The sequence below is a fragment of the Myxine glutinosa genome, unplaced genomic scaffold (genome assembly GCF_964187855.1).
Source record: "Myxine glutinosa unplaced genomic scaffold, kmMyxGlut1.1 SCAFFOLD_1428, whole genome shotgun sequence".
In the NCBI taxonomy this organism is placed as follows: Eukaryota; Metazoa; Chordata; class Myxini; order Myxiniformes; family Myxinidae; genus Myxine; species Myxine glutinosa.
In genome coordinates this window covers 1-72,089 of record NW_027617523.1, presented here as the reverse complement: position 1 = coordinate 72,089, position 72,089 = coordinate 1, and the positions used below count along the sequence as shown (strand labels likewise).

General features: G+C 46.8%; 1 protein-coding gene across 1 annotated transcript; it reads left to right on the top strand.

Moving 5' to 3' along the window:
- Positions 1-19,135: 19,135 nt before the first annotated feature.
- Positions 19,136-56,612, top strand: LOC144889176 (uncharacterized; the record flags this gene model as incomplete). The annotated part of the gene is made up of 7 exons (XM_078769142.1): positions 19,136-19,153; positions 21,778-21,844; positions 22,143-22,235; positions 22,475-22,567; positions 26,804-26,895; positions 27,121-27,239; positions 56,493-56,612. Coding segments are annotated over exons 1-7 (602 nt in total), but the record flags the coding sequence as incomplete, so codon positions are not given.
- Between the last annotated feature and the right edge of the window lie 15,477 nt (positions 56,613-72,089).

Sequence of the window (72,089 nt, the reverse complement as noted above, 5' to 3'; positions counted from 1 at the left end):
AGCCTGGTGTTGGCTTAGCGTTTAGGGTGCCGGCTTGGGATCCCAGGATCCTGAGTTTGAATCCCGGTCGATCGTTCAATTAATGCCAGGGGGGTTGACTCAGCCTGTCATCCTTCCGAGGTCGGCAAATTGAGTACCAGCTCTGGTAATTGGGGCACTGCATCAGTGGCACTGACGCGCTTCCAGAAAAATGATGCAATCAGCAGCCACAAGCTGCATACGAAATAACAACAACATTGACTCAGACCATAGCCTTTTCAAATAGATCAAACATGTTTGGAAATCAGCAGTTATTTGCATCGCTGATGCATGCCATTCATGCATGTGCAGACTGGGAAACTGCCATTATTTACAGTCTGTTGTGGATTTCAAGGTAACTGCAGTATGTGTAATTTACGAAGGAAAAGGGCCCAGAATAAACAGAAATATAACCCCACCCCACCAAAAAAAATTGGACCGCAGGTCCTGAAGCTCAGCTGGATCAGGAGCAACAGTCACTCAAACCCCCCACAGAGCTCCTTACACCCTGATGTTTTAATGCCATGAACACACTTTGGTACATCATGGGCGATGAAGGTTGTGATCAAGTTTCATTGGAATTGTTTGTATAGTTTCGGAGAAGAGAGCAAATACCTATCTTGGGGTGGGCAAAAACACCCCTGTAGTTCCCCTTGATGAGCGCAGATTTTTATGCGGTCAATACACTTTCATGAGGCATCAGAAATGAAGCTTGTGGCCAAGTGAGGGGTGGAAAGGGGACTTGAGGGGGGGCACATCCCGATCTCCCGATGGACCGAGGACCGGCTGAGGATGTTGGACGAGTTACTGACGAAGAAGAAGAATGGCGTCGTGTGCTCTGAGAAAGCGTTGAGTTTAAATGAACAGTTTCGTGTCTATTTGCACTCCATGTTTGATGAAAGTTTATTGAAAATAAAGGATTCGTCACAGACTGACAGGTTCTGCTGCGACAAGTATTTTCACTGAATGGGATATTAAAAGCAGAGCAGAATCCGCAGGCGGGAATCCGCTCCTGTTTACCTCAATCCAAATCGATGTTCTGCGAACATTAATTATTATTATTATTACTACTAGCCGAAACCCGTGGAACATCCACGGAAGGGAGGATGTGGTGTATGGATAGAGTGTACCAATATGGATGGCATAGGGGATTTGCTTGTCCGAGTAAGAGTTAGGAAGAAAGATGAGAATGAAGAGTGCGTATATGAACAACGTATTTATTGCAATCTACTTAAATGACAACGCTACGATATACTTTTGAAAAATGAATGGATTCGTAATAGGAATCGGCATAGCACCACTCTGGCCATTTTTTATGAGACTATATGGTGTGGGTTGGATTTGTGTGAACAAAATCAAGAAAAAGGCGACACTTTGTAGAATCCTTTGTAGAAAACTTTGTAGAATCCAACTTACACTGTGTATAAAGTGTCACCTCCTGACTTTGTATTTTATATTGTTAGAGACAAAACAAACACTAAATAACATAGCCACATACCAAAAACGTGTATTTTCAATTTTCACTTGTGCAAAAATGCTACTCACAATTACATCGCCTGTGCGTCGGCCTGTGATTGAGCCAGAGAGTTGGCCTGTGAGTCAACTTCCTTTCCAATGTCTGCAAGAATTGAAATACTGATTGTGAATGTGTAAAATTATATGAAAGAAGAACATGCATATCAATAGACGATGCCATTGAAAAGGAGAGCAGCTGTCAATAGAAAAGGCTGTCTGACTTATCAATTTGACATTATTGCACAGGAAATGACAAACAAAGAAACAGTTCATTTCCATCGGGTAATATTACGATGAGAGATCAGCCGATACCTTTATTATGTCCATCAGCATCCATGGCACTTAGGAAAAAAAAAAACGTGGCATCAGCCAGCCGCAGCCAACTATCACGTACCGTCTCGAAGTCAATGCCATCCTTTTATCTCTTCGTATACACCTCACTGATTTCTACCTTATCGTGAACAGGGTAAAGCCTACTTTGATAATCATGAACGGTGGCAGATGCAGGAGCGAAACGTAAGCGTAGGCCTCCGCCCTACCTATCCAGTTGTTGTTTCCGTTGTGTAAGGGGGGAAAAAAACAAACATTTTGGTCTCAGACCTTTGAGAGTACGTCGTTCCGTGAACTTTTTGAACGGGCCTCGTATGCCATGCTTCGTCAACGTTGGGTTGTTTTAAAATGATTTGAAGGATTAACTTAAGCACCGTGAATAGAGCAGCTACTGATGGGCTGCTGATCGGTTTCACTTCGTTGTTATATATGGAAGAAATTATGGTAAACCCACCTGATGAGGTTAGCGTGCACCGCCATCGATGACACCGGCACAAATGGCGGAACAGATGGATTCTTCTTCATCGCATTGCATCGCATTCTCTTCCTGTGAAACTGTTTCATAGAACTGTGTCGTTTATGTACATTTTTATTTTATTACATTCACGTCGTTTCACATTCTCGACTTCGTGGAGCTTCAATGTGGTTCAAAAAAATAAAATAAAGATGGATTCTTCTTCATCGCATCGCATTCTCTTCCTGTGAAACTGTTTCATAGAACTGTGTCGTTTATGTACATTTTTATTTTATTACATTCACGTAGTTTCACATTCTTGACTTCGTGGAGCTTCAATCTTTTGTGGTTCAAAAAAATAAAATAAATATGGATTCTTCTTCATCGCATCGCATTCTCTTCCTGTGAAACTGTTTCTCCATTTAACGTTTCCAAAATCAAAACTTCAAAAACTTCTTCACTTCGATTCGAAAAAACTTCAAACTTCAAAAAACGTTCCCAAAACGTCACTCCATTTAACTTTATTAAAATGACGATAAAGACCATTTGACCATCGCCTTCGCCCAGCAGACGCCAATACGATGGTGTCGTAAGATGGCGTCGTATCGGCCGATAATCGGATGCTTTTGGGTCCCAAAGTCGGCGAATTCAGATTTTTCGAGTATGGCTGTACGTGATAAACAAAGAGCGCGGTTCGTAGATGGAAAATGCATTAGTGCCGTGGGCATGGGGTCACTGGGTGCGGCGTAAAAGGGATAACAAAGTCGAGTCCTTACGGTATTATTATATAGATTACGCACGTTAAAATCACCTTATTTAAATTTCACGATGTGCAAGATAAACATTTCACAATTTACCTGGTAATTCTGATCACCCTGGGTCCTGGGACCAGTTTGTGCCCCAAGTCTTTCACGAACTAGGTGGTCATGACTGATGTTCGACTGAAGCTGGTAGAAACTTGGAAATTGATCTGGATCTCAGGGATAGGTCTCCTCACCTTCACAATGGACTCTTTAACATCCACCAACGAGGACGAGCAAACGGGATACCTAAGGGACGGCGGAACATTGGTGCAGGCCCTCCCCATTTATTTATGTTTTCGTGGAGCCCGCCATGTTATTTAAGCGGTGCCGAGCACTCCGTTCCGTTGCATGGGCGGTTTTAAATTTCAAATAAATGTTGTTTGAGCGGTTTTAAATTTCAAATAAATGTTGTTTGAGCGTTAGTTGCCGCTTGGTAACTGAACACACCTGCTCAGGTGTGCATGCTGTGGTGTTCTTGTGTGGATGTTTCCGAATTCCGACAACGTTCTTCAGGAAACATCATCTCAAGGAATGTCGAGTGAAGGAAATGAAACTGAAGATAATCTCCAGAGGTGAGCGCCTTGTATAAGTCCCGACTTCCCCGTTAAGTTTGACGTAAACGGCAAGAGTGACGTCATGCATTGCATTGGCAACAGGGTCGCAACAAAACTGTTACAGTTATCTGTTATTGTGACGTCACGTCGCTTAGGCAATCTGAGCAAACGGTGAGAAGACGTTTGATTTCGAGGAGAGTTAAGAAACATTCTTAATAGATCGAAATGTTTTTGACGGAGATCCTGAAAAGGCTCGAACGGGAGAGGATGGTGAGTTCCACATCGACATCAAATACTGTGCAGACCAAAGAGCTGCTGAATGTTCCATGTGCGGTTGTTTCTTCATTTAGTATGAATGGTCGATCACAGTATGTCAGCATCACGTGCCGTTATCCCGGTCAGAATCCGACACTTTTGTTGTGGGGACGTGTGACGCATTCGCAGCCCTGTGTGCGTGCCTTGCGCATGCGTGTCCGGGTCTCTTCACACAGAACACGTTCGGCATTCATTGCAAAGCACTCAGTGCATCTCTTCCGAAGTATGTTCCACAAGAACACCCTCAGCTTTATTTATTCGACCGAGCGAGGCTGTTTATTCCAGCTCCGTGAAACACCTGCGACCCATGCCAACAGAAAACAGACTTTGTGGAACACCGGTCGCATTTTACATCCAATCATGTAACTTCCTTCTTTTTTCTTTTCTTTTTTTTGCATACAAGATCGAGGCTCGTGTAAGAGCTAACATCAATCACAAAAAAAAACGGACACACAAAACAAAAAGGGAGCGGGAGACAAGATGGGTAGAGAGAGGGAAGCACACAAGTACAACAGCGGAGAGCAGGGACATTGGGAGATCTGTGGGAGGGAGAGTGCTTGCTCCCTGAAGCCTTCAATAATTCAAAAGAACCATGGGAACGTTCAATAATTCTCCCTGAGTAGGCGCTCCTACGTTGAAGCTTTCGTGTCGATTGCTCAAGCGGTTACGGAGACAACGAACGTACAAGACAAGAACCAGAAAATCATTTCGTCCTTGTCGCACAGCAAATCTCTCCGACAAATTTCGTTTGATTCTGTCCATAACTTTTTGAAATAACGTGATATATATCATTTTTGGCCCGATCTCTCAATGGTGAAGAATCGCTTAAAAATCTTGTCGGATCCGAATCCGGATTCAAATCTTCACCAAAATCTAATAATTTCGTACTTGTCACACACACAACCTGTCCAACAAATTTCATGTGAATCAGTCCATAACTTTTTGAGGTACACTATTCACAGACAGACATGGATGAAAACATAATCTCCCTCCCATAACATCCAGAGGAAAAAAGGTCAAAAAGTGAGGGCCAAAGCCGGCAATCCACAACATAGTCAAGGATGGTCGTGGACGCCTAATACTGGTTTATTACACTGCAATTGCTGCCACTATGGAGTGCTCTGTCGGAATCGGAATGAATCTTGAGCCTTTAACCTTGAATTATCCTGATTCCAGCCCTCAACGTTCTTGTTTCAGGGAACCCTGAGTCATCCATCCCTCCTGGGCAAGAAACCTGCAAATAACGGTAAATGTGTTCCTGCTCTGAATACAATTTTCTCTTTCACCTTGAGTCATGTCAAAGGCAAAGGTCATTCCTCTCTGGGGTACATCGATTACAGTAGATCAATGGTCAGGCCTCAAGAACATTGGGTGTGTGTTCATTTACCAAGTTTATTGTGGAGAGATCGCGAAGAGGTTTAAGCATTTGAGCATGCACTCCATTCAAAACCGTTAAGGAACGGCTGGCTAGGCAAGCGCTAGCGAGCTGCTTGGTAAAGGAGCACACCTCCAACTCTTGTGGGGTCTATAGATTACAGTAGATCTTCGCTCAGTTCTGGAAGTAAAACTTTACTTATGGATGTCTGGATTCCTCCAAATTTCTTTGTTTAATGTTGTAAACAGCATAAGCGACTGTTTAGAAAGCTAATCATGTGTGTTTGTGGTTTGTAATATTTTACAAGCCCGGCTTCGCCGCTGTTCGACTTGCAGACTGCGATGCAATTACAATCGTTGATGTTTAAAGTTTCTGTCACATCTGAGTTTAAAGACTGTTGGTTTTCATTGTTTTATCCTCTCCGATAATACGTGCAGATCCTGTTTATAGCTTCAGTCAGCTAAGACCATGCAGTTTTGGTATACCGTCCACCAATCCATGAACGAGCAATTTTTGCAGAGCAGCTGAGGCCATCTATTTTCCACATCCGTGTGGAGTGGGGCGAGAATTATAAGGTTACAATAAATAGGAGATGTACTGTTCATAAGGGAACATAAGGTAGGGGAGAGTGTGGAGGAGATGGGTATCTTCTCTGATATGCAGCACGTTGCTGCGGGTTACATCATTCCTGTAGGTTGGGACAGGCATTTGTAATTTGTTCAGGGTGCCGATGATAACGCAAACCTACTCTTCATTGTAAGACACCGTGGGATATTTGCTCAGCATGGCTTTTATATTTACAGCGTGGCTCTTAGATGTTCTGATGTACATCAAAGATATTGCAAACAATGTGGTTCAAAAGTTAACTTCCTGATCTTTTCCTCCAACCTATCCCAAAGCGATGAAATGGTACCAGTGGCGGCGTCAGGAAAACGAGGTGAGATGTCCATCCGAACGACTCTGCCATAATTATCCCGTCCTCCAGGTAGCGGGAGATGGGTTTTGCGTGTGTGTGCAGGTTTGCTTGTGCCTCCTGGTTATGACTTTTTTGAAACCATAAGTTGAGCTTTTGTCATCAAATTTTCATAAAGCCTTTATTGTGAGATTATGGACAACACTCATTAAAAATAGGACCACGGGTCCTGAAACTCACATACATCAGCAGCAACTGTCAATGACGTCAAGTTTTGCTGCGGCTGCAATGCACTCTGCAGGTAAGGGCAGGTATTCTTTGCGTTTTAGGCCTGATTTCAACCAGTTAATGAGCACAGAAGTTGATGCCGTCAATGCACCTTCGTTAAGCATCAGATATGAAGCATGTTGCCATGTATCTTCAAAATCATATGTTTGGTTCAACCGAAAATGACTGAAGTGTTTACAGACTCGCTGACTTTGGCTTTCACTCACTCTCTGGCTGACTGACTTACCAATGGACACTGGTCAATCACATAAGCTCACCGGACTGAAGTCCAGGTGAGCTAATTTTGTTGCAGTTTTATTCCGTGGCATGAAGTGAAAGGTGGGGTTAAGCAATTTGGTCAGTTTGTCTGTCTGTCCACAACGTCAGTTTATGATCGAGGAACAAGTTAATCCCAATCGAACGTTATGTTTTGAACACGAGTTGCAACATGAATCAGAGACTGAACATGTAATTTAACAGTACTTTGGCCCCGAATTTGTCTTGATCGCTCATGTGCTGAGTGGAGTGAGATCATATTGTCACTCTGCCTGTCTGGCAGTCAAATAAAATTGAAAACAATTTAATCATCAAACTTACTGTTTTTGAGGATGTCAGAAAGGACACAAACAAGCACAAATAACTAATTAACGAAGAACATAACTAATATAATATAATAACTAATATATAATATAATAACTAATGATCATAATATTACTAATAATAACATATAATATAATAACTAATATAACTAATAACTAATAACAAATAACTAACGTGTGAACTAAGGTAGTGTGAAAGATGCTGCATCAACGGTGGTAAACTTTCAAAAAAATTCTACAACTTTTAAAATCGTTTTTATCTTTTTAAAAACTTTTACTTTGTTTCAATTAAAAATATATACTTGAACACTGGAGAACACAAATCGCCCTTTTGGCCACTTTCAAAAACCTTTCCTTTAGCATGAATTGGACAAAATATTACAGCATTTTACATCATCTTCACCAATCCAATTTACCGTTTGCAGCCCATGTCCATGTCCATTTTTCTCAAGAAAGCATGGCGAAAGTATTGTTGCGGTTTTGAGTTTTGGTAACAGTCAGTATAATAAAGGTTAAATTTCCCTCTCATAGTTAGTCACACAAACAACATGTAGCCTCGCGATAGTATAGTTATCTCTTAGTATTTGTGAGCTTAGTCCTTTTCCTATGTTAGTTCTGCGTTGAGTAGAGTAAGGAGAATAGGTCCTACTCCTACTTCCATTGCCTGATCCCGCCTCCCTGGCCTCACGCCTCTTTGTGCGGCCTTCGATTCTTTTGGCGCGAATTAACATGAGGCAGGCCTAGGGGGGTCGGGGCGGGACCGAATGAGGGCGGCAGAAGAGCTGACGGTAAGCGCGAGCCGCCAATCAGGGCTCAGAGGGTGTGGCGGCAGCACTGCGTCACAGGGCGTGGTTGGAAGGTTCGAGAAGGTTCGGGAAGGTTCGGGACGTGTCAATATAAGCGGTTGCGCAAAGCTCCCAAGAGGACTGATGAGGAGGACTCGCGAGCACCTGCATTGAAGAGAGCAGTAAGAGGACTGGGTTGGCATTGAGTGGAGAAAGACGCACATGAACCAGGATACACGCTCACATGAAAGCAACGCTCTGTTGAGCTTGAAGCTGAGCCACGTACAGTGCATTGAGTTACGCGAGTGATAATGTGCTGTGTAACCGCCAGCCGCGCTGAGAGACGCGTATTTTCCTTCCTACCTCATCGGCTGCCTTTTGTTCGGGAGACGCTCTACGAGGATCCTTCCATCGCCTGCGTGCCTTCTTCGCGGGACGTGCTGGGACCGTGGAGAGCCGGACATGGCTGTTCCTGGACGACTAAGTCGGCGTGTTTGGCTGGTACATCAAACTGCCTGCAATTCCCTGTGTGGGTGTGATGGGCCCGAGTCTGGGGGTTCAGGATAAGACTGATTAAGTGCTTCTCTGTGTCTCTGCATACCGATCATTGTACATACGTGTGGGAATAATAATTAAACCTGTGTTCTTCCTTCCATTCGATCGTTCTTGTGATTTCCTCATTGGCTAAGCGTGGTACGAGTAGAACCGCTTTAATCGGGGTCCAAAATGTAACGGTAAATGCACGGACCACGTGGTACTCAATCCGCTCATTGTACCAAAATCACACGTGGCACGTGCGAGGCTTGCTTCCCCGCTTCCGTGGCAGTGCAGGGATTTAGGTACGAGCGAGACTTGGTCCCAAAACCCTACCTTGCGTTCGCCCGGAAGAGGCATTTCAAGTCTCTCGGTTCCGCCAAGCCCAGAAAGAACAAGGGGCTTAATCCCCCCTCGGTAAGGGTAAGAAGGGCGGCGGAGAACCGTAACAGTATTCTATGAATTCTCCAGTTGTTTTTTAAGCTGTTGCCAAGAAGGGTGTGCAATGTCGTAATTTGTGTGCGTGTCTCTGCAGTTGGTGCACAGCCCACCACCATTGGAAACAAATGCATCCTGTCTGCTGAGTACCCCAGCTCAACCAGGTATCGTATCGGGTTATTTGCATTCAGAAAAAAGGAAAAAAACAGCCATCAGGTTGTACTTTGAGTCATTTATTCCTTTAAAATAATCTCAAACACTTTTGAAGTTTTCTTTTGCAGGCCTAAAATTCTCTTTGTTTTCTCATTTCAACGCTTTCTCAAGATCGTATTGAAAATATGTTGATGAGGAAACATTGGCTCCAAAGACGAATGCATTTTTTAAGAGAACGTGTCTCTGGTCACTATGCAATTTCCCGTCGATGAGATAGTTTTCTCCATTTTTGTTCAACCCCGTCCCAAAGACTGCAGCATCAGTGATAAGAACCACTCCACTCTGGCAAAACCCAACTTTGAACTTAAACCGGCAGCCCTGATTCACGACTGTTCATTTGAAGGTACCGTTCATTTCTTGCACCCACTCATACACTCTCTATTGGTTTTTATTCTTTGTTACGGGAATAACTTCTTTTTTTTTTTTTTTTGTATACAAGATCGAGGCTTGGGTAAGAAACCAACAAAAATCACAAAAAAAACTGATACCGGTGTGTACCCTGGATAAGAATAGGTACACCGTATCCCTGCGTGTCGTAAGAGACGAATAAGAGGGTTGGCGTCAGGAAGGGCATCCGGCCATAAAAACATTGCCTCAAAAAGGGAACCATGACAATTACAACTACATATGGGCAGGGTACAGCCCGAAGTGGAGATCGGTTTCTGAGGTTTGGGACATGGAATGTAGGGACAATGACAGGGAGATCAGGAGAAGTGGTGGAAGTATTGGTCAGAAGAAGAGTGGACATATGTTGTGTGCAAGAGACGAGATGGAAGGGAAGTGGTGTGAGAATGGTGAAGGGTAGGCAGGGACAGAAATACAAGTTTGTGTGGCAAGGCTGCCCGGAGGGCGTGAATGGTGTTGGTGTCCTGTTTTCTGAGGAGTTTGTAGACAGTGTGGTGAGTGTGACTAGAGTGACGTCATCTCGGGATATGCTCCGCAGGTTGGTCGAAGCGATGAAGAAAAGGACAAGTTCTGGTGTGCGATAGAGAAGCTGATGGAAAACGTGAAAGATGAGGAAGTTGTTGTGGTAGGAGGAGACCTAAATGGACATGTGGGAAGGAGTATGGATGGTTTTGACGGAGTTCATGGGGGTTACGGATATGGTGTGAGAAATGGAGAAGGTGAAAGGATTTTGGAGTTTGCTGATGGAGCTGAATTGTTGATTTGTAATACTCAGTTCCAGAAAGAGGATAATAAGCTTGTTACATACACGTCAGGTGGGTCGACGACAACCGTTGACTACCTGATGGTGCGTAGGCGAGATAGGGGGCACCTCCGGGACACAAAGGTGATCCCGGGGGAGGAGGCTGTTTCACAGCACCACTTGGTTGTCTGCGACGTAAGGGTGAAAGGTGCGAGGAGAGCTCGGCGGGTGAAGTACCAACCGAGAATGAAGGTGTGGAGATTGAAAGAGGTGACAGTAAGGGAGGCATTAAAAGAGAGGCTGAGTAGGGTCGAGGATGATGTGGTTGAGCTTGAAAGTGGTTGGATGTCAATGAAAGCTTGTCTGTTGGGAGCCGTTGGTGAGGTATGTGGATGGACAAAAGGACCACCGAGGCACTCGGAAACATGGTGGTGGGATGATGAAGTTGGAAAGAGGATTGACGAGAAGAGGAAGAAGTTCAAGGAGTGGCAGAAGGCGAAGGGTACGGGAGCAGAAACAGCAGAGCATGAAAGTTATAAGGCAGCCAGGAAGGCTGCAAAGAAAGAGGTAGCAAAGGCGCAGGAGGCATGTAGGAAAATGTTCGGAGAACGCTTGGATTCGGAAGAGGGTCAGAAAGCAGTATTCAGGATTGCAAAGCAGATAGCGAAAGAGAGGTGTGATGTGATGGGGGTGAGTTGCTTGAAGGATGAAGTGGGACAAATCGTTGTCGACCCAGATGTAATTAAAGGAAGATGGAAAAGATATATGGAAATGCTGTTGAATACAGAGAATGAATGGGATGGCAACATAGAGAGTAACCCTGTTTTAGGACCGGCAGAGAAGATAACTGAGAAGGAAGTTGAGGAAGCGATAAAAGCAATGAAGGGTAGAAAAGCGGGAGGGCCGACGGGAGTTGTGGGAGATATGTTGAAGGCAGCAGGAAGTTGGGGTGTGAAGAGAATGACAGAGATCTGTAATCTGGTGGTGAAAGAAGGCCGCATTCCAGTGGATTGGGAACTGAGTACCCTCATTCCTCTATACAAGGGGAAAGGTGACCCTCTGGAGTGTGGCTCGTACCGAGCGATAAAGTTATTGGAGCATGGAATGAAGGTATTGGAAAGGGTGTTGGAGAGGAGGATAAGGAAGAAAGTGAAGATCGACGAAATGCAGTTTGGATTCATGCCAGGAAGAGGAACGACAGACGCGCTTTTCATTGGGAGGCAGTTGCAGGAGAAGTACATGGAGAAGAGGAAGAAGTTGTTTCTTGGGTTTGTTGATCTGGAGAAAGCATTCGATAGGGTACCACGCAAAGTATTGACATGGGCATTGAGGAAGTTAGGAGTGGAGGAATGGTTGATCAGAGTAGTGATGGCAATGTACAAAAGAGCGCGCACAGCTGTAAGGACGAAGGACGGGAACAGTGGTGAGTTTGAGGTGAAGGTGGGAGTGCATCAGGGGTCGGTACTAAGTCCACTACTATTTGTAGCTGTGATGGAGGTGCTGGCTCAGAACGTAAAGGAAGGTTTACCTTGGGAGTTGTTGTATGCAGATGATCTGGTGTTGATTGCGGAAAGTATGGATGGACTGAAGGAAAAGATGAACACGTGTAAGGAATGTATGGAGACAAAAGGTCTGAAGGTGAATATCGGAAAGACGAAGGTGATGGCAAGTGGTAAAGCATGTGGTGATGTGGAAAGAACTGGGAAGTGGCCCTGTGCTGTGTGTAGGAAGGGTGTCGGATTGAACTCCATTCAATGTACAATGTGCGCTGAGTTGGTTCATCAAAAATGTAGTGGTCTGAGAGGGTCATTAACCAGTGTGGCAGCTACATTCAAATGTAAGGTGTGCACAGCGGGAGCTGCAGATGGCGGAAATGTTGAGTTGGATCTTGGAGACGGCGTGAAGCTGGAAGGTGTGAAAACATTTTGCTACCTCGGAGACATGCTGAATGGAGAAGGTGGATCAGACTCGGCAACGGTTGCTCGAGTGAGATGTGCATGGAAGAAGTTTCGGGAACTGGGTGGCGTGCTGATGATGAGGGGAGTGTCGTTGAAGCTGAAGGGAAAGGTGTATGCTGCATGTGTGAGAAGTGTTATGATTTATGGGAGCGAGACATGGGTAATGAACGTAGAGCAGCAACGAAGGTTGGAAAGGGTGGAAATGCGAATGGTTCGGTGGATGTGTGGAGTATCGTTGAGAGAGAGGAAGACAAATGATGAATTGCGAAAGATGATGGGAATAGAGCCTGTGATTGATGCTGTGAAGAGGAACAGGTTGAGATGGTTTGGTCATGTGTTGAGGAAGGATGAAAGTGACTGGTTGAGAAGAGTGATGGAAATGAATGTAGAAGGAAGCAGAGGACGGGGAAGACCGAAAAAGACTTGGCTAAAGATGGTGGAAGAAGAAATGCGGGCAAGGGGGTTAACAAGGAGAGATGCAGAAAATAGGGCAAAATGGAGAAGATTGTCATGGGGACCGCAAGGCTAACCCCCGCTCTAGCAGGGAAAATGGCCTTTAAAATGCATGTTGTTGTTGTTGTTGTTACGGGAATTACCTTTTTTTTTTTTTTTTGTATACAAGATCGAGGCTCGGGTAAGAAACCAACAAAAATCACAAAAAAAACTGACACACAAAACATACAATAAAGGGAGCGGGAGACAAAATTGGCAGAAAGAGGGAAGCACAGAAGTACAACAGCAGAGAAAAGCGACAACGGAAGATCAACTCCGTCGGAGGGTGGGGGCTTGGGGGGGAGGAAGCATGGAAAGGTGGGGGTGGGGGGTGGGAAAGGTATAAAACACATGGACACTGCTAGAACTTCCAGGAAAGAAAGAAGTCGGTATTTCAAAAAAAAGTGGATCTGGGGTGACTTGACGGGGGTAGAAGAGATCAAGGTTTTGGATGGGGGAAGATAAGAGAGGGTGGTGAACAGCTGTTTTAAAGACATGGAGGGAGGAGTGGAATTGAAGAGAGTGAGGGAGTTTGTTCCAGATGTGGGAGTAAAGAGGAATAAAGGAGTGAACGTGAGAAGAGAGTCTAGATTTTGGCAGTTTAACCATAAGAGGGTTGCTGGCAGATCTTGTGCGACCTGCAGGAATATTTGGGGGACAGAGCACAGAGAGAGCTGGGGGAGCAAGGCCAGATAGGAGTCGGCAGAAGACAGAAAGACCACCAACCTGCCTGCGGTGAGTGAATGAAAGGTCCTCGGAGTCAGCTTCATCGCGGGAGATTCCAATGATTCTGAAAGGTTTGGTTTCAACAGCGTGAAGCCGCGCTGAATGTGAGGCAGGGGCACCAGCCCAGAGGGGAGAACAGTATTCCATTGAGCTGCGGATGAAAGCGTTGTATGTGGTGAGGAGCTCAGGTGTGCCAAGGAAGGACTTCACACGATAAAAAGCTAATCATGTGTGTTTGTGGTTTTTAATATTTTACCAGCATGGCTCTGCCACTGTTAGACTTTGTCTCGTTTCACAGTAACTGCAGACTGCGATGCAATTACATACGTTGATGTTTAAAGTTTCTGTTACATCTTATGGTCAGATGTGTGAGCCACACATGGACAGATGGCAGATGTCAAATGTCAGATGTGTCAGATGATGTTAGATGTGTGATTAACGAGCTTTTTAAAAATACATCATTGATTCATATTTAGAGTGGAAAACATTTATTTCCCCATTTGCATCATCCTGAGTTTAAAGCCTGTTGGTTTTCATTGTTTTATCCTCTCCGATAATACGTGCATATCTTGTTTATAGCTTCAGTCAGCTAAGACCATGCAGTTTTGGTATACCGTCCACCAATCCATTGACGAGCAATTTTTGCAGAGCAGCTGAGGCCATCTATTTTCCACATCCGTGTGGAGTGGGGCTAGAATTATGAGGTTGCAATAAATAGGAGATGTACTGTTCATAAGGGAACATAAGGTAGGGGAGAGTGTAGAGGAGATGGGTATCTTCTCTGATATGCAGCACGTTGCTGCGGGTTACATCATTCCTGTAGGTTGGGACAGGCATTTGTAATTTGTTCAGGGTGCCGATGATAACGCAAACCTACTCTTCATTGTAAGACACCGTGGGATATTTGCTCAGCATGGCTTTTATATTTACAGCATGGCTCTTAGATGTTCTGATGTACATCAAAGATATTGCAAACAATGGGGTTCAAAAGTTAACTTCCTGATCTTTTCCTCCAACCTATCCCAAAGCGATGAAATGGTACCAGTGGCGGCGTCAGGAAAACGAGGTGAGATGTCCATCCGAACGACTCTGCCATAATTATCCCGTCCTCCAGGTAGCGGGAGATGGGTTTTGCGTGTGTGTGCAGGTTTGCTTGTGCCTCCTGGTTATAACTTTTTTGAAACCTTAAATTGAGCTTTTGTCATCAAATTTTCAAAAAGCCTTTATTGTGAGATTATGGACAACACTCATTAAAAATAGGAGCACGGGTCCTGAAACTCACATCCATCAGCAGCAACTGTCAATGACGTCATCAAGTTTTGCTGCTGATGCAATGCCCTCTGAAGGTAAGGGCAGGTATTCTTTGCGTTTTAGGCCTGATTTCAACCAGTTAATGAGCGCAGAAGTTGATGCTGTCAATGCACCTTCGCTAAGCATCAGATATGAAGCATGTTGCCATGTTTCATCAAAATCATATCTTTGGTTCCCCGAAAATGACTGAAGTGTTTACAGACTCTCTGACTTTGGCTTTTGACTTTGGCTTTCACTCACTCTCTGGCTGACTGACTTACCAATGGACTCTGCTCAATCACATAAGCTCACCGGACTGAAGTCCAGGTGAGCTAATTATGTTGCAGTTTTCCTCCGTGGCATGAAGTGAAAAGTGGGGTTAAGCAATTTGTTCAGTTTGTCTGTCTGTCCACAACGTCAGTTTATGATCGAGGAACAAGTTAATCCCAATCGAACGTTATATTTTGAACACGAGTTGCAACATGAATAAGAAACTGAACATGTAATTTAACAGGACTTTGGCTCCGAATTTGTCTTGATCGCTCATGTGCTGAGTGGAGTGAGATCATATTGTCACTCTGCCTGTCTGGCAGTCAAATAGAATTGAAAACAATTTAATCATCAAACTTACTGTTTTTGAGGATGTCAGAAAGGATACAAACAAGCACAAATAACTTATTAACTCATGACATAACTAATATAATATAATAACTAATATATAATGTAATAACTAATGATCATAATATTACTCATAATAATATATAATATAATAACTAATATAACTAATAACAAATAACTAACGTGTTAACTAAGGTGGTGTGAAAGACGCTGCATCAACGGTGGTAAACTTCCAAAAAAATCTACAACTTTTAAAATCTTTTTTATCTTTTTAAAAACTTTTACTTTGTTTCAATTGAAAATATATATTTGAACACTGGAGAACACAAATCGCCCTTTTGGCCACTTTCAAAAACCTTTCCTTTAGCAGTAATTGGACAAAATATTACAGCATTTTACATCATCTTGACCAATCCAATTTGCCGCTTCCAGCCCATGTCCACGTCCTTTTTTCTCAAGAAAGCATGGCGAAAGTATTCTATGAACTCTCCAGTTGTTTTTTAAGCTGTTGTTTTCATATAGTTTCGTTCGAGTACAAATCAGATGCGGATGGGCTTTTCATTTTAAGATACATTTTTAGTTTTTTTCACTTTTATTGCTTGAGCTGTAACAAAATTAAGTTCGTCCTGTTAGCCAGTTCGTCTTGTTTGTTTCAGAATGTTTCATGTTCATTTCTATTGATCTTCACACCTTTTCACCGAAAGGACTATTGTAATCGATCTGGACGTCAGTGAGTGTGTCCACGCACAGATCTACCTTGATATAGATCGTTTACTCTCAGCCGTTCCTGAAGGGATGAGAGAGTCTATTGTCGTCTATCTGTCAGTCAGTGAGTGTAACTTCGTACAGAGATTTACTTTTGAAATAATAATTAATTATATCGTATAATTATCTAGTGGTTGGTGTTATCTATCGTATATTATGATATCGTATATTATCGATATCGTGTCGATAGAATTATCTATCGCATAATTATCTATAAGCCTGGTGTTGCCTTAGCGGTTCGGGTGCAGGCTTGGGATCATAGGATCCTGGATTCGAATCCCGATCTATCGCTGAATTAACGTCAGGGGGGTTGACTCAGCCTGTCATCCTTCCGAGGTCGGCAAATTGAGTACCAGCTTGCTGGGATGAATGATCACGGTGTGTACCCCGATTTAGAATAGGTACACCATATACCTGCGCATCATAAGAGGCGACTAAGGGTTGGCGTCAGGAAGGGCATCCTGCCATAAAAACATTGCCTCAAACAGGGAACCATGAGGTCATGGGGCCCGCAAGGCTAACCCCCGCTCTCGTGGGGAAAAATGGCGTCAAAACGATCATTCATTCATATTTCATTCAATTATCTATGATTATATGATATAACTAGCACAGCACCTGGTAGCGAGCATACCTCCGCCTGGTGAACAGTTTACGTTTTGTATCCCACTGATAGGCCGGATCTGGATTCGGACCTGAACCAAAATCTCGTCGGCTTGTTCTTGTCACCTAACCAACTCGTTCCTCCATGTTTATTCATAACTCGTCCATAACTTTTTTAAATATCAGGTTATATATCAGTTTTAACCCGATCTATCAATGGTGAAGCATCACTTAGAAAAATTAAATAATTCTCATATCCGAATCCATTTTCAGATATTCACCAAAATCGAATCCATTAGTCCTTGTCACACACACAACCTGTCTACCAAGGTTCATCCAAATCCGTCGATAACTTTTTGAGATATCCTGCTATGTATCATTTTTGGCCCAATCTCCCAATGGTGAAGAATCACATAAAAAATTGTAGTAGCCGGATCCGAATCTGGATCTTCACCAAAATCTAATCATTTCATCCTTGTCACATACGCTACCTCTCTGCCAGGTTTCGTCCGAATCCGGCCACAACGTTTTTTGAGATACTTGTTCACAAACAGACAGACAGACAGAGGTGAAAACATAACCTCCATCAACCTTTGGTCGCGGAGGTAATAATATTTCCCCGTCTCCCTCACCTCTTTTTGTCTGTTAGTTGCCGGTTAGTTTGTTCCTTTCCTGTTTCGTCCCCGCTTTTCCCCTTCCCATTCTAGCTGTGTTACATTCAGTTTGTCTACAAAATTGTACATACTTTTCTGCAAGTGCATGATGGTCTGTGGACCAATATACAATATAATCAATGTAGATTTTTTAAAAATAGGGGCAATACCCCCATGGCACTCACCTGGTAGAATAAGACAGTATTCTACACTGACTAAAGGTATTTTAAACAGTATCACAGTATTTTAAGCCAATTTCAATGGTTGCTTGGAGACAGGGCAGCATGTACAATCATATACTAAAGTAATCATAAGACTTTAAACAAGCAAACAAAAAAAATACCTATTTTAGGGGGTTAACCCTCCCTCCCCTCCTTCCCTCCATGACTACCTTAGGGCCTGATTTTTTTTTTAATTCCGTGAACAAGCTTTGATACATCACGGGTGATGAAGGTTGTGATCAAGTTTCATCGAAATAGTATGTGTAGTTTCAGAGGAAAAAGCAAATTCCTATTTTAGGGGATGGAGGGGTCAAACTTGGATCCACTTTGATCACGGTAGTCCCCCGAAGACCTCGACAAACTTGAGTTGCAGCATCCGAAATATCATTTGTGCCAAGTTTCGTCACAATCACAACAGCAGTTTTGGAGAAGAAGTTGCAAGTGTTTACGGACTGACGGATGGACGACGCGCCATCGCATAGGCTGACCGGAACTACGTTCCAGATGAGCTATAAAAAAAACATGCCAAGAAAGGTGTGCAGTGTCGTGATTTGTGTGCGTGTCTTTGCAGTTGGTGCACAGCCCACCACCTTTGGAAACGGATGCATCCTGTCTGCTGAGTACCGCAGCTCAACCAGGTATCGTATCGAGTTATTTGCATTCAGAAAAAAAGGAAAAAACAGCCATCAGGTTGCACTTTTTATCATTTATTCCTTAAAAATAATCTCAAACCCTTTTGACGTTTTCTTTTGCAGGCATAAAATTTCTTTTTGTTTTATTATTTCAGTGCTTTCTCAAGATCGTGTTGAAAATATGTTGATGAGGAAACATTGGCTCCAAAGACGAATACATTTTTTAAGAGAATGTGTCTCCGGTCATTGTGCATTTTCCCGTCGATGAGATAGTTTTCTCCATTTTTGTTCAACCCCGTCCCAAAGACTGCAACATCGGTGATAAGAACCACTCCACTCTGGCAAAACGCAACTTTGAACTAAAACCGGCAGCCCTGATTCACGACTGTTCATTTGAAGGTACCGTTCATTTCTTACACCCACTCGTACACTCTCTATTGGTTTTTATTCTTTGTTACGTGAATAACCTTCTTTGTTTTTTTTTTGGATACAAGATCGAGGCTCGGGTAAGAATCCAACAAAAATCACAAAAAAAAACTGACACAGAAAACATACAATAAAGGGAGCGGGAGACAAAATTGGCAGAAAGAGGGAAGCACAGAAGTACAACAGCAGAGAATAGGGACAACGGAAGATCAACTCCGTCGGACGGTGGGGGCTTGGGGGGGAGGAAGCATAGAAAGGTGGGGGGGGGGGTGGTAAAGGTATAAAACACATGGACACTGCCAGAACTTCCAGGAAAGAAAGAAGTCGGTATTTCAAAAAAAAAGTGGATCTGGGGTGAATAGACGGGGGTAGAAGAGATCAAGGTTTTGGATGGGGCAAGATAAGAGAGGGTGGTGAACAGCTGTTTTAAAGACCTGGAGGGAGGAGTGGAATTGAAGAGAGTGAGGGAGTTTGTTCCAGGGATGGGAGTAACGATGAATAAAGGAGTGAAGGTGAGAAGAGAGTCTAGATTTTGGCAGTTTAACCATAAGAGGGTTGCTGGCAGATCTTGTGCGACCTGCAGGAATATTTGGGGGACAGAGCACAGAGAGAGCTGGGGGAGCAAGGCCAGATAGGAGTCGGCAGAAGACAGAAAGACCACCAACCTGCCTGCGGTGAGTGAATGAAAGGTCCTCGGAGTCAGCTTCATCGCGGGAGATTCCAATGATTCTGAAAGCTTTGGTTTCAACAGCGTGAAGCCGAGCTAGGTGTGAGGCAGGAGCACCGGCCTAGAGGGGAGAACAGTTTTTCATTGAGCTGCGGATGAAAGCCTTGTATGTGGTGAGGAGCTCAGGTGTGCCAAGGAAGAACTTCACACGATAAAAAGCTAATCATGTGTTTGTGGTTTATAATATTTTACAAGCCTGGCTACGCTGCTGTTAGAGTTTGTCTCGTTTTACAGTAACTGCAGACTGCGATGCAATTACATACGTTGATGTTTAAAGTTTCTGTTACATCTTATGGTCAGATGTGTGAGCCACACATGGACAGATGTCAGATGTGGTCAGATGTGTCAGATGTGTGATTATCGAGTTTTTAAAAAATACATCATTGATTCATATTTGGAGTGGAAAACATTTATTTCCCCATTTGCATCATCCTGAGTTTAAAGACTGTTGGTTTTCATTGTTTTATCCTCTCCGATAATACGTGCATATCTTGTTTATAGCTTCAGTCAGCTAACACCATGCAGTTTTGGTATACCGTCCACCAATCCATTGACGAGCAATTTTTGCAGAGCAACTGAGGCCATCTATTTTACACATACGTATGGATTGGGGCGAGAATGTATGGAGTGGGGCTAGAATTATAAGGTTGCAATAAATAGGAGATGTACTGTTCATAAGGGAACATAAGGTAGGGTAGAGGGTAGAGGAGAAGGGTATCTTCTCTGATATGCAGCACGTTGCTGCGGGTTACATCATTCCTGTAGGTTGGGACAGGGATTTGTATTTTGTTCAGGATGCCGATGATAACGCAAACCTACTCTTCATTGTAAGACACCGTGGGATATTTGCTCAGCATGGCTTTTATATTTACAGCGTGGCTCTTAGATGTTCTGATGTACATCAAAGATATTGCAAACAATGGGGTTCAAAAGTTAACTTCCTGATCTTCTCCTCCAACCTATCCCAAAGCGATGAAATGGTACCAGTGGCGGCGTCAGGAAAACGAGGTGAGATATCCATCCGAACGACTCTGCCATAATTATCCCGTCCTCCAGGTAGCGGGAGATGGGTTTTGCGTGTGTGTGCAGGTTTGCTTGTGCCTCCTGGTTATAACTTTTTTGAAACCATAAATTGAGCATTTGTCATCAAATTTTCAAAAAGCCTTTATTGTGAGATTATGGACAACACTCATTAAAAATAGGAGCACGGGTCCCGAAACTCACATACGTCAGCAGCAATCGCCAATGACGTCATCAAGTTTTGCTGCTGATGCAATGCCCTCTGTCGGTAAGGGCAGGTATTTTTTTGCGTTTTCGGCCTGATTTCAACCAGTTAATGAGCGCAGATGTTGATGCTGTCAATGCACCTTCGTTAAGCATCAGATATGAAGGATGAGGTCAAGTTTCATCAAAATCATATGTTTGGTTCAACCGAAAATGACTGAAGTGTTTACAGACTCTGACTTTGGCTCTTGACTTTAGCTTTCACTCACTCTCTGGCTGACTGACTTACCAATGGACTCTGCTCAATCACATAAGCTCACTGGATTGAAGTCCAGGTGAGCTAATTATGTTACATTTTTATTCCGTGGCATGAAGTGAAAAGTGGGCTTAAGCAATTTGTTCAGTTTGTCTGTCTGTCCACAACGTCAGTTTATGATCGAGGAACAAGTTAATCCCAATCGAACGTTATATTTTGAACACGAGTTGCAACATGAATCAGAAACTGAACATGTAATTTAACAGGACTTTGGCTCCGAATTTGTCTTGATCGCTCATGTGCTGAGTGGAGTGAGATCATATTGTCACTCTGCCTGTCTGGCAGTCAAATAGAATTGAAAAGAATTTAATCATCAAACTTACTGTTTTTGAGTATGTCAGAAAGGACACAAACAAGCACAAATAACTAATTAAGGAAGAACAGAACTAATATAATATAATAATTAATATATAATATAATAACTAATAACAATAATATTACTCATAATAATATATAATATAATAACTCATATAACTAATAACAAATAACTAACGTGTTAACTAATGTGGTGTGAAAGACGCTGCATCAACGGTGGTAAACTTCCCAAAAAATTCTTCAACTTTTAAAATATTTTTCATCATTTTTGAAAACTTTTACTTTGTTTCAATTGAAAATATATATTTGAACACTGGAGAATACAAATCGTCCTTTTTGCCACTTTCAAAAACCTTTCCTTTGGCAGTAATTGGACAAAATATTACAGCATTTTACATCATCTTGACCAATCCAATTTGCCGCTTACAGCCCATGTCCATGTCCTTTTTTCTCAAGAAAGCATGGCGAAAGTATTCTATGAACTCTCTAGTTGTTTTTAAAGCTGTTGCCAAGAAGGGTGTGCAATGTCGTAATTTGTGTGCGTGTCTCTGCAGTTGGTGCACAGCCCACCACCTTTGGAAACGGATGCATCCTGTCTGCTGAGTACTCCAGCTCAACCAGGTATGGTATCGAGTTATTTGCATTCAGAAAAAAAGGAAAAAACAGGCATCAGGTTGCACTTTGTGTCATTTATTCCTTAAAAATAATCTCAAACTCTTTTGAAGTTTTCTTTTGCAGGCCTAAAATTTCTCTGTTTTCTCATTTCAACGCTTTCTCAAGATCGTATTGAAAATATGTTGATGAGGAAACATTGGCTCCAAAGACGTATACATTTTTTAAGAGAATGTGTCTCTGGTCGCTGTGCAATTTCCCGTCGATGACATAGTTTTCTCCATTTTTGTTCAACCCCGTCCCAAAGACTGCAACATCGGTGACATGAACCACTCCAATCTGGCAAAATCCAACTTGAAACTCAAAGCAGCAGCCCTGATTCACGACAGTGCATCTGGAGGTACTGTTCATTTCTGACACCCACTCGTACACTCTCTATTGGTTTTTATTCTTTGTTACGTGCATTACTTTTTTTCTTCTTTTTTTTGTTTACAAGATTGTATTGAAAATATGTTGATGGATGAGGAAACATTGGCTCCAAAGACGAACACATTTTTTAAGAGAATGTGTCTCTGGTCACTGTGCAATTTCCCGTCGATGACATAGTTTTCTCCATTTTTGTTCAACCCCGTCCCAAAGACTGCAACATCGGTGTTATAAACCACTCCACTCCGGCAAAATCCAACTTTACACTCAAACCGGCAGCCCTGATCCACAACTGTTCCTCTGGAGGTACCGTTCATTTCTTACACCCACTTGTACACTCTCTATTGGTTTCTATTCTTTCTTTCGTGAATGACATTATCACAATTTTTATTGTTAATTTATCTAAGGCTTACATGGAGGAGTTCGTATTACACATATTTCACTGGTGTGCACACTCATTTTAAGCTGTCTAGCCTGGGTTTGAATTTTTTTCTTTCTTGGTATACAAGATTGAGGCTCGTGTAAGAGCTAACATTAATGACAAAAAAAACAAACGGACACATACAGTCACTTGAAAAATTAAGTACACCCCATGTACAGTTTTGGCTTTTTCAACATATTTCAACACACTGCTATTTGATCTTCATTTCAACAATATTGATAGATAAAGGTGATATAATATAACAAATATCATGAAACATTTCCATTTTGTCGTCCATTGTATAATTTAAATAAACATAAATGCAAATTTCGCATGTGGAAAAAGTAAGTACACCCTTGGCTCTAATAGGTGGTATTGCCCCCTTTGGCAGAAACAACCTCAAGTAGGCGTTTCTTATAACTGTCTACCAGTCTCTGACATCGACTCGGATAAATTTTTGCCCACTCCTCCATGCACAATTCTTTCAGCTGTGCGATGTTTGAGGGGTTTCTTGCATGCACAGCTCGTTTCAAATCCCCCCACAACATATCGATGGGATTTAGATCCGGGCTTTGACTTGGCCATTCCAGAACCCTCCATTTCTTTCTTTTCAGCCATTCCTTGGTGGATTTACTGGTATGCTTAGGGTCATTGTCATGTTGCAAGGTCCACCTTTGGTTGAGCTTCAACTCTCCAACAGATGGCCTCACATTATCCTCAGGCACCCTCTGGTACAATGAAGAATTCATAGTGGATTCTATTATGGTGAGCTGCCCAGGCCCTGATGCAGCAAAGCTGCTCCAAACCATAATATTTCCACCACCATGCTTTACAGTTGGTATCAGGTTCTTGTGGTCAAATGCTGTCTTTGGTTTTCGCCAAACATGTCTTCTGGTACTGTGGCCAAATAGCTCTACCTTTGACTCATCTGTCCAGAGCACATTGTTCCAGAAGTGCTGGTCTTTGCCTAGGTGTTCATTGGCAAACTTTAGTCTTGCCCTGATGTTCTTTCTGGACAGCAAAGGTTTCCTCCTGGCACACCTCCCATGTAGATCAAATTTGTGCAGCCTCTTTCTAATGGTAGACTCGTGCACTTTGACATCAACAGTGGCTAGAGCTACCTGTAGGTCCCGTGATGACATTCTGGGGGTTCTTAGAGACTTCTTTCAGCATCTTGCGGTCTGCTCTCGGGCTGAATTTGCTGGGGCGGCCTGGCCTGAACAAGTTGGCAGTTGTTTGGAATCTTCTCCACTTGTCGATGATCTTCCGGACAGTCGAACGATTGATTTCAAATTGTTTGGAGATCTTTTTAAATCCCTTCCCAGACTCGTAGGAATATATAACCTTCTTTCTGAAGGCCTCAGAGAGCTCTTTTGATCTAGGCATGGTGATGCCGCACACTTCAACAACAAAGAGCAAACCAAACTAAATGTCTGAGGTTTAAATAAGACAGGTTCCTCCAAGATCCTCTCTAACGATGTTCTAATCATTTGCACCTGAGCTGGTGCACCTGATTCTAATTTTAGGTATTTGAAGTCGTGATAAATGTAGGGGTGTACTTACTTTTTCCACATGCGAAATTTGCATTCATGTTTATTTAAATCATACAATGGACTACAAAATGTAAATGTTTCATGATATTTGTTATATTATATCACCTTTATCTATCAATATTGTAGAAACTAGGGCATGCCCGTACTATATCTATATCTAAAATTATATCCCCCCCCCTCTATTTACATGAAATGGTTTGGTCCAAAGCGAACGGCTTGCGAGTGGTGACAATCCCCCCCCTCTATTTACATGCAATGGTTTGGTCCAAAGCGAACGGCTTCCGGAGTTTGGTAAAGAAATCGCCATCGCGTGCACAAACGCGCAGGAAAGCGAATGAATCGCAAATTCGTTTTTATTAGTTGTAAAACATAGTTTAACGCCAACATAGTTTGCAAACGTGAAATAAATGAATACGCTCTCAAATGTGCCATCCGAGGCAGAGTGTGCCCGCCACGTTCGGCACACGCGATCGTTCGCTGCTCTCTGATTGGTTGAATCGTTTTTTGGACATAGCTCGGTAAGTAATTGTCCGATTAATATGAAACCTTGAAAAGGCACATCCTCGGGTCCCCAGCAATATACCTGGCAAGTTAAAAGTATATCGGACCCGTGGTTGTCGAGAAACAGCGGTCACAGACAAACGTACAGACAGAGATTACTGGAATTATAGATAGACTAGGGCATGCCCGTACTATATCTATATCTAAAATTATATCCCCCCCCCTCTATTTACATGAAATGGTTTGGTCCAAAGCGAACGGCTTGCGAGTGGTGACAATCCCCCCCCTCTATTTACATGCAATGGTTTGGTCCAAAGCGAACGGCTTCCGGAGTTTGGTAAAGAAATCGCCATCGCGTGCACAAACGCGCAGGAAAGCGAATGAATCGCAAATTCGTTTTTATTAGTTGTAAAACATAGTTTAACGCCAACATAGTTTGCAAACGTGAAATAAATGAATACGCTCTCAAATGTGCCATCCGAGGCAGAGTGTGCCCGCCACGTTCGGCACACGCGATCGTTCGCTGCTCTCTGATTGGTTGAATCGTTTTTTGGACATAGCTCGGTAAGTAATTGTCCGATTAATATGAAACCTTGAAAAGGCACATCCTCGGGTCCCCAGCAATATACCTGGCAAGTTAAAAGTATATCGGACCCGTGGTTGTCGAGAAACAGCGGTCACAGACAAACGTACAAACGTACAAACGTACAGACAGAGATTACTGGAATTATAGATAGATGAAGATCAAATAGCTGTATGTTGAAATGTGTTGAAAAAGTCAAAACTTTACATGGGGTCTACTTACTTTTTTATGTGACTGTAAGACGAAATAAAGGGAGTGGGAGACAAGATGGGGAAAGACGGGGAAGCACACAAGTACAACATTTGAGAGCAGGGACATCGGGAGATCTGTGGGAGGGAGAGGGCTTGGAGAGAGGAGGCATGGGAAGGGGGTGGAGTGTGAAACACACATGGACAGAGCTCGGACTTGCAGGAAAGAAGTTTGTATTTCATTAAAGTGGATCTGGGGTGAATTAACTGGGGTAGAAAAGATCAAGGTTTTGGATGGGGGAAGATAAGAGATGGTGGTGAACAGCTGTTTTGAAGACCTGGAGGGAGGAGTGGGATTGAAGAGAGTGAGAGAGTTTGTTCCAGAGGTGGGAGAAAAGAGCAATGAAAGAGTGAAGTTGAGCAGAGAGTCTTGATTTTGGCAGTTTCACCAGAAGAGGGTTGCTGGCAGATCTTGTGCGACCTGGAGGAGTATTTTGGGGGACAGAGCACAGACAGGGCTGGGGTGGGGGGGGGGGGGGCTCGGCCAGATAGAAGTCGGTAGAAGACAGAAAGACCACCAATTTCGACCCAGCTATGAAATGGCATTTTGGCGTTTCATGGGCAGGACGATACATCAATGTGTGTGCCGGCCCTTGGATGGACATTGAACTGGCATCACATCTGCCACCATTTATTGGTTGACATTGAAGATCCCGCAGTGTCCTTCGCGAAGAGTAGGCGAGCTATTGCACCCTCAGGCAATGATGCTGCCCTGCAGCCTTGGGTTGCATACAAACGAAGATCACTGGGAGGATGGAGAGATCGGTGTTTTTGCCTTGGATGACATTACAGGGGTGAGTGTGAAAAATAAAAAATGCATTTGGGATTTGGCCCCCCGCTCAAAGGATCACGAGCGATGTTCTTGGATGGGAACACCACACACATCGGTTTATTTGGATTATTTTGAACATTATGCTATTCGGCAAGTCACAATGTGTGCTGAAAGGGTTGTCTGCTTTTTGAGTTGTTCCACTCATACATACATAATTAGATCACATGACTGTGTGTAGATGACCTCATAAGGGACATTTGCACAATTCTTTACAGAATATTTCACCTTTAAAACACTGGAATGCAGATAAATGTTTTTTTTCTTAAAGCAAAACATTGTCTGATTTTTGCATTACAAATGTGTTGTTTAGTCATGCGGTGCATGCCCGTCTGCTAGACAAGATATAGCTGGCTGTTGCTCTTCTTTTAAGTGGTTATTTTACCTCAACTCACCCCTGCAAACAGGTGGTCGTCATCCGATGAGAGCAAATAAAAACATCCAGCAAGATGACTCTGGGTACATCATGCCTGTGCCACTAAAGTTGGTGGATTACTTTGTACGTACTTACATCATCTTTGCCATCCACTTTGCCTTCACTCATTACATACCTGCCTGACTCAAAGGAACCAAGCAAACCGATTACTGTGCAAACCAGACCGCTCTACGTACATACACTGCATTCTTATATTTATGATGTACATGATGGTGATTTTTTTTTACTAATCCAAACTCTGATCTCCATCCATCATTATTTCCACCATGATCCCCACAACCTCTAAAGGCACATCCATCCTCCATCTACATGCAGCGCGTATCATCTTTGACCTTTCCTAGAAGCCCATGGTATTCACTGATCCAACGCTCACGACAGCAAGTGATGCTGCCAACGTGGCTGTTTCTGTACCAACTGTGACGTCCGACCGCAGAACTACATCACATCATGTCTTTCGCCGACTTCTACTCCACTTTCCTTGCATTATTTGGTCTGTGACACTTACTAGGTTCTCCTCCTTCATCATCACACATGCCCACACGGCCACATCACCTCAACCTTTTCCTCATCCCTTCTATCATTCATTGTAAAATAGGGAAAGATGATATGATTGATGGTTGGGATTACTCAAAGATAATCACTGCTATGATTTCTGGAGGAATGTAGACTCTACACTTTTTTGATACCTCACCAAACTGGCATACAGTTCCTCTGCACTGGCAGCTGTAATCATAATAATAATAATAATAATTCATTTATTTTGTATAGCGCTTTTCCAGAAGCCCAAAGGCGCTTTAAAAGGTTATCTGCAAACAACAATTCCAATGGCAAGCCTCTTCTTGCATGTGCATACAGTACATGGATTACTTCAATAAAGAGTACAGCAGACAGATGACAAAATTGTGCCTTTGATGATAAAACCAAGCCACTTGGCATGATGTAAGGAATATTAAATATATCCCGAGGGAATATTGTTGGCTATTGGGCCATTGCACATTTGTCCTGTGGCAGCCATTGTGGTGAAACTGATTGAAACCATAAACATAATGACACAAGCAATCCTGCTTCAAACTGTATACATCACGTTCATTCGATCTGAAAAATACCAAACAAAAAAGGCATTTTACATTAGGTCATGAAACATTAGGTGATGAAACTTCTATTGACGTTGGGTCATGAAACATATATCTTGACGATCATCATGACTTCGACAAATCATTAATTGCACAAATCGATCATCCATCTTACTATAATTCACCAAATGTCCGTCCGTCTGTCTGTCTGTCCGTCCGCTCCCAGGTACCGCAAAAACGGCTGAACCGATCGCAACGATACACCTCCATGCCCGTGGGATTCCCACGTGTGACCCCACTAGTATTCATAATACAATGTCCAACACAGTACAACGTTCATTATAAGAAACAACATTGATGCACAATGTCCACCATTTGTCCATAAAAGCATCACTTTTCCATTCATAAACTCACTTCTTTGGAAGGATGCTGGTAGGCCTATCTCTCGGTTTAGCAAACAAAAGCAGTTTAAGATGAACACTCTCTAAACTACATGGTCCAATTTCCTTCAAACTCTGCAAGCACCGTCTCCACAGATGACATATTTTTCTGGTCTACCCACCGAGTTAGAGACATCACGACTTTGAGATTGTTCCACACTCGTGTACACGTGGTCACATGACGTTGTTTGCATCGACCTCACAAAGTGTGTCACAAAAAAACATTATTCCCAAATATCATCCATTTTGATTTCCTCCATGAAACATCTTCCCCCCGATGGGGAATACACCTCATCTAGTCAGCTAGTTACCTTCTGCTGGATATATAACAGCAATCTTCGTGATTGGTCGCCGATACTCAGTTGACCATTCTGTGCCTTACTTTGACATTCCTGATTTTTTTCCGTCAGAACCAGGATACACCTGGACAACACTCCACATATTCCACTTTCTTCTGACAGCATTTGCGTCAAAAAGCATGACCACATCCTCTTCATGAACATTTAGTCTCTCCACATTCCTCATTTTTGTGGCACCAACAATGGGAACATGTTTCTGGTCCAGCGTCTCCAAAGCGAATCGACTACCTTTTACACACACTCGACTCGATGCCTCGGATTGCGTGTCTCTCTGAAGGGTCCTTGAGGGACTTCACTCGATGCTCATCTGAGCAGCATATCGTTTGGGCACAGATACACTCCACCATCTGGGTAATTGGGAACATGGCCAATGGCACATTGGTTGGCTGGGTTTGCTACATTCAGGCATGTGTATAGCTCAAAGGGCGTTAAAACCTGATCTCCGATGGCCTTTCTCAGTGCAAACTTACAGCCTTTCACCAGGGATTCCGCAGAGCCATTCTGGTGTGACGCTGCTGGGGTGATAAACCTCCAATCCATACCTCGTTCTGCACAAAACTCTCAAAGTTGATCATCACTCCATCCCTTTATCTCTCTACATTATAAAAGAAAGTTTTTGTTTGTTTGTCTGCGCAAGCTAATCTCCTGAACGGTGAAAGATAGAAGGAAACCTCTCATATATAGGTTCTCAAAGTGGTCCCTACACGTGATCCAAACTCTGATCTCCATCCATCATTATTTCCACCATTATTACCCCCCAGTGGGCACTGGGAACTTTCAGGGGGGCGCTCGAGAGTCCACGGGTGGTAGGGGGGCACTGGCAATGATTTGGGGGGCACTGGCGATTTAGAGGAGCAGCGGTGATTTGGAGCACTCATTGGGCTTCCTGCAGTCTGAACAGGTTACCCAGCGCCATTCGGCAAATTGGCCATCCAATCAACGACCACATTCTTTCCCCCTTCGCATGGTTTTTATGATCCCATATTCGCTGATGTCGTGTCGGTATTTTCTTGTCCATACATGCTCATGCAACAAACATGATAGTGTGTGACACCAGCGAAATACTATTGCTTGCCACAACACTAATTTTTGTCACGTGGTGCCATTTCAACCAATCGGCTTGCAAGAATCTTTTTATGCAGGATATAATACTGTTGCAGTTTTAGAACCCACACTTTCTTTTAAATATCCCATCATTAAAAGGTTAAAGGTTGCACCCCAGAGTTAGGCCACAAGCAACACATAGGCCACCATAGGACTTCAGTTATTTCATTAGTATGTGTTTAGATAAGGCCGTGTTTCCAATAGTTGAATCTGCGTTGTGCCAATTAAATAAGAGTAGGTCCCCAATCCATTCATTTTGCAATCTCCCTCTCCAAGCGACGCCATTACACGCCCTCCAGTCTGCCCTATGGTTCGCCCAATTTGATACGCGCCTCTGCCAGCAGCGGCAGCCTTCGCTGCCTGTGCGCTCGCTCAACGCCGCCATAAGACACGCGGTGAGGCCCGAGAAAGGGAGCGGAACGCCAAGAAGAGGGTGTGGCCACATCATCCAGCCGTCAAAGGCGGAGCCGGTAAGCCCTCACCAGCCAACCAGGGCTGAAGGAACTTCTCCGACAGGCTTGGCTTTTGGGCTCGTGGAGCGTTTTGCTGGTCGAGATATATAAGCGAGCGCAAAGCCCTTTCAAGGACTGGTTGGAGGCGTGCGCGTTGTAACAGGACTCTTTCTGGACGAATGCGTTTTAATTGCTTTGCGAAGGGACTTTACCGGGAGAGCGCACCTTTGGCTTACTTCATGAGATATACGGCGCGCTGATTAAGAGGACTTTGGAGAGGGGGCGTTTGGCACGAGAGCACATATTACGTATGCAGCGTACCAGCTTCCCCCCGTTATATACATTGTCCGGACGCGTTCCACTATACGCGGAGCTGCCTGCCAGGTTTCGCCGCTGGACCAAAGCCTGGACTGGGGCCGACCGGAGCCTGGACCCAATCGCCGGACCTTCCACCCAACCATCTACAATCCCCGTGTGAGTGTGTATGTTTGTCCTGGGTACTAAGAATAAGACTGTTTTAAGACTGCCCTGTGTAACTGCTTCTTCCTCTTCCTATCCTGTACATTCTTTCGTTTCCTCTTCTCCTTCTTGTACATTGTGAATAAATTGCCCTGTTCTTTCTTGGTTTCCTCTTATCCGATCGCATCCTTCTTTTCTATCATTGGGTAAATGTGGCATGATAGTAACCGCTTATAATCGGGTTTAGTCCCATTGTTAACGGCTCGGATCGCGGATTGCTATCTGCTCGGCATTTTCCATCATATCCGTGGTTCGAGCGGGAGTTATTTCCCTGCTTTACGGTCGGGTTAGTAAGTAGGTATTTGTGACTACTTTGACCAATAACCCTACCTAATACCGACCGGAAGGAGCGTATAACTTCCAGGACTCGGGTCGGCAGGACTCGGGTCGGCCAGATAGAAAGACAAGGGGATTAACTCCCCCCCCCCCCCCACCCCTCATAAGGGGAGAGCGCTGATGTCCGAGATCCGTAACAATTGGTAGTCAGGAGTTGGGATTTTGAACCTGGGACTAAATTTGCTTGACAAAATTTTGGACACCAATTGTGCTATTGGCCGCAACAATTGGTGTCGGGGAGTGGGATTTGGACCCGAACCAAATTTTTTATATTTTGAAAAAATTTGGTCAATTACGAGCGGCCGAAATTTTATATAACATCTAAATTTTGAATCATGCCATGGATAACCATTGCGATCGGATGTGGGGGGAAATGAGGGGGTAGAGGAAGGGTTAGAATTAACCCAGGACCCCAGGGAAGAACAATTGGGAGAGATGGAGGAGGAAAATGAAGAAGGTGCGGTAGTGGGGGTTGCAGGCGCACAAAATGGCGGCGCCTCGCACGTGGCGACGAGGGCCGTGCCCTCTGCGCAAGTGGGATGGACGGATATGCAAGCTCTCATGGCGCAGATTCAGGCAGCCATACAAATGGCGGGGGACAGGACGCAGGAACAAATTGGGGGATTGAGTAAGGAGATGGGAGAAATGAGGGCCGATAGTAAGCAATTGGGAAATCAAATTGGGGGATTGAAAGAGGGGTTAAGTAATTTGGAAAACAGAATGGGGGAGCAATTGGGAAGTCAAATTGGCGGGATTAGAAAGCAAATTGGGGGGATTCGAGAACAAATTAGGGGGCCATTTGAAGGTCGTGGGTGGCCAAGCCCAGGAAATAAATGAGGGGTTAGCGAGGGAGAAAGCCAGATATGAGATAAAACAGATGGGGAAGGACAGAGACAGCAGATCAAGCGGAAAGGTTGCGGGGGTATGCGATGGGGTAGCGCGGCTTGAGAAGCGCGGGGAAAGCGAGGCTGAGCAAGGCATGGTTACGTGGACCGGGGTAGAAATCACGACTCGGGGGATAGAGAAGCCGATGACCGCAGAATTAGAAAATTTGATTTTATAAGCGCCAGCGGTCGTCGAGCTTAATAAAGAAAAAGAATTAATTCAAATTGAAAAAGAAATAACCGAAATTGGGATTGGAGAGACGGCAGGCATAGGGGCATTATCGGAGATGGAGATGGAATGCGCGCAAAGTTTGGAGCGCGGGGAGCGACCTTGCGGGGTCAGCGCGGGGCCGAACCGGCCGGGCCCCCACAGTACATTACCCCCAAGGGGCTCTCATGCCTCCCCGGTCCCTCCAACAACTACCCCTGTTGGTGTCGATGCATGGGTCACACCTCCGCAACCCGCTACCCATTCCATACCACCACAACCTTGCTCACCCACACCTCGCACCTCTCGTTCCATACCCTCCGGACCAGCCATACACCTCACTCTTGGCCTCTCACGAACATCCGGGTCTATCTCGACCCCCAAGCTTATTAAATCACCTGGCGCATCATACGCACGACCATATTGGTCACCACTTACACCGGGTCCTCTTTCTCTTCGCTTCTCCTCCATCACCTGCGAATCCCTCATCCGGTTAATGAGCACATCATCACGATCCGAACACAGACTTTGGACCAATTCTTTTACTTCCTCCTTTATCTCTTTCTTATCCTCTCTCCGTCGCTTTTTAATTTCGCTCACCCCTTCTTCCACTTCTTCTAATTTCTGCTTCACCTCCTTCATCTCCTCGTGCGCCCCTTTAAGTTCTTCCTCTAACTCCATTTTTATTTTTTTCGATGTGCTCCCGCACCTCCCGCTCTTTAACCTCCATCACCTCTACCACCTTGTCCATTTTCCTCGTCAGGTCCTCATGTACCGTCTGACACTCTTTTTTAATTACCCCTACGTCCTTTTTCATCTCCTTCTGTGTCGATTTTAAACCCTCTATTACCGCTGTGTTCTTCTTTACCTGGTCCCCCAACTCCTTTTGTCCCACTGTCAGTTGTTCTACTCCCAGCGTCAACTCCTCTATACCCCCTTGCAATTTTACAGTCCCCTTTCTCACCTCCTTCTCCATGCGCTCCTTACAGTGCCTCACCTCCTCGCGCACTCCTCCGACCTCCTCACTCACACCTCTTCTGATCTCCTCTCCCATCACTTGCATCTCCTGCCCAGATGCCACCCTCATCTGCTCCATTTCCTCCCTGTGAGCATCCAGTTTGGTTTCTACCCCCATTCTGACCCCCTCTATCTGCTGCCCCATTTGTTTAACTTCCCTTTCCGCTTGGTCCCTCATGTCCCTCAATTTGCCTTCCATCCTGTTTTCTAACCCCTCTAACCCCTTTTGCATCCCTTCCATTTGATTCTCTTGAGCGGCCATTCTGTTTTCTACCCCCATTAACCCATTTTTCACCTCTTTTATTCCGTTGTCTAACCCCTCACCGGTACCCCTCGCTTCGTCCCTCATTGCCCCCATTTGGCCCTCCAATCGCTCACCCTGAGCATCCATCCGGTTCCCCATTACCCCCATTTGGTTTCCCATTACCCCCATTTGGCCCTCCAATCGCTCACTCAATCGCTCAATTTGGCTCCCCATACTCATCTGTACAGCTGCCTGTAGCTGCGCAATGAGGGCCTGCATGTCAATCGGCTGCATGTTAAAGCCCGTTGATACAGCGGGCTCGGCTACCGCGCGCTCTTGCGAGGCGCCATTTTGCGCGCCCGCAACGTCGGGCGCAACGACGCTATTTTGTGCGTCTGCTACCCTCACTGCTTCGCTCTCCTCTTGTCCCTCATTTTGGTCCTGGATCGACCCTGCCTCACTCTCCTCTACCGGACCCCAGCCGACTTGGTCTGCCATAGCGCGACTTTCAAAATTCGGGTTTTTATATTTTGTAAAACACAATCAAATTTCGCCGTTATAATTTCGAGCGCGTAAAACGCGCTCCGGATCGAATCTCACTCCTCGACACCAATTGTTACCCTAATGGTACAATTGGTGTTCCAAAATTTGGGCTAAATGAATTTAGTCCCAGGTCCGAATCCGACACTCCTGACACCAATTGTTACGGACACGACTTAGATGTTATGATGGGCCGAGCGGAATGGCCGCCGTGTTCGCACAAGTTACCCGATTATACTCGAACGTTGGCCGAGTCGCGCTACGCTAGATCAATTGAGGAAAGGACACAGCGGCTGGGTTAAAATGACACGACACCAGGGGTACGGTTCTCAAGACCTCCGGAGGAGGTTATAATATTGCGGAAGGTTAGATTACAAGGATGAGAGAGACAGCATAGAAAGATAGGCACTTAGACACACTTATCTTATTCTCGACAGACCACAGATAAACGGGACAAAACTGACTCACACGGGGATTGATGGCAAGGAGGGGCAGGTATTCGATGGCTCAAGGTGCACCTTGGCTCAGGGGCAAATCGACCCGGTCCAGTCCAAAGATGCGGGGAGGTCGCTCAGCGCTCGGAGGTCGCGACTTGTCTTTCCAAGCTGGGGGCGCATCTGACTTCACGTCCGGTCAGTCGCTGCGTATATCCGGCGGGGAGTGACACGCCCTCGGCTCGTTAGCTCCGCCCCAGATGGAATCGGCCCGCCGCTTCTTATTGGCTGCGGGGGGTTACCGGGCTCCGCCCTTGACGAGGAGCTGACAGCCAGCCCCTTCGTGGTAACCCCGTAACCTGGAGCACATGGGCCATGGCGGCTAACCGAGCCGGAGTGAGGACGCCCACTCCCCGCACCGCGGCCGCGCCGCCCCCGCTGTGGTTGTAGTTGTTGTTGTTCCTTGAGATGATGGGAGGATGCGGAGATGAGGTTGGGGGGAGGTATTGGGAGGTCCTAAACTCACTACTGGTGCCATACAATCACATTCTGGTGCAACGAAGAGTCAGAATTAATGGAAACGAGTCGTTAACTGACATAGACTAAGAATAACTAGCAAGATGTCCGAAAGTTGTCTATGTGGGATGCGGTGGACCTGGGCACGACATTTAATGGGGGAAGAAGGGGAAGGTCGGTTCTACAGAGTGTTGTTTACAGACAATGGGACTAGGGAATGGGGGATTGGGGATAGTTGGGGAGTATTGGGGAAATAGGGGAATATTTACAAGTGGATATGGAGGCCAAATCCCATATCCGCAACAATATATATATATATATATATATATGTTGGAACCCATCTGTGGATCGGTCCCATCGGCCGATGGGTCTGACCCATCTGTGGATGCACGAGAAATGACAATGCAGACCCATCGGCCGATGGGTCTGCGCCATCTGCGGATGTGTTGTTCACCTTGAAGGAATGTGTTGACAGAATGGTGCTCTTCAATCAGGTACACAGTCATTGGAATTACATGTGGTAGGAATTTAACAGAGATGATTTTTAAATGTTTAACAGATTAAACCACATGTCAGGGACTGCTTTATAAACATTTATGACATCAATTGCTTATTTTTAGGTTCAAATAAACATACTCATCCACCATTGATGCATAGGAAACACAGATGGGTTCACCTTCAAGGTGAACAACACATCCGCAGATGGCGCAGACCCATCGGCCGATGGGTCTGCATTGTCATTTCTCGTGCATCCACAGATGGGTCAGACCCATCGGCCGATGGGACCGATCCACAGATGGGTTCCAACATATATACTGAAACGCAAAAGAAACTTACCACCTTTGAAACCTTTAAATATCAACAATAACACTGCGTGTAGTAAATGTGTGAACTTATTTGTGGACAATAGTGTCCTCACTGTCAGACAAAACGGTCACGGATGGTCACTTGAACCTTCAATGGTCACTTCATAGCACAGCTGTTGAACAGCCGTTTTGACTGTCAGTGATTAGCCAAGGGGTACGGGATGATTTTAATGAGCTGCACGTGATGTCTTGATATTGGCTTTAAAAAGGCCAGTGCAAAATGGGCATTTCAATCAACATGCCACGATTGTCAAGGGATAAACGGCAGCGTGCCCTGGGCATGCTGCAAGGCGGACTGAGCTACCGTGAGGTGGCACGTCGCCTTGGCTGTTCACACCAGACGATATCGGCCCTGGTGGACAGAGACACCCTCCACAACTCTGCAGATGACAGACCTCGATCAGGGAGGCCAAGAGTCACCACTGCAAGGCAGGACAGGCAGATGGTCCGAAGTCACCTGCGGGATCGATTCCGTCCAGCATCCCGCACTGCGGCAGAAACTCCGGGGCATGCAAACCATGGATCTCCAATGATACTGCACGAAGACGACTGCATGACTATGGTCTGACTGCCAGAAGACCATACAGAGGCCCCGTGATGATGGCTGCCCATCGCCGCAACCGACAGAGATGGTGCCAGCAGCATCAGCCGTGGACCTTGGCGCAGTGGAACGAGGTCGCTTTCAGCGATGAGTCAAGGTTCTGTGTGGACAGTCCTGATGGGCGTGAGCGTGTCTGGAGAAGAACTGGCGAGCGATATGCCGATTGTTGCGTGCTTCAAGCCAACAGGTGGGGTGGCCCAAGTGTGATGGTGTGGGCCGCCATATCAGGCCGGTACAGGACGCCACTGGTGGTTGTGGATGGGAATCTCAACACCCAGCGGTATGTGGATAACATCCTGCGACCTCATCTGCTGCCATTCCTGCTAGACCACCCAGAACTGAGAACCCTTCAGCATGACAACGCTCGTCCCCATGCTGCTCGCTTTACCACTGCATTTCTCCAAGGCGAGAACATCAACACCATGCAGTGGCCTGCGTTCTCCCCTGACCTGAATCCCATAGAGCACCTGTGGGATGAGCTTGGGAGACGCGTAGTTGGCAGGGCCAGGACATGGGCAGAGCTGCTTCAGACATTGAGGACTGAGTGGGACAGAATCCAGCAGCAATCCATCCAAAGACTGGTAGGCAGTATACGCCGACGATGCACTGCCTGTATCCAAAACAATGGTGGCCACACACGCTATTGAAAGGGGACTGACATTGCACCCTGTGCTGTTCTGTACTGTAGAACAAACTGATGAGATGGTGTATCTTGGTCAAAAACTTGACATGTCATCAATAAAATGCCAATGTTTCAATTATCAATTGTTGGTTTGTTTTATTTTGAACTGTTACAATTTTATTACATTTCAAACAAGTGATGTTTCTTTTGCGTTTTCGGTCTTTTTGAAGTTGGTCAAAATGGTCAAATTTTTTGGTCAAAATGCCCATTTTGCACTGGCCTTTTTAAAGCCAATATCAAGACATCACGTGCAGCTCATTAAAATCATCCCGTACCCCTTGGCTAATCACTGACAGTCAAAACGGCTGTTCAACAGCTGTGCTATGAAGTGACCATTGAAGGTTCAAGTGACCATCCATGACCGTTTTGTCTGACAGTGAGGACACTATTGTCCACAAATAAGTTCACACATTTACTACACGCAGTGTTATTGTTGATATTTAAAGGTTTCAAAGGTGGTAAGTTTCTTTTGCGTTTCAGTATATATATATATATATATATATATATATATATATATATATATATATATATATATATATATATATATATATATATATATATATATATATATATATAAGCAAAGATTTGCGGTTGGGAGTATATCCAAATGACTCCATGGTAAGATCTCCAACCTTTAATTGAACAAACAATGACTCAACGTTTCGATTAACAACATGTGAAGCCACACGCCTCCGTTAATCTTCCTCAAGAGTGATAAAATCATCTCAACATCCCCTTACATGCACAGTGGGCGTGGTATATGCAAAGTGGGGTGGGCAATGCTGGACAGCCAATGAAACCGTATCACACCGCTCTCGTGAACAGAGACGTTACCGACCAAATTAAAAAATCAACCGCATATTAACAGTTCAAAATAATCCTGTAAGCAATGCTGGATTATAACGCAAGTGTTGAGAAAATCCGGAACAATCATTACATTTAATCAAAAGTTAAACTTGCAAACAATTAAATTGTAAATTAAATTAAAACTGTAAATATATTAAAGCCAAAAAATTTTAAGACAAAATAAAATTGTCACATTATCAAGATCATCACATGTGGCCCTATGCGGTAAAGGTGAATGCGGGAAGGAGGTTGGTTTTAGGGGGGATAAAATGGGGGGGGGGGGAACCAGAGGGGGTTGGAAGTGGATGGGGGGGGTGTGGGAGAGGGGTGGTTTGGAGGGATTGGAGGTGGGAGGGGGCAATTGTCCGAATAAAAACCTTGTGTGATATATTATGTGGACTCGTTGTTCAAAGTACGGAATGCCTGCTTCGTTTACACAAGAGTGGGTCAAAAGCTCCCGGTAAGTCAACGACCTCTTGTGTGATCGAGGTAACAGTTTCTTCTGTGTGCCAAGCCTCCAAAACAAGTCTTCTGTTTCTGTTGGGTGTGGAGCCCAAAATATCAACCCTGTCCCATAAAGGTGTGTGGCCTTCCTTAAGGCCATGTTTGGCAATAGCAGATCTGCTAGGATAATTACATTCAAATGCTTTTTGGTGTTCAGTAATACATTGACCTAAGGTCCTCCCGGTTTCACCCACATACTCAGCTCCACAACCACAGGGCACCACGTATACCACCCCTGACCTATCCTTCCTCGGAAGCTTGTCCTTGACCCTCATAAGGGCTTGGCGAAGGGTGAAAACCGGTGTGAAACTCACCCTCACTCCTGCCGATTTCAAAATTCTGCCGACCCTCTGTGAAACCCCCGGTACAAAAGGGAGAACACACCAACCCTTTGGTTGTTCTCGCGGTCTCAACCTGTTGTGTGGGGAAGCCCTTATCGTTTTCCTGTTGGGTAGCAAGCTGTCAGGATAGCCATTTGCCCTTAACACATTTTGAAGATGGTCCACCTCACTCATCTTGTCTTCAAAGGTAGATGGTAAATCACGTGCTCTTTTTGAGAGGGTGTGCACCACCGATCTTTTGTGTTCCATTGGATGGCAAGACTTGAAATCAAGGTAGCGATCAGTGTGTGTAGGTTTTCTGTACACCGTTACCTTTAAGGCTCCTTTGGGATCCCTTGCTACGAGTGTATCCAGGAAGGGAAGGGCTCCATTTTTCTCCTCTTCAATGGTGAAATTAATGGAGGAAAAAGTTTTATTTATGGTCTCATGGATGATGCCCACCTCATCAGAATGACAGATGACAAATGTGTCATCCACGTACCGGAACCAAACACGTGGTTGCACTAACAGGGCTGGAATGGTGCGTTCCTCCAAATCCTCCATCACCATGTTGGCAATCACAGCCGATACCGGGGAACCCATGGCTGTGCCATAAACCTGCTCGTAATATACCTCATTAAATACAAAGTAGGTGGAAGAGAGGCAGGTAGAAAGCATGTCACAGACGTCCATCGGGCTTAAAGCTCCCGCAGTCTCTTTCCATCGATCATCCTCCATCAAACGCCGGTCTGCCACCTCAATCGCCAGGGCTATGGGCACGTTGGTAAATAAAGACACAACATCAAACGAAACCATGGTCTCGTGTGCCTCGATGGTGAGCTGCTTCACTCTTTCAGCAAATGCTGTGCTATTGTGTACGGTTCGCTCTGTCGTCCCCACCAAATGCTTCAAAATGTTTGCCAAAAACTTGGATAGCGCATATGATGGACCATTAATACAGGAAACGATTAACCGGAGCGGAAATCCCTCTTTGTGCACTTTCGGTAGCCCGTAGGCCCTGGGAGCCACGCCCTTACTGCTGTACAGACGTTTGTATGCCGCAGCTGATAATCTCCCAGTCGCTTTTAATCTGGCAAGCATTGAGTTTAACCTTCGTTCCTCCTTCTTCGTTGGATCTGCGGTTAACCGTTCATAAGTACTTTGGTCCGCCAACATATCCTGCATTTTGTTCGTGTATACAAGACGATCCATGAGCACCGTTGCCCGTCCTTTGTCCGCTGGTAAGAACACCACATCGTCCATGTTGCGTAACTCTCGTAAAGCTTGTTGTTCTTTCGGGTCCAAATTGAAATTGTTGCGTGAAAATTGCGGAGGGCGAAGTAAAACAGCAGCCACACGTGATCTGATTTCGTTCTTGGTGGTGTTATCAAGATTCATCATCGCAGATTCCACCCGTGATACAATGGTGTCTTTCGGAACAAATCGGGGAGTGATGGCAAAATTAAGGCCCTTCTGCAATAAGCTGGTTTGTGCCTCCGAGAGCTGCGTACTCGACCGGTTAACCACCCACCGGTTCCGAAGAATGTTCACGTCAACGACGGGAGTCATGCGATGTGTGGTTTCATCAACCAATGCTGTGAACTTTCGTTGATGTCGTTTCCCCATCGATGTCCGAGTGTGCTCCGCGAAAGTGTGAGCTCTCCGTTGTATTCGGTCCCATAACTCGACAGGTAGTCTTGGCGCAATAGTACGAGCCAACCGTTGCACCTGGTCATACCGTTTAGCGAGGCGATGGTGGCAGTTTGAAATGCGCAAACGAAGAAACCTCCGTCCTGTTGCCTCCTCATCCATGAGACCATAAATAAAACTTTTTCCTCCATTAATTTCACCAATGAAGACGAGAAAAATGGAGCCCTTCCTTTTCACTTTTCTTTGCTGGTGGAAGTCGATGAATTTTGAATGAACCTATGCAAGGTCACTAAATTTGATGCACATCAATACATCTGGACAAATTTACCACAGCTTTTACAACATTAGTATCCTGCAGCAAACGACATGAATAATATGCCCATAAGCACATAGTGGAAATCGACTTGCTGACCATCAAGAGCCTGTATATCGCACTTATTATGACAATGTGCAGGAGTGTATCCATATGGTCGGCGTGCCGTCGCACCTGCTCCGTGCCAACATTAAGTGGGTCTGCGACATAATGTGGTTTACATATTGCTCGTTTCCAATTTTGTTGTTGTTGCTGCATAAAGATGTTTGTTTTGCCAGTCATGAATAAGAAAAATATCACACCGGCATCAACGCTTCCATCAAATTAAAGTTAGGCTATTTTTTTTTTTTTCACGATGGATGTTTTAGAAGGATTTTAAAGATTTTTCTGGCCAAAGAAGGTAAGAAATTAGTACATGTGGAGGAGGCCAAGAGAAAGATATTGTGGCAAGGGCAAAAAACAAAGATGGTGATGGATAAGACATATTAGAAAGCAAGAGGGACATTTGACTAAAGAAGCCATGTTTTGGACACCAATGGGGGAAAGGAGGAGGAAGAGACCAATAAAAACTTCGAGGGGGATTACTGAAAATGAACTTTGTTTAGAAAGGGGAATTGCCCTTAAGCTTAAAGGGACACGATCATGAACTTTTTTTGAAGATATATGCTTTAGAGGATGCTATTCCTGACCCATTAGCACAAAACAAAAAAATGTCAAAATTTTTTTCGGGTGACACCGTCACAATTTCGGTCTTCGAGGCCGGCCGATAGGCACGGTGTGACCGGAAGGGACGAGGTTCTCCTGACCACGTGGCCCTTGACTTGGTTTGTCCGCACAATGTGGGCGCTTTCAGGATGAACTTTAGCCGGGGAGCGTTTGGGCGCCCCGGTCTGATACTGCCGCCCACGCGCATAACAACTTGTGAGTGCACGTGGGTCCCGGCGGTCCCACTGGCCTAGCGCTACCATGTTTAGACAGCGACCTCCGTCCCCGGGCACCACGTCTGACTCTCTTATTCAGGGAGCATGGCGACGTGGGCACGGTAGGACACCCGCGGAGCCCCGGCGGACCGGGGACGCGCGAGCCTACGCGTTAGCGTGCTACGGCGGAATCAACGGCTTCGGCCACGGCCGAGCCGATACTCGGCCCGGTCGCCCGGAAATGAACTGGTTCGACGCCCGCGCTAGAGAGGTCGCGGGCGACTGAGATGTATTAACAAATTAGTTAATTAATTTGAGACTTCCGATTTCTAGTGTTTGGAAATTTGGAAGAGCTTGACCCTAGCCTTTCCCTTGCGAGGGCAAGGAGGAACTTAACACTTGACACTTAAGCTTAGTTTGAAGTACACCCTGCCAGCGCTCCCGGTGGGACGGCAGGGCAACCAGAAGGGACGAGGTTCTCCTGACCACGTGGCCCTCGATCTGGGAAGCGAGAGGCGTTCCATTAGTGGACGCGCCCCTCACGCCCGACTTTTGGGCGGCCCCGGCAGGCCGTTTGTTTTGACGTTCCGTGACAGGCCCCGCACCCCCACCTCCGGGCCGACCGGGTGACCGGAATGAATCCCGGTGTCCCGATCCGAACCTTCAGAGCGGGCCGGCTGGGGAGTGCCAAGCACCCCGTACCTGCACTTTCCGTCCCTGCGGTCCCAAATACCGGAACCACCCTAATACCACTTTATTTGACAAAATGAGGTGCGGCCTACAGCCTTAGAAAACCAACCCTAAATAAGTCAATACCTCCAACGATACAGGCGCGCATTCGTGCCGCGTGACGTGGTGACGTCATCGCGCTTTCACCTTAAAAGACTTATTTGATATAAGTTAATATCTTGATATAATCCTTAGAAAACCAACCCTATAGAAGTCAAATGGTCCAATAAAGGGTGATGGGAGGGTGATGGGAGGGTGATGGCAGGGTGATGGGAGGGTGATGGCAGGGTGATGGGGGAGGGTGATGGGGGAGGGTGATGGGGCCTCCCTATAGAAGTCAGTACCTCCAACGACACACCCAGGCCCCGCTGGCACCTTTCACCGTGCCCGAACGACGTTTCGACCACGTCAACGTGGATCTGGTGGGCCCCCTCCCCCCGTCACGGGGGTTCACACACCTGCTCACCATGGTGGACAGGACCACCAGGTGGCCGGAGGCCGTTCCCCTCGTCTCCATCACCACCGCCGACATGGCGCAGGCTTTCATCGCCACCTGGGTCGCCCGCTTCGGCGCACCAGCGGACATCTCGTCAGACCGCGGACCACAGTTCACCTCCGAGCTGTGGGGCGCAGTCGCCCGCAACCTGGGGGTCAAGCTCCACCGTACTACCACCCCCAAGCAAACGGGTTGTGCGAGCGATTCCTCCGCTCCATGAAGGCCGCGCTCATGGCCGGCCTTCAAGACAGCGGTTGGGCCGACCGGCTGCCGTGGGTCCTTTTGGGCCTCCGAACGGCCCTCAAGGAGGACCTCCAGGCATCCACCGCCGAGCTTGTCTACGGCCAGGCGCTACGCGTCCCGGGCGAATTCGTGCCCGACGCTACCAGTCCCTGGTCCGCAGCTCACCAGCGCTCGGACCTCCAGGAGGCCGCCCGACGGTTTGCCCCCGTGCCAACATCCCACCACGGTGACCCCCAGTCCTACATCCCCCCAGCACTTCGCACAGCGGAGTATGTTTTTGTGTGTCACGACGCACATCGGGGGCCACTCCGGCCGCCGTACGACGGGCCCTTCCGGGTCCTGCGACGGGACGACAAGTCGTTCGTCATCGACATCGGCGGCAGGTCGGACCGGATTGCGGTGGACCGCCTCAAGCCGACGCACGTGGACGTCGACCAACCACCACGGGTGGCCCTTCCGCCGCGGCGAGGCCGCCCCCCGTCCACGGTGCCCCCCACTCGACCGCCCACCACCACACTGGACCCCCCCCCCCACGACCCGCCAGGGGTCGCTTCGGCCGGGTCATCAGGACCCCCCTCAAATTGACCCTGCCGGTGCAAGTTGATTCTGGGGGGACGTGTGTAGCAGCTACCGCTGGGTTTTCACAATCGCCTTGCACCTATCAAGGACGCGGAGCGATCACCATGCCGGGCTCGTCCAGGACGCCCGGGCAGGCCCGCGCTCAACTTGCCAGGCCTCGGTCGGGACGCCCGAGCATGCCCGGGCAGGCTCGCCCTCAACTTGCCAGGCCGCAGCCAGGACGCTCGGCCACGCCCCCTCTCGCATTTCCTGGGCAAACGCTCCGGGATAATGTGTGTATATATATTGCTGCCCGATAAACGGGCTTTTCAGAGTACCTGAGTGTTTTGTTTGAATAAAGCAACTCGGATGAATTCCAGCTTTTGTCGCGTCCATTCTTCCGATCGACGTGGGAGCCCGAGCTCCTTCAATAGCCTATTTTACTCCAGGAGATCCCAGGATTACCCACCCAAAATATTGTTGCGATCGGTTCAGCCATTTATGCGGTACCTTCGAACGGACGGACAGATGGACGGACAGACAGACGGACGTCACTTCGTCCGTCTCATGCAGGAGCACGGGCTCCTTCAATATTAATATTATGCTGTGCGAGTCGTGTTTGTGCAAAAGTCAAACGCTGTATATGTCTTGGCTCCGGTCCTAATAGTAATACTATTGCATATGGTCCAATGAAGCACGAAAATAAAAATGGTACTTTTGTAAAGTCGTTCCCCCAGAAATTATTGCTAAGCTGCCTAACTAGATCAATCACATGGGGGTTAAATGCATGTTACAAGTGAGCTCCAATCGGTGGAGGCGTCGTGGTACACCGGGCTAAGGCGGGCCACGATGACGTATCAACGATGAGACTCGAGAGCTGCAAACTGCAAAGGTTCGAATCCTCGAGCCTGGGCCCCCGCAAGTGTTGCGCTGCGGAAAATGAGCCTCAAGCTAAAGACGTCTGGACAGACGCCCCGGTCCACCCGGGCCTCCACCCTTTTGAATCTAAACCAATTAATCAATAACTAATCACTGAAAAGCGAATTAATGCATTTGAAATCGTCCACCGTTCGTTGTCGTGACGTCACATTCAACCGATCGTAAATCTAAATGTTGTCTTTTTTTTGAAGGATATTTATATAAAACTTTTCGGTTTATAATTATATATATAAAATCGATGGACATGACGCGGGGTAACATCATGAAAGAATAAAAGAAAATATAACTTCCCTTTCCAGGAACTTGACGCCAAGAAGAAGAAGAAGAGGCAGACGAAGACGCCGACGTCGAGTACGAGGAAGAAGAAGAATATAAAGCAACACCCTCCGGCTCCTCGGGCACACTGTAACTGTAAGTGGGTCGAAGCTCACAGTCACATAAATGTACAATTGCACAATAGAGTATCTGCTTTCTTACCACGATTCGTATAGTATACACTGAATTGCAAAAAAGATGTCGAACATGTCGTCACGTTTGTGGGCAAACGAAAGTCGGTCATTTCGGGAAATGTGTTGCATCGCCTCGTCAATGTCATACTCATAGTCAGGCAGATAGGTGTAACAATTGTGGGTTTATACGTACAAGCATGAAATTTGGCACAGTCATAGATAATAGTCGAATGAATAATTCCAGATATGGATCCACCGCGAAAACATCCTACGGTAGCCGTGGCGGCCATTTTACAAAATGGCCGCTTTTAGTCTAGTGGCTAGATACGGGTCTCGTGCACCCCCCAAAATATACTTCTCATTGGTGTCTATAGATAGGAAAAAATGTGTAGAAAATGATTTGCTATGTTAAATAGTTGAAAAAATGTCCCACGTATCATTTTTATGCAAATTAGTGCAAATTAGCAAATTAAATAAAGTGCAAATTAAATAAAGTTTTTATTTATTTATTGCAACTTGTTATCGTATCTTATCTTTTTTTTCAGTTGGTGTTTCGAACAGCGAAATGTCTAAGAGTTATCAGCTAGTGGATCCACTGCAACCTGGACAATCAAAGGCGCAGGTACAGACGGATTGGAACAAGTGCGTTTTGTGCCAAAAAATCACACGAGAAAGTTTGCAATGCCCAGCAGAATCAAAACGGCACGATGTTGGAGTTGGTTATTCTACCATTGCCTTCAACATCAGACGTTTCAATGAACTTCACGAATTACCGATGCCACTAGAATTAGGACGCCTTGATGACGGGAATGGCAGGCTGATACACGAATGATGATACATCTCGCGGATGCAGTCCGTGATGGATTTCAGAAAATTCTTCTGCGTACGGTGGATACAGATATAGTGGTATTGGCTGTGGCAGCAACAACCAAACTCAAATTCCAGGAGCTTTGGGTGGCCTTTGGGACAGGCCAGCACTTCAGGTATATTCCAGCACATGAAATTGCAGCATTCCTCGGACCAGATAAGTCACAGGCCCTCCCGATGTTCCATGCATACACAGGGTGTGACACAGTCTCGTCATTTAATACACAGGGCAAGAATACAGCCTGGGATAACTGGAAAGTATTTGACGAATTGACGCCAGCGTTAGTTCATCTCTCCACGGGGACAGCAGACATCTCTGATGACGTTGTGGCAGTGCTCGAGCGGTTCACCATTCTTCTCTACGATCGCACCAGCAATCTCGTCAACATAGACGAAGCTCGACAGGCACTCTTCACGAAGAAAGGACGAGCCATGCAAGCTATTCCCCCTACCAGAGGAGCCCTGGTACAACAAATCAAGAGGGCTGTGTACACGGGTGGCCACTGCTGGGGAAACATGCTCACGGTTGTTATGGATCTGCCCTCACCTGGGGATTGGGGATGGATCGATCCCCACAACTGGAAACCCCTGTGGTCCATGCTTCCTGAAGCCAGCATTTCATCAAGGGAGCTGATTTGTTGTAAATGCAAAAAGGGTTGCAAGGGACGATGCAAGTGCAAACAAGCTAGTTTGAAATGTACCGCTTTGTGCCAGTGTGGTGGAGAAAATTGTGACGTATAAACAAGATCAAACTGGAACTATCTAGTAATATAAGTTATCGTTACAGTGCTTGGTGGGTTAATTGACATTGCTGGCAACACAAATGCAAATTGTGGTCATTTGGAGAATACAATTATGGCATATATGTGTATCTAGAGTCATTTCATTAGAACATAAAGAAGCATTTGTGTCGTCCGGTAAAAAATAATCGCGGTAAAAACGGCCATTTTGTAAAATGGCCGCCATGGCTACCATAGGACGTTTTCGCGGTGGGTCCATATCTGGAATTATTCATTAGATTATTATCTATGACTGTGCCAAATTTCATGCTTGTACGTCTAAACCCACAATTCTTATGATGGATACACCTATCTGCCTGACTATCAATGACAATGACAATATTGACAATGTCAATGTCAGTTCGGCTGTGATTTGCCAAATACCAAATAGGACCTTTCTTTTGTTTATTTTTCCTTTTTCTTAAAGTCTACAGAACACCGACGCCCCTTTGCTGTTAATGTTATGAGGCCACGTGATGTTCATTGTTGGTGGTGTGCAGGTGTGGTGTTGCAAAAAAAAGGCAAATACCTGCACATCAAGGTAGAGGTAAGGCCTTGATGTGTACTGTCCCAGGCTTCAGGACTTGCTTATGTAAATTAGGACATGGAATTTGGTATAGGAGGCGGGTGAGAGTGATTGCATGGCCGGTGGGGTGAGGGTGGTGGGGGGGGGGGGGGGAGGGAGGGAGGGATCGAATGTGTGCCACAGAGTCTAGTGTGTGGCATTTGTTTATGTGCCGAGGTTTTGTGTTTTCATGTGGTCGTGAGGTTGGAAATTGAGAATGAGTGATTAATGTGTTTAGAAAAGTGGTTTTAAAATGTGAACGGGGATTTCACATAATGGCAGGCCATGGCAGCAACGTTTGGAAACATTTTTGTGACATCTTCTCTGGAAATATGTGGTTGAGAATTCAATGGCAGTGGGGAGGAAATGTTTTTGTGGATTTTGTGGGTGGGGAGGGCGTGCGTGTCCGCAGGTATGGATCAAGCTCTGGAGGAGCGATGACCGCGGTCCCCTCTGCGGTAATTACCCCTGGCAGCCAGTGGTGTCTGGAAATTGGAGCTCGTCGGTGGTGGGGGTCTGTTTGGGCGCCCTGGGGTATGGGACTTCCGGCGACCAGTGAGGCTGTATGGAAGCCTGAAGCGACAGAGCCTGGTGTGTGGAGACCCCCTCCGGCGGGACGACAGCATAAGGAGCTGTTTGGCTGTCACGAGGCCAAGAGGTGTACGGGGGGGGGGGAGGTGGGGGGGGGGGGGGAAGTCGTAAGTCGGGCGACTTGTTTGTAGGACTGCCGGCACCACAGCCTGAAGCGCCCCCACCATCTTGCTTGTATGGTACCTCCCCGCTACCTAGTAAAAACGCACACACATGTGTATGACATCTATGCCATGATCCTGCAGTGGGGTGAAATACGTTCTTCCTATCCTGCAGGGGGGTGGGGGGGCTGGGGGAGGGGAAGGGGAGCCTGTGTTATGTTTGTGGGGGTAGTGATATGTAGAGTCAGGTAGCTTTGTGTAGATATCATGCTCCGATTGTTGTGTAGAAGAACCATTTAGATGTACAATAAGTAGAGGACCTGTGTAAACAGTGTTCGGATTAAGTTGTTATATTTGTCCCTGCCACCAGGAGGCGGGGCATGTTAACGAGCCTCAGGCATAAGGGTAGATTATCCCTGTTCGTCTTACCCTATGTGATTTATCCGTTGTCCCTTTTGGCACCACACCATAGACACTAGTTAGAATCCCACATTTAAATGCCCATTAATTAAACCAAATAAACAATAAAACCCAACCGGAAGTCAGGCATGGCAAGCACACACAGTTAAGCAGGCCGAAGACACGCCCCTGAGACTCGTGATTGGCTGGGGCGGAGCAAGAAGCGACTCGCTATTGGGTGGGAGTTGACCAATGGGAAGGATTGAGTAAGGAAGGACTCACGATTGGCCAAGGGCGGGGCAAGAAGCTTCCCGCGGATTGGTGGAAGGAAGGCCGAGAAGTAAGGAGTGCGCCGATTGGTGAAGACCACCGCTGATGTCAGAGGCAGACTGCATGCTGATAGGTGGATAACTGGACATGGTCGTGTTGGACTGCGCTGAGTGGAAGAGAAGCGCCGGTGACGTCCCTAGACGGCCGATAAAAGCACTCAAGCACTGACATTTTCTCTCTTCTTCTTGCCCTCCGCCCTTGCTCGCTTGCCCTCATCTATTGCCTTTGCTTTCGCCTTCCTCTCTCTTGTTCCTTTGTCCTTCCTTGCGCTCTCGTGCTTGGACCGACCATGTCGAGTACGCCACCGGGAAACCAGGAGAGGTAATGGGAACTGCAGTTCTCTGAGCGTACGACGTGTGGACGGGCGCGGCTTGCTGCAGCATGACGAGGCCTGATGCGAGCGCTGCGGCGCGAATGGGCGCAACAAGGCCTAGTTCCCGCCAACGCGCGCGTTTCGCGCGGTCACCCCGGCCGGACCCATTCACAGACCCTGTTGAGACACTGACGAAGCGCTCGAGCTATTCAGAGCTAAGTGCACACAAACACATGGTTATTTTTTTATGTATCTTCCCTTCGTCTGTGTTATCAGTCTGGTATGGGAGCGCTCCATGTGGGAACAATATTTTTTTATCATCGCGCTCTTCTTGTCCTGACCTCCATTGTAATAAATCTTCTCATTATTTTCTCTGTATATTTCTAAATCTGTGTTTGTGTGAGTTATTTTCTTTGCAGGCTTTGGAACTGCCGGCGATCGTGAAGGTAAACTCTTCAGCCTACTCCCCTCCTCTTTCTTTCTCCGTGCATATACATAAAATCTGCTATTTGAACTGAACGCCTTTGGAGTTAAAGCTGGCTTTCGCTGTGTGTGATTTCCCCGGGATTAACCGAGGGGAGTCACTCGACAATGTATATATATATTTAATTTTAATTTAGATTCAAAATAAAAGTTCATTTTTACTTCTGCTCCATGAACCAGCTTTGCTGATCGGTGCAAGACTTATACCATATTACATAGGGGAAAGAGTTAGACATTAATCATGTGCAGACTGAAGGAATCACGAGACTTAAAACTAAAGAATAGATTATATCATGAAATAATCACTGGCGGTTCCTGATCAAAAATGAATGATAAAATAATTATGTAAAAAATCAAGCAACCCCACTCCACACGTCATATCCCATCTATAATCTTTTTCCCTCTTCCTTTCCTCCCTGTGCGGAGAGTTTGCGATTGTCTCTGTGAACCAGTCTTTTTTCCTTAAACAGAAAATACTGTTATGTCGGGGGGAGAAAAGGAATATCTCGAGCCAGGTAGATCTGTATGGGTAACATGCTTTGACTGTCGCGATAGGGAATCTACCCCGTAATAAGTTATATGTTAGTCCGGTTTGTCGGGATAAGCTGTATTGGTGTCCCAGCTACGAGGGAGCAGGGCGTGCTAAATTGTGCAGGGATTATGGATGACCACTGGATGAGATTCCTTTGTTCGTCGTCGTCCCCTGTCACCAAACCTTTGTCCCTTATGGCAATGCATACTCATATAAACACTTATATAGGCCCTTAGTGCAACAGTAATTAAATTCCCTTCCCTTACAAAGACTGTGGAAGACAAGCAGGCAAGGGCCACGTACAACACCGGCGTGGGCGTCAGACATCGAGCAAGGCTGGGAGGCCACGCACAGGAGGACTGTTGATTGGCCAGGGGGAGGGGCGAGCAGCACCACAGTGCGGGAGGCACTCGGCCAATGACAGGGCACCAGCGAAAGAGAACATTGGAGAAGATTTGAGAGGTCGGGAAGCTACGAAGCTCCGGTTGGTGGCGCACCAAGGCTGACGTCACATGCGAGGCTACAAAAGAACAGGCAAAGTTATAAAAGGACGCGCTGGCTGACATTGGCTCACTTGGCGCTGCACGGTCTCTCTTTGCTCTTTGTCTTTTTGTCTCTCTTCGCGCTGGACCTCGTGTTGGAGATCGGCCCCTTCGGGTTGGAGATTGGCTTTGTGTGGGGATCGCTGGCCCTGCGTTGGACGTTGGTGCTTTTGATTCCGCGTGGTGCTTTTGGTTCCTGGTGGTGCATTGATACTGGAGCGAGGGACCTCGTGGCGTGCCGCAGAGCGAGTCGCATCGAGGCCTGGCGTAGCGCATGAGCGAGGCGGACTGAGGGGGCCGTGTTGGACGACGGACGCACCACTACTGACAGATAGGGCCGCACCCCACATTTCACAAATACATAACGAACGTTTTATTTTCCTTAATTCATTTTCCCTTGTCTCGTATCCGAAATCAGTGTGTGGGGACGTCCCGATTTGGACATTTATTACCGGCGCGTATTTTCCTGTCCCGCTATCTTTGTAAATAAATCCTTGTATTATTTTCTGTATATACCTGAATGCAGTTTTCCGTGTGGTTTATTTAATTTGCAGCGGCATTGGAGACGCCCCGAGAACAGGTAAGACTGCAGGGGTCTTGCGCCGCCCCTCCACCCTGCGCAATTTTGTATAGCTTTCTGTCTTTGAGTCCGCCATTGAGTTTTTGCCTCGAGAGCTAAGGCCTTCGCAATCGGCTTCCGTGACCGCCTGATTTTCATCAGAGGCGGCCGCATGACAATACTAATGATATTAATTTGAGATCCCTTCCCACAGGTGAAATGGGGTAATTAACCAAATACCAAGTATGTCCGTGGGTGCATGTATATATATATATAATTATATATATTATATTCAAAGTCAAGCCTCATGGAAGGACAAATAATGGGTGTGGGGAGGAATGAGGGGTTGCATGGAATTTGACACGATATAGAAGCAAGCTCTCAGAAAGGAAAAACTGGAACTTTGTAAGGAGTTTGGCTTCGGCTATTGATTATATTTTGGGATGAAATGATGTATTTGATGTACAATAGACCCACTCCCTATAGTGGGGTGGCTAAAGTCCAAATTTAAGTGATATCGTGACACACTGGCCCAAAGGACCAAATTTGGCACAGTTCTACTTTAGGACCATACAAAACTTTTGAGAGGGGGCTGCCCGATTTTCGATCCCCAGGTCAAGGTCAGGTCAAGGTCAAATGTCAAATTATGTGTCTGTCATGTTTTTGCAATATCCAGCTTATAGATAACCTAAAAAACTTGGTCTTAGTCACATAACCAACATATTTAGTCAATGAATCCATTACTATTATGGGAAGTTCCACCAGGTGACGGCCATATAGGCTCAAAGCCACAACTCGAGAGAAACGAGGGAAAGGATTACGTAGAAAGGTATCCCGCAATACGAAGTTACCAAGTAACTTCGCTGGCTTTCTACAGGGTCCTACCAACAAGGAGGAGCTTTTCGCACTGCTGACGGAGGACGTAGTCAAACGCGACTATCCGCTTACCAAACAGGTTTACATTACATCTGGTCCACGAGTCCAATCGAATCAGGCTAACATCACAATGGGAGAGAGTGATCACGAAGAAACAGACAGTAGAATATGTCTTCATGTAAACGATGCCCTAAGGGAAGGGGCGACTACTGTTCTCATCAGAACCGTAGACACAGACGTGATTGTGATTCTGGTGGGAGTGTTTCATGATCTTGTGCAGCACCATCCAGGTATGCAACTATGGGTTGGCTTTGGTACTGGTCAACACTTCCGCTATTACCATGTCAACTCAATCTGCCAGGAACTTGGGGAAGACAAAGCTCGTGCTCTGACGTTTTTCCATGCATTCTCTGGCTCTGATGTAACATCCCAATTCAGTGGTAAAGGCAAAAAGTCAGCTTGGAAGGCATGGAAAGCTTACCCGACAGCCACAGAAGGATTCACCATTACGTCCCTGACTGCGTTTGTTCCACATGTGATTACATCTCCAGCATTCAATGTGATCGAGCGGTTTACCTGTATCATGTACGACAACACAACCCCACATGTCAATGTGAATGACCTTCGACAGGAGCTATTCCCAAGGAGAGTGAAGATGATGGAGAAGCTTCCTCCAACTCAGAACGCACTGCTCCAGCATGTAAATCGATGCCTGTACCAAGCCAGCATTTGGAGAGAGAGTCTGAAGCCCATCCTAGCTGCACCAAATCCAGATGGCTTTGGGTGGACCAAAGCAGATACCGGGTGGCGTCCAACCTGGACAACCCTGTCAGCTGCTGCTCTTAGTTGTAGAGAACTACTCAAGTGCGGATGTAAGGCGACACCCACTTGTTCAAAGAATTGCATGTGCAGGAACGCAGGACTGCCATGCACAGGACTGTGTCTCTGTCGCGGAAATTGTGAAGCATAAGTCATGCAGGCCGCGACCTCCTCTGTACTGGCCAATCCAGTATCCTCCCTCAGCGTATCGATGTACGTCAAAAACACCGATGCAAAAATGACCAACACATAATTTGACCTTTGACCTTCACCTGACCTTGAAATACAATATGGCAGCACCTGAGGATATTTTCCATAATACAAATGGATTCCTTGTCCTTAAAAATGATTATTTAGAGTTTAGACACTGAGATAATGTTTCTATGACAGCTATGAGCTGGATATGGCAAAAACATGACAAACACATAATTTGACCTTTGACCTTGACCTGACCTTGACCTGGGCCTCGAAAATCGGGCAGCCCCCTCTCAAAAGTTTTGTATGGTCCTAAAGTATAACTGTGCCAAATTTAGTGCTTTGGGCCAGCGTGTCACGATCATTTCCATAAGCCACTCCACTACTATGGGAGCGACAGGCAAGGTCATGTTATTATCCTCTCTGGGGTATATAGATTACAGTAGATCTATAGGCTCTGGTCCATTGGTCTGTGGTGGACGTGATAAGCATAGAATTCCTCAAGGATGTCGGGATTCCTCCAAATTTTTCAGTTTTGTGTTAAACAGCAGCAGCGACGGTTTAAAAAGGTTATCATACATGTGTGTGGTTTATAATATTTTTTACTTCTGCTAGGCTTTACCTACGATAGGCCAAGATAATCTCTTTATACACGTTAACATAACAGTTGGCCAAAGAAGAAAAACTCCTTATGGAGAGGGGATATTATGAGTCCCCTACCAGTTTCACCAGAAGGGGTTATAGGTTTGCTCTCCATCTGTCTGTCTGTCCATCCCAGCTGTGGTTTTGCAGACCTGCCACCCTTCCATATTGAACTGAAACATATTGAACATATTCAACTTTAACATATTCAACTGAAACTTGGTGCATGGCTTTATTTTGACAAGTTACAGAACAAGTTTGGTTTTGGCACGTTTCCCCAATTTTCCACAGTTATGTACTTTATGGACATAGAGAACATCACATATTATACATGGGTCAGTTTTCGTTTTCAGCTGCCCTGACTCCACCCCACTGCTTTACACCCATTGGCTGGACAGCTGGTCTGACTCCACCCCAATTAAAATCATGTGCCACCATTCCATGAAGCAGCACAGATTGGCAGGCCTTAGGCTTTAGGCCTGGGTGACAGTCCATGGCCCAGTGTAATTGGAATGATTCCAGGTATTTAACCACGATGTATTTATATATTCTCATAAGCTGTATGCATGTTTGTGCTTCAGGTATGTGTATGTCCATCAGGTTATTTTTTATTATTGCCAGCACAGAAAGCGGCATTATACACTGGCCAAATTAAGGCATGATTACTCGGTAGGGGACATGTATTGCAAAGCATTTCTCCCTTTTGTTAGTATTAATATTGGTTTGCAACAACATTAATATTGTGTTCTTATAATGAGTTCTTATCATTATACACACAGAAATTACCTTTGTTATGAGAAGCGGCCTTGGAAAAATGCCAAAATTTGGCAACTTAACACGGATTTCGCCGAAGGTGGGAAATCCTCTTTGAGAGGAGGGAGGGGAAATGAAGTCACTACAACCTCCATCGTGCGACCTTTAGTTCTCCTGTCAAGTTTGGTTGCGATTGGATAAGTAACGATCGAATGTATCGCAGTCTTAGACACCAAATTGAGTATTTTGGTATGATTCGTTGGCAATGTTCCACATCCACAGGCAGAACATCCCCATCCAGGGCACCCTTATCATGGAACATTCCGCACAGCATTCCTACCAGACAACCCTGAGGGAGGCCATGTCCTGGGGTTGCTTCAGAGGGCTTTTAAACAGCGGCTCGTTTTCACCATTGGTACTTCCCGTACAACCGGCATGGACGACGTCGTCACTTGGAATGACATCTATCTATAATTCCAGCAATCTCTCTGTGTGTGTGTGTGTGACTGTGTGTGTGTGTGTGTGTGTGTATGTGTGTATGTCTGTGTGTTTGTCTGTGACCGCTGTTTCTCGACAACTACCGGTCCGATATACTTGAAACTTGCCAGGTATATTGCTGGGGACCCGAGGATGTGCCTTTTCAAGGTTTCATATGTTACCGTTAAGTAGTTACCGAGCTATGTCCAAAAAACGATTCAACCAATCAGAGAGCAGCGAGCTATCACGTGTGCCGAACGTGGCGAACAGACTCTGCCTCGGACGGCACATTTGAGAGCGTATTCATTTATTTCACGTTGGAAAACTATGTTGCCGTTAAACTATGTTTTAAAACTAATTAAAACTAATTTGCGATTCATCGTAACTGCGATTTGCGACCTTCCGGACAGTGAAGACTTCACTTCCGGCAGCCAATCACAGAACGCTTTGTTGCGTAGGCGTGGCCGATGTGAGAGCGAGCGGAGCCGAGCGCGTGCGCCATTACGGTTCGTAATTCGATTTCTTCCGGAGAAAATAATAATTTCTCGATTTCTTATGCGCATTATTTCTCCCAATTCAGTCAGAGCGAAGGGCGGAAGCGAAGAGCGTTGTTTTTTTTGTTTACGGGCGTACGGGCGTACGGGCGGGGTAGAGCGTACGGGTAGCGTTTTTTTTTTTTTTGGCAAGGAACGGGCACCCACGTACGGGCAATGCCCTAGTTCATCACAAAACCAGCATTCACGGTGGACCAATGCTGTAAGATTCCAAATCAGCATCTTTGGAATGCATTGTCGAGTTTTATTTTTTTAACGATGCCTAAATATATGACCTGTATTAGATAGATTATAGCTGGTAGTGAGGCACGGTAGCTCCAGAGATTATACACACAGAAATAAATTTGGAGATATGCATGCCAGTCCTTGTGGGGGAACAAAGTGAGAATTGAATATTTCCTGCAGAGCGACAGGGTGATGTTGTAGAATGATGTTACTTTAAGACTTGTACGCTTGAAGTTTCTTAATGAAGGCAGCGCATGGTGGAGAGTGTGGGCCACCAAGTTTGATTGGTTCTTACGATTATCAGACACTGAAGAAAGTTTAGTGTCACAGGATGATATCTCACTCCCGGAAAACAGCTCTTGACATTTTTCTTTGAAGGATGTGATAATAATCTGGGTGAGTTTACTTTCTATTGCTGGGCCTTTCTTTGGATTACATAAAATAGTTTGCATCTCGCCACAAGACTACCTGTACTCTTACAGCTGGTATAGATGTTGATTGTGGACACCCTCCCAACAAAGTACCAAAACTTACTGTTTCACTTGTTCAGAAATGATAAAAGGTGACATCTTATTACTGATGTCAGTGAAATAGATTGCAGATGTCATACTGGTATTTCAGACACCACTACCTGCACTTTTGAAGATGATTGCTAGCAATTCTACGATCTCTAGTGTAGAAGGGTGGGGAAGGAGGTAGGCATTCTTATGTACAGTACACCTTTGTGGTGTGATTAAACCGATTGACAGAATTGCTTGTATTGCATATAATTCATTCTGTATTTAACTTACAATGTGAATTGGCTCTGTTTTGCAGTTACGGATATCCAGATCCAGATTACCTGAAGCGTGTGCAAGAGGAATTGAGAGCAAAGGGAATTTTTAAAGCTGCTGATGTTGCATTGCGATTGCAGGAAGATAAGTGGTTTGAAGGGCGGTAAATAACTACAAAGGATAAATTAGCACAACATTCCAAAAATACTTTCTTGATTCTAAAAAAAGATGCTTTCTTTATTATTATTTTTTACCCAAAATTAATTTAGTCACTTGTATTTTATTTATGGAGGGAAATAAATAAATAAATAAATAACAACAATCATGTGTAGCACTTGTTACCTTCACCATCTGATGTACGGACATTATGTTTTCACCCCTGTCTGTCTCTTTGTGTGCAGGATATCTCAAAAAGTTGTAGATGGATTCGGATGAAATATGGTGGGCCGGTTGGGTGGGTGATGAGGACAAAATGATTAGATTTTGGTGAAGATCCGAATGTGGATCCAGATACATAAATTTTAAAAGTGATTCAGCTTTAGGGCTAAAAGCTAAAAACGATATTTTATATATATATATATATATATATATATATATATATATATATGTGTATATATATATGTATATATATATGTATATATATATATGTATATATATATGTATATATATATATATATGTATATATATATGTATATATATATGTATATATATATGTATATATATATGTATATATATATATATATATATATATATATATATGTATATATATATATATATATATATATATATATATATATATATATGTATGTATATATATATATATATGTATGTATATATGTATGTATATATATATATATATGTATGTATATATGTATGTATATATATATATATATGTATGTATATATATATATATATATATATATATATGTATATATATATATATGTATATATATATATATATATATATATATATATATATATATGTATATATATATATATATATATATATATATATATATATATATATATATGTATATATATATATATATATATATATATGTATATATATATATATATATATATATGTATATATATATATATATATATATATATATATATGTATATATATATATATATATATATATATATATATATATATATGTATATATATATATATATATATATATATATATATATATATATATGTATATATATATATATATATATATATATATATATATATATATATATGTATATATATATATATATATATTGTTACGGACACGACTTAGATGTTATGATGGGCCGAGCGGAATGGCCGCCGTGTTCGCACAAGTTACCCGATTATACTCGAACGTTGGCCGAGTCGCGCTACGCTAGATCAATTGAGGAAAGGACACAGCGGCTGGGTTAAAATGACACGACACCAGGGGTACGGTTCTCAAGACCTCCGGAGGAGGTTATAATATTGCGGAAGGTTAGATTACAAGGATGAGAGAGACAGCATAGAAAGATAGGCACTTAGACACACTTATCTTATTCCCGACAGACCACAGATAAACGGGACAAAACTGACTCACACGGGGATTGATGGCAAGGAGGGGCAGGTATTCGATGGCTCAAGGTGCACCTTGGCTCAGGGGCAAATCGACCCGGTCCGGTCCAAAGATGCGGGGAGGTCGCTCAGCGCTCGGAGGTCGCGACTTGTCTTTCCAAGCTGGGGGCGCATCTGACGTCACGTCCGGTCAGTCGCTGCGTATATCCGGCGGGGAGTGACACGCCCTCGGCTCGTTAGCTCCGCCCCAGATGGAATCGGCCCGCCGCTTCTTATTGGCTGCGGGGGGTTACCGGGCTCCGCCCTTGACGAGGAGCTGACAGCCAGCCCCTTCGTGGTAACCCCGTAACCTGGAGCACATGGGCCATGGCGGCTAACCGAGCCGGAGTGAGGACGCCCACTCCCCGCACCGCGGTCGCGCCGCCCCCGCTGTGGTTGTAGTTGTTGTTGTTCCTTGAGATGATGGGTGGATGCGGAGATGATGTTGGGGGGAGGTATTGGGAGGTCCTAAACTCACTACTGGTGCCATACAATCACATTCTGGTGCAACGAAGAGTCAGAATTAATGGAAACGAGTCCTTAACTGACATAGACTAAGAATAACTAGCAAGATGTCCGAAAGTTGTCTACGTGGGATGCGGTGGACCTGGGCACGACATTTAATGGGGGAAGAAGGGGAAGGTCGGTTCTACAGAGTGTTGTTTACAGACAATGGGACTAGGGAATGGGGGATTGGGGATAGTTGGGGAGTATTGGGGAAATAGGGGAATATTTACAAGCGGATATGGAGGCCAAATCCCATATCCGTAACATTGCACCCTTCTCTACCCTCGGGGCGTCCCGACCCGATAAATTTTTACCTATTTTAGTGTGGCACTCAGATGTAGTTCCCTCTACTATTAACTCTACCCTGAGTGCGACAGTTTTACAGATATTCACAAATGAGTAAATATGTCCCCCTGCGACGTTGCACCCTTCTCCTCACAGAAACACACCCACAGGATAACCGAATCGCGGAAAGAATTCGCAAACTAAACATACAGCCGGTAGGGAGCATTATTTACACAAGACTACGCTGTTATTTACACTACGATCCAGGACCTGTTTTTGGAGGAACACATGCAGATGTTATGCATAGAGAGAGCACGCATGCCAGCATCGATACACCAACCCACGAGTGCTCTGTGGCCTTACGGCCTTTAATAATGTGCAGAGCACCCCTTCCAAGCACCAAAAGCACCACCCCATCACACAGTCAGCACCATCCGGTGCACCAATAAAGTGTCTATAAATCATGGTGTGGTGTCGCAGCCGGCCGATGTTCTACCGCTGGTCTTGCCTTCGTGTGGTGCACTTGGTGTTCTGGCTTCTTTAAAAATAAAGAAAGGCGCCAACCGCGTCCATTTCTTTATTGTGGCCGTCAGGGGGCCAACTATTAGTGGTTCACCTGTATGGCATAGGTGCCACGTTGACCCAGATGTCCATCAATGGGTGGTGCTTGGCCGCAAAAGAACTGCGGTCCATTGTGGGTGGCCACCAAAATTGCGGTCCATATGGTGTATCGATCCAGGCAGCAAGCAGCGAAAGTGCAGGCCCACAACTGCGGAGCCAGCACCTCTCTCTCCTCTCTCTCTGCCCCAAAGCCAGATCCTCGGAGGTGGGAGACAAAAGAAGCAGACAAGTGAGTAAGGCGGTAAGGGCGCAAAAGTGCACACAATGTAAGGTAATGCACACTGGGGGCACATGGGAACCAGGTGAGACAGGTACGTTCCTACCGTACGCCCCCCCCACCAGGTAACCTACATGGCCCCTCCCTTACCCCTTACTGTATCCACAAAACACAACACTACCCATAAACATCTACTTTACACATCAACAACGTCCCTACTGTCTTCCCCGTTCCTCCCATAAACCAAATTCGTCTTCTCTCCCCCCTAACCAATCAAATTTGCCATTTTCAACTCTCATCAAAATTTGCCATCTCCAACTCAACATCATAATTTGCCATCACCAATTCATCATCAGTCCCTCCTAAGGAGGGAGAGATGGAATCACCCCAATGTCTCATCCACGTCGTGATGCGTCTCACAAATCCAACAGCAATCCTTACTTCCTGCAACACAAAACAAAGAAAACACAGGTGTGGAGTCATCATCATCACCACAGGTAAGTGGCTGCGTATGGTGCGACAGGTTCATCAATCCTAACTATTTCCTAAATGACTTTAACAACTTTACATTACCCGGGGTCTTTCTCCTGCCAAACCATTGGCCCTCTTACACTATGGGTTCTAAAAACCAATTCCCATTGACCAAACTGTGGTGCCCCTCAATTTGGGGTCTCACTCCCCCGATTCATCTCTCGGTGCCCTCGCACAATTTCTGGGCTGCGACGTGTAGCTCTCCTAGCCGGTCTACCCACCTGCACACCTCCACCACTGCAGTTGCCTCCGAGCTTACCTGCTCCTTACCCTAACCTAACTACCTGGGGAAGGCCCTCTGGCGCTCTCCCCACTCGGTGCCCTCTCTGGCACTGGGCTACCCGGGTCCGTCCTCTGGATCCTCGGGCCCCACTGACACTAACGGCTCCCAGAGCCCACCTGCGGCCTCACCTGGCCGACATCCTCACAGTGGTGGAGTGCCCAACCAACTACACACACTAACAGGCTACACGCCCAGCCATTTCCACAACACTAATGCACCCATCCGCAATACCATTCTGCAACCGCACCACAAATGCCAATATCCAACCACAATTTACCTATACCCTCTACCTAACACTTACACTATCCGCCCCGGGTACTCGTGAAAGGGGTCCACTCTTCCCCCATCCACACCTTCGCACCATGCACACCACCCCGTACCACTTACTCCAACTCTCTCCACACCACTCATTCTCTGCTCCATATATTCCACACACCTGGTGCCACCTGCACCCTTCTCTCCCCAAGCGCTTCCGCGCTGATCCACAACACTCACTACTCATCCACTGCTCCACACACCTGTCCAGTTGCACACCTGTGCAATCACACCTGTTCAATCCTCACACAGCATCATCTCATCTAACTACTCCCCTCTGAAACTTGCGCTTCCCAGTCGTCCCTTTAAACTATTGCGCTCCCTCGTCATTATCATCCACACTAATCTACCTGCGTCCCCACTACAGGTATCAGTCACTAACTAAACTTAACGTCACCTAATGTCATCTTCGCTAGATCCCTACCAATATCCTAACCCACCCGGGCTAGTTTTCACTGCCATACACCCCATAAGCTATTGCTCCTTTGCCCCCACCATGGGAAGGGTGGCAGGGATGCCACCCTTACCCACCGGGCCCATCGCTCATCAATCCCCCAGTCCTCTGGCACTAATAAGCCCCCCTTATTCAGAGGTACTGGGTCCCGCCTCGGCATCTAAAGCCGAGGCAATCCACGGGGGCGCCTGCTCGCCGGTGTAAGGTCTTATCCGGTCGGCGTGGACGATCCGAGGGAGGGCTCGTGGCCCCATTTTGATCTTAATGACCACGTCACAGATTTGCGACAGGACGACTCCTGGGCCTTGCCAGGGGGAGGTGAGCTTTGGGCACCTTCCCTTCCGCCTCCGGGGATTAAAGAACCAAATCTTCAACCGACCCGGATCTCAGTCAACGGAGCATCTTCTCTTCTGGATTTGGTTATGACAAACTTCCCTGAAAATGTCTGCTGCTCTTCTTCTGCTCCAATCGGCTCATCTGATCATGTGCTTGTCAAAGTGGACATCTCTCTGACCATTCTCAGAGAGCCTCCTCAGCGTCGACGAGTCTGGCATTTCACTCAGGCCAACTGGCACGGTCTTCAAGCAGCCATCAATCATCTGGACTGGTCTCCCATCTCTACCGCCTCTGACATCAACTCATCCTGGGAATTCTTTCAAAGTAAATTGCTCTCTCTCATGCACAGATTTATACCATCTCGTCTTCAGTTGTCATACCCTTCCTCCCGTCCATGGTACACGGAATCTTGTGGTGAGGCTGTTGCCCTGAAACAACTTGCTTTCGTCTCCTGGAAAGCAAATCCAACGGAAGGAAATCTCATTTCCTTTCACAAAGCCCGAAACAAGTGTGTGTCCACCCTCAGGAGAGCCAGGAAACAATATCTCACCATTCTCAAGACCGAACTCTCTTATCTGTCTCCCTCTTCCAAATCCTGGTGGCGTCTGGTCAAATCTGTTTCTGGTGTTTGTTCCCCCTCCATCCCCTCCCTCACCTCAAACGGCTTAACGGCTGACTCCGCACGTGAAAAAGCTGAATGCCTCAACTCTGTGTTTGCCTCTAAATCTTGTGTCCCAAACCCATCCCTCTCTGTACCCACCGTACCCAGTCGTACCCAGCTGCTCCTGGACTCTGTGTCCTTTCCTCCTGACAAGGTGGAAAAGTTTCTGGCAACCCTCGACTCTGATTCTGCAACTGGTCCTGACGGCATCAGCCCACGGGTCCTAAAATCATGTTCTTCTGCACTTTCACTCCCTCTTTCTGTTCTCTTCACCCTCTCTTTTGCTCAAGGTCATCTGCCATCTGCTTGGAAATCAGCCAACATCACCGCTTTGCACAAAAAAGGTGCAAAAACAGATCCCAGCAACTACAGACCAATCAGCCTTCTCCCAATTATCAGCAAAGTCATGGAATCCATCATTGCTTCAGATATTAAATCTTTCCTCTTCTCCAATGGCTTGATCTCTGATCATCAATTTGGTTTCAGACCTGGTCACTCTACTCTGGACATGCTGCTTCTGCTTTCTCAACAATGGATGGAGGTCCTCAACGCCAAACAGGAAATTAGAGCTGTCTCCCTTGACATTTCACGTGCCTTCGATACGGTCTGGCACCCTGCTCTGCTCTCCAAACTCTCCTCCTTTGGTATCCATGGAAATCTCCACGCATGGCTGGCGGACTTCCTCTCTGGTCGTAGTCAACGTGTGGCCCTGAATGGGTTTCTCTCATCTCCTCTTCCTGTTCAGGCTGGAGTTCCCCAAGGTAGTGTTCTGGGCCCTGTGCTTTTTCTGGTCTTCATCAATGATCTCTCTGACTCTCTTGAAAATCCTCTCTATCTCTTTGCTGACGACTCTACTCTCTGTCGCTCCATTCCTCATCCCTCAGATCGGGAGTCTGCAGCCTCCTCACTCTCTGCAGACCTGGACAAAATCACAGACTGGTCAAACAAGTGGAACATGTCTTTCAATCCTGACAAATCTCACACTCTTACAATGTCTCTCCGAAAGGACCGACTGGACAACCCTCCCATCTACTTTCTCAACAATCCTCTCCAAGAAGTTCTGTCGCTCAAGCTTTTGGGTCTCACTATCTGCCATGATCTTTCTTGGGAAAACCACATTTCCAAGCTGGCCTCCAAAGCCAGTCGCCGACTGGGCATCCTCCGTCGTGCGAAGTCCTTCCTTGGCACACCTGAGCTCCTCACCACATACAAGGCTTTCATCCGCAGCTCAATGGAATACTGTTCCCCCCTCTGGGCTGGTGCTCCTGCCTCACACCTTGCTCGGCTTCACGCTGTTGAGGCCAAAGCTTTCAGAATCATTGGAATCTCCTGCGATGTAGTCAACGCCGAGGGCCTTTCACTCACTCACCGCAGGCAGGTTGGTGGTCTTTCTGTCTTCTACCGACTCCTCTCCGGCCTTGCTCCCCCAGCTCTCTCTGTGCTCTGTCCCCCCAATATTCCTTCAGGTCGCACAAGATCTGCCTGCAACCCTCTTCTGGTTAAACTGCCAAAGTCTAGGCTCTCTGCTCACCTTCACTCTTTCATTCCCCTTTTCTCCCGCCTCTGGAACAAACTCCCCCACTCCCTTCAATCCCACTCCTCCCTCCAGGTCTTTAAAACAGCTGTTCACCACCATCTCTTATCTTCCCCCATCGAAAACCTTGATCTTTTCTACCCCCGGTAATTCACCCCAGAGTCCTTGCAGTGTTCATATGTTTTAATCCTCTCCCACCTCCCCCCAAGTCCTCCCGATGTCCCTGTTCTCAAATGTTGTGTTTGTGTCCTTCCCCCTCTCTTTTGTGTCCTTCCCCCTCTCTCACCATCTTGTCTACCGCTCCCCTTGTGTTTTGTGTGTCGGTTTGTCTTTTTGTGTGATTAATGTTAGCTCTTTCACGAGCCTCGATCTTGTATACAAATAAATAAATAAATAAATAATTAAAAAAAAATCCCCGGAGCGTATTGACTCCCCTGGCTCCGGTCGTCGTACCTGCGCTTCATCTTTTCCCCCGCCAGATGGAGTTGGCGGCGGGCGAAGGCATGGACTAGCTCCATGCCTTCCTCTAGGTGACGTGCGTACCCCTCCCTCGGCGGGTTAACCACTGTGTCTGGCACGGGACCGCATAGCAAGTCGGCGGGAGCCCGTAACTCCCGCCCATACATAAGCAACGCTGGACTGCATGCGGTGGCCCCGTGCTGGCTGGTTCGGTAGGCCATAAGCAAATAAGGGAGATGTTCGTCCCAGTCATACTGACGGGTGGCGGTGAACAGTGCCAGTTGTTGGATTAGAGTTCGGTTAAATCTTTCCACCATCCCGTCAGATTGAGGTCTTAAAGGCGTTGTTCTGGTTTTCCGAATTGACAGGAGACTGCACACATCTTTTAGCAATTTGCTCTTAAAATTTCGTCCCTGGTCGGTGTGCAACTCCTGTGGAATCCCATGCCGGCACACAAATCCTTCCACGAAGGCCTGCGCTACCACCCCTGCTTCTTGGTTGGGGAGGGCGTAGGCCTCCGGCCACTTGGTGAAGTAGTCCATCACAACGAGGATGTACTTATTACCTAGGCGGGTGCGGGGTAGTGGGCCTAGGATATCCATGGCCACCCGCTCTAGGGGGGCCCCCCACCTGGTGTAATTGAAGGGGGGCCCTCATCCTCCGTGCTGGTCCCTTTTTGGCAGTACAGGCGTCGCATCTCCGACACCAGTCCTGTATGTCGCGCCCCATATTCACCCAATAAAACCTCCAGCGTACCCACGATATTGTCTTTGTCCTGCCCAAATGGCCGCCGGAGCGGGTACCATGCACCTGTTGCAATATGACGTTCTTGAATTTGTCAGGGACTATCACCAGCCAGGAAGTTCTATCAGAGGGAACCTCCACCCACTTGCGATACAAGATGTTATCCTTCAATTCCAGGGTCTGCCACTGAGCCCAATATGCCTTTGTTTGTGCCCCGAGGGGGGTGACCTCTTCCCCCTTTGGTCTTTGCCCCAATTTGACCCAATTGAACACTGGCCCCAGGACAGGATCCTCCTGCTGGGCCGTGCTCCATGCCAAAGTTCCGAATTCCTCATCTGCGGTTAGTGGCAAAATTGGCCCTCTCACCCGGGTTGCCCGGACAACGAGGGTCGGGTCCGAATCGCCCAATTGTTCCCTCTCCTCGTGTCTCGCACAAAATTTGCAGTTTTCCCCCAGACAAGGACGCCGAGAGAGTGCGTCCGCATTACCATGGGCCTTCCCGGCCCTATGGGCCACATCAAAATCGTACTGCTGCAACTTTTCCAACCACCTTGCAATTTGGCCCTCTGGTTCCTTGAACCGAAGGAGCCATTGCAAGGAGGAATGGTCAGTTCTAACCAAAAATTTCCGCCCGTACAAGTACGGGTGGAAATGGTTCATGGCAGCCAGCATAGCCAATAACTCTTTGCGAGTGACGCAATAATTTCTCTCGGGCCTACTTAAGGCCCGACTATAATAACCAATCACTCTCTCCACGCCCTCCTGTGTCTGAGACAAAACTGCGCCCAATCCTTCCTGGCTCGCATCCGTGTCCAGGGTAAATGCCCCGTTGCTAGTGGGGTACGCTAGAAGGGGTGCGGATGTCAGACACCCCTTCAATTTTTGGAAGGCCTCGTGGCACTCCCGTGTCCAATTAAATCGCGTCCCCTTCTCCGTAAGCCGGTGGAGGGGACGGGCCAACTCCGCAAATTTCGCCACAAAGCGCCGGTAGTAGGAGCAGAGTCCCAAAAATCCCCGCACCTCTTTGATGGTACGTGGTGCGGGCCACTCCTCTACCGCTTTAATTTTGTCTGGGTCCGTTTTTACCCCCTCGCGGCCAATCACGTGACCTAGATAGGCCACCTCTCTTGCAAACAAAGTGCACTTACTCGGGTTCAGCTTCAACCCTGCCTGTCTGAGGCACCCGAACACCTGGTCCAAATTAGCTACTGCCTGGGGGAACGTTTGGGCATGTACCAGGACGTCATCCAGGTACACCAGGCATGATTGCCATGGCATGCCGCCCAGTACATGCTCCATCAATCTTTCAAAGGTGGCGGGGGCGTTACACAAACCAAACGGCATCACAGTAAACTGATACAGTCCCTTACCTGTGGAAAATGCCGTTTTCTCCTTCCCTGCCCTATCCATCTCCACCTGCCAATACCCACTCTTGAGGTCCAAAGTTGAAAACCAATTTGAGCCCGCAACGGCATCGAGGGTGTCATCAATCCTTGGCAGGGGATATGAGTCCTTGAGTGTCACGTTGTTTAGCTGGCGATAGTCCACGCAGAACCGCGTGGTCCCATCCTTCTTTTTGACCAGCACAACAGGTGACATCCAAGGACTTCCCGAGGGCTCGATCACGCCTGCGTCGAGCATTTTTTCAACCTGCTCGTCAGCTTCCGCCCTCTTGCTCCAAGGGAGCCGTCGGGCGGCCTGACGAATAGGCCGGGCCTCACCGGTGTGGATCTGATGTTTCACCAGGCCCGTACGTCCAATATCCTCGGTGGACAGGGAGAAGAGGTCCAAATGGGACCCAACCAGTTTGTGTAAGGCCTCCCTCTGGGTACCTCCCAACTCTACGCTACTACGATTTACCATCTCGCAAATGGGATCGGGCCAATTCCTACTTCTTATTGAAGGCTCCCCCCGGGGTCGGCTCGGCTGGACGTTCTCGCCCCTCACTGTCGCGACTTCCTCAACTGGGGTGCAGCCAGCTACCCTCGTGCCCCTTACTATAGTGCGTGGTTCTGTACTCATATTTATTACTCGGACGGCCACTACCGGTCCGTCCGTTTTTACAAGAGTGCGGCCCACGATTAAACCCGGTATGGACTGCGCTGCCACCGGTTCGACCAGGCCGCAGGACTCCTGCCATGTTGGGCGAGCTGCCCACCGGGCCGGCACTATCACCTCGGCCCTTGGGGGGATGGTCACGGCCTCGGAAGCCTCCAGCTCCGCTCTCTCGGCCGTGCTCACTCCCCCTAACGGCAGCTCTTCTACTCCCACCTGCAGGATCCCCCGGCACAAGTCGATTTTACAACCGCTGGCAGTCAACAAATCCAACCCTATTAAACATGGGTCGCACACCTCCGCTACCCAAACATCTATCTCCCTCCTTACCGACCCTAACTTGAGGGTCACAGAACCACGCCCTATGATCGGGGCCGTTACCCCGGTAGCAAGTTGCAAACTATAATTTTGCAGGCGCTGGATCTTATCCCAGCCACCTGCGCTCGAATCAAGGACCACAGGGCTGATGATCGTGGCGCTAGCTCCTGTGTCCACTACGGCGTCTACCCCCACGCCGGCAATTTTGCATCTGATTGTCAGGCTACCGGTTCCAATTTGGCCACAATAAATGACCTGTCGCGTCAATGAGGGCTCTCCTCCATCCTCTTCTGCCGAACACCGCCCTATGTGCCCGACACCTTCTAGTTTCCCGGGGTCTGGCAGGGGGGTGTCTGGGGTCGGCTAACCCGCTCCCCCCTGGGCGGAGTTGAGGACCTCAACCGCCGGGGATCATCCCGGCGCGCGGCTCGAGAGTGCCGCGCCAGGTGACCCAGACGGTTGCAGGTATAGCACCTCACCTGATAAGGTGCTTGCCTCCGGAATTCCAAATTTCCCCCCCTGTAGGTCCGAATTGGATTACCCGCTCGTGGTCCACCGCGGGCCACCTCCGGGGCCGCCTGCCATGGTCCAGGTCCCGCCAGGCGCTGGTCCACCAGCCTCCGGACCATGCCCGCCAGGTCAGGACCCACGTCGGGGGCGGGCCCCCTAAGGGGTCCGCCCTCCATCGGGGGTCCCACCTGGCGGACCGCCATTGCGAGACGCTCGCCCCCCCGGGCCAGGGGCCTCGCTGCTTCCCAATGGGCCGCAGCGTCAGCCGCCTGGCTCAGAGTCTGGTGGCGCCACATGGCGAGCTGTTGCCGGAGCTCAATATCCGGGAGGGCCTGGATAAAATGGTCCAGCGCCAGGCTTTCCCGGGAATCCGCTGCCATGCTAGCATGTGTGATCCCCACTGCGCGGCGAATGTCGTGGGCAAGCTCCCCGATGGCTTCCTGGGGCTTGCGCTTTCGCAGCGCGAGCTGAGCTTTAACAAGCTCGCTCTGCTGTTCAATGCCGAATCGATTAATTAGGGCGTCGCGGAGGGCTTGCAGGGTGAGAGCACCCGATGGTAATGCCGTCAGCACCTCCGCCGCCGCGCCGCGCAATGCGGCCACCAGGTGTACTCCACCTTCGTCCTCGCCCCAACCGTTGCCCTTACACACACAGTCGAACTGCGCCAGGTACGCGCGTAGATCACTCTTGCCGTCATACGGCGCGAGTGGGACCTTGTGGGACCACCTCGTATGCGAGTCGTTGCCCGCCTGCCGGACCCCGTGCGTCGCCCCTTGCGGGGTCAGCGCGGGGCCGAACCGGCCGGGCCCCCACAGTACATTACCCCCAAGGGGCTCTCGTGCCTCCCCGGTCCCTCCAACAACTACCCCTGTTGGTGTCGATGCATGGGTCACACCTCCGCAACCCGCTACCCATTCCATACCACCACAACCTTGCTCACCCACACCTCGCACCTCTCGTTCCATACCCTCCGGACCAGCCATACACCTCACTCTTGGCCTCTCACGAACATCCGGGTCTATCTCGACCCCCAAGCTTATTAAATCACCTGGCGCATCATACGCACGACCATATTGGTCACCACTTACACCGGGTCCTCTTTCTCTTCACTTCTCCTCCATCACCTGCGAATCCCTCATCCGGTTAATGAGCACATCATCACGATCCGAACACAGACTTTGGACCAATTCTTTTACTTCCTCCTTTATCTCTTTCTTATCCTCTCTCCGTCGCTTTTTAATTTCGCTCACCCCTTCTTCCACTTCTTCTAATTTCTGCTTCACCTCCTTCATCTCCTCGTGCGCCCCTTTAAGTTCTTCCTCTAACTCCACTTTATTTTTTTCGATGTGCTCCCGCACCTCCCGCTCTTTAACCTCCATCACCTCTACCACCTTGTCCATTTTCCTCGTCAGGTCCTCATGTACCGTCTTACACTCTTTTTTAATTACCCCTACGTCCTTTTTCATCTCCTTCTGTGTCGATTTTAAACCCTCTATTACCGCTGTGTTCTTCTTTACCTGGTCCCCCAACTCCTTTTGTCCCACTGTCAGTTGTTCTACTCCCAGCGTCAACTCCTCTATACCCCCTTGCAATTTTACAGTCCCCTTTCTCACCTCCTTCTCCATGCGCTCCTTACAGTGCCTCACCTCCTCGCGCACTCCTCCGACCTCCTCACTCACACCTCTTCTGATCTCCTCTCCCATCACTTGCATCTCCTGCCCAGATGCCACCCTCATCTGCTCCATTTCCTCCCTGTGAGCATCCAGTTTGGTTTCTACCCCCATTCTGACCCCCTCTATCTGCTGCCCCATTTGTTTAACTTCCCTTTCCGCTTGGTCCCTCATGTCCCTCAATTTGCCTTCCATCCTGTTTTCTAACCCCTCTAACCCCTTTTGCATCCCTTCCATTTGATTCTCTTGAGCGGCCATTCTGTTTTCTACCCCCATTAACCCATTTTTCACCTCTTTTATTCCGTTGTCTAACCCCTCACCGGTACCCCTCGCTTCGTCCCTCATTGCCCCCATTTGGCCCTCCAATCGCTCACCCTGAGCATCCATCCGGTTCCCCATTACCCCCATTTGGTTTCCCATTACCCCCATTTGGCCCTCCAATCGCTCACTCAATCGCTCAATTTGGCTCCCCATACTCATCTGTACAGCTGCCTGTAGCTGCGCAATGAGGGCCTGCATGTCAATCGGCTGCATGTTAAAGCCCGTTGATACAGCGGGCTCGGCTACCGCGCGCTCTTGCGAGGCGCCATTTTGCGCGCCCGCAACGTCGGGCGCAACGACGCTATTTTGTGCGTCTGCTACCCTCACTGCTTCGCTCTCCTCTTGTCCCTCATTTTGGTCCTGGATCGACCCTGCCTCACTCTCCTCTACCGGACCCCAGCCGACTTGGTCTGCCATAGCGCGACTTTCAAAATTCGGGTTTTTATATTTTGTAAAACACAATCAAATTTCGCCGTTATAATTTCGAGCGCGTAAAACGCGCTCCGGATCGAATCTCACTCCTCGACACCAATTGTTACCCTAATGGTACAATTGGTGTTCCAAAATTTGGGCTAAATGAATTTAGTCCCAGGTCCGAATCCGACACTCCTGACACCAATTGTTACGGACACGACTTAGATGTTATGATGGGCCGAGCGGAATGGCCGCCGTGTTCGCACAAGTTACCCGATTATACTCGAACGTTGGCCGAGTCGCGCTACGCTAGATCAATTGAGGAAAGGACACAGCGGCTGGGTTAAAATGACACGACACCAGGGGTACGGTTCTCAAGACCTCCGGAGGAGGTTATAATATTGCGGAAGGTTAGATTACAAGGATGAGAGAGACAGCATAGAAAGATAGGCACTTAGACACACTTATCTTATTCCCGACAGACCACAGATAAACGGGACAAAACTGACTCACACGGGGATTGATGGCAAGGAGGGGCAGGTATTCGATGGCTCAAGGTGCACCTTGGCTCAGGGGCAAATCGACCCGGTCCGGTCCAAAGATGCGGGGAGGTCGCTCAGCGCTCGGAGGTCGCGACTTGTCTTTCCAAGCTGGGGGCGCATCTGACGTCACGTCCGGTCAGTCGCTGCGTATATCCGGCGGGGAGTGACACGCCCTCGGCTCGTTAGCTCCGCCCCAGATGGAATCGGCCCGCCGCTTCTTATTGGCTGCGGGGGGTTACCGGGCTCCGCCCTTGACGAGGAGCTGACAGCCAGCCCCTTCGTGGTAACCCCGTAACCTGGAGCACATGGGCCATGGCGGCTAACCGAGCCGGAGTGAGGACGCCCACTCCCCGCACCGCGGCCGCGCCGCCCCCGCTGTGGTTGAGGTTGTTGTTGTTCCTTGAGATGATGGGAGGATGCGGAGATGAGGTTGGGGGGAGGTATTGGGAGGTCCTAAACTCACTACTGGTGCCATACAATCACATTCTGGTGCAACGAAGAGTCAGAATTAATGGAAACGAGTCCTTAACTGACATAGACTAAGAATAACTAGCAAGATGTCCGAAAGTTGTCTACGTGGGATGCGGTGGACCTGGGCACGACATTTAATGGGGGAAGAAGGGGAAGGTCGGTTCTACAGAGTGTTGTTTACAGACAATGGGACTAGGGAATGGGGGATTGGGGATAGTTGGGGAGTATTGGGGAAATAGGGGAATATTTACAAGCGGATATGGAGGCCAAATCCCATATCCGCAACAATATATATATATATATATATATATAAATATATATATATATATATATGTTGGAACCCATCTGTGGATCGGTCCCATCGGCCGATGGGTCTGACCCATCTGTGGATGCACGAGAAATGACAATGCAGACCCATCGGCCGATGGGTCTGCGCCATCTGCGGATGTGTTGTTCATCTTGAAGGAATGTGTTGACAGAATGGTGCTCTTCAATCAGGTACACAGTCATTGGAATTACATGTGGTAGGAATTTAACAGAGATGATTTTTAAATGTTTAACAGATTAAACCACATGTCAGGGACTGCTTTATAAACATTTATGACATCAATTGCTTATTTTTAGGTTCAAATAAACATACTCATCCACCATTGATGCATAGGAAACACAGATGGGTTCACCTTCAAGGTGAACAACACATCCGCAGATGGCGCAGACCCATCGGCCGATGGGACCGATCCACAGATGGGTTCCAACATATATACTGAAACGCAAAAGAAACTTACCACCTTTGAAACC